This window comes from Eutrema salsugineum, unplaced genomic scaffold, assembly GCF_000478725.1.
Source record: "Eutrema salsugineum unplaced genomic scaffold, Eutsalg1_0 scaffold_11, whole genome shotgun sequence".
Lineage (NCBI taxonomy): Eukaryota > Viridiplantae > Streptophyta > Magnoliopsida > Brassicales > Brassicaceae > Eutrema > Eutrema salsugineum.
Window position 1 is genome coordinate 372,011 of NW_006256901.1, and position 66,622 is coordinate 438,632.

Genomic DNA, 66,622 nt, shown 5'->3' on the forward strand with positions numbered 1-66,622 from the left:
AAAATAATTAACTCTTATTTGTCTTATTAATATTTTGATTTTGATTTTGTAAGTCGAAGAAAACGGGGGACAACTTCCTTCGATAAAAGGTCTTCGCCGAGACCCATAAGAAGCGGAACGGTGAATTCATGGATCCTCGGGGGGAGGAGATCTACAACGCCGCCTGTGCGGCGATCGAGGAGTGGCAGACGCAACTCACTCAGCAGGCGCGTCCAACATCTCCCGGAGGTAGCTCGGTCCAATCGACTCCGACGCTGACGGTGGCGGAGATGGACCAGATTTTTGAAGAGGTAAATTCTTTTAATAAATTTAATGTAATTTTAACTTTATATTGTATTTTTTAACATAGTTTATTTAAATATTTTCAGGTTGCCCCTAAGAAAAAGGGGCGGGTTTTAGGGATGGGATCCATCCGTGATACCCTGGTCGCTACGGCAACTGGTCATGTCCGGACACCGGATTCGCTTATCCGCCAGGAGATCGATCAGATGCGGACCCAGTACGAGACTAAGATCGACCAGTTGTACGGTCTCTTCGAGATCATGGGGGCCGACAACCCGGTGCTCATGGCGCAGTTGGACAGGCTGCGGGCTGATGGAGTTGTCGGATCGTCTGCAGAGTCATCTTCTAGGAGGCAACCACCAGTGCAGACGGACGAGAAGATGTTCCGGTCTCTCGGGGTTGGTCCTCCTAGAGCCAGAGATCAGGCGCCGGAAACCTCTAACCGAAGACCCGGGGATCTGGCAGCGGAAACCTCTACCCGAAGACCCGGGAAAGAACATGTGGAGGACGATGATGGGGAGCAGGCCGGTGACGAGATCGACCTTAGTTTAGATTTAGATATAGATCTTTAGGGTTTTTTTTGTAATTACTAAAATTAATTTTAATTTGAAATTTAATTAAATTTTAAATTGTAAATTAATTCTTTTTTAATTTAAATTTTAATTCGAATTAAATTTTTTTTTTTCAATTATAAAAACGTCGTATAATCATCGTAATATAATTATTATTATTTTATTAAACCGTCGTATATTCGTCGTAACAAGTACGACGAATTTACGACAAAATTGTACGACGACTAATACGACAAATATACGTTCATGTTTTACGATGGTTTTACGACGGAATGATAAAATATATTACAATTGAATTACGACGAAAATTGCGTCGTATATTTTAAGACGATCCTTCGTCTATTTTTAACGACGACTTAACGATGGTCCAAGCGAAGACCAAATCGAGGCAATTCGATGTAAAGTCGTCGTAAATTGATCGACGCATTTACGACGATTTTTTTCCGTCGATGTTACGACGAAAAAAAACCGTCGTAGATTATACGACGATTTGTCTATTACGACGATGAGTTTACGACAATTTTGAAATCGTCGGTAGTCTGTCGGAATAGCCCTATTACGATGAAATAACGACAATTTTGATCATTGTAAAACGGTGTTTTTCTTGTAGTATCTCCCATCTCCTTTGCTTCTTCGTCTCTCCCATCTCCTTTGCTTCTTCGTTTCTCCTATCTCCATCTTTTCTTACTTCATCAACTAATTAATCTCCCCGTCAACAACAACAACAACAACTCTCCTTATTCTTCTCCGACAACGACAAATCTCTTCCAATCCAGATATTCCTGTCATCTCCTTTCCAAAGCCCAATCCACCATCTCCATCTGCATTCTCCTCCTCTCCTCACCCTATTCTTCTTCCTCTGGTTTTCCTGGTTTCTCCCCGCTCGATTTCTCCTCAATCGCGATGTTGTCGGCGCCAAGACTCGCTGAACTGACTCATTTTCGAAACTCGTCAATGTTCACCAAAATTCGAATATTTCCAATCAAATCGACTTTGGGCTTCCAATTATGTCCAGGTTCATGAAGAATCAGTCGAAGAAGAAGGCGTCTGAGCCTATTTGGGAAAGAAGAAACATTGATCTAATAACAGCAGCGATTCTGCATCGAATGAGACCGAGTCAACTCACGGGTCGGTCGTGGGATGCTGGAGATGCATGTGTTGTTCAATCTGCGAATCAATTTGCTAAGTGCCATCAATGTAATTGCGGACGAAGCTGATCGTGATTTGTAACCTAATTTTTTAATTTTTTCCTCAAAATTGATTTTTAAAATGTGTGTTGTTTTACTTTATGTTTTGTAAAAATCGTGTTGTTTTTTATATTGGTGAAACGATACGTTTTAACTTCTGTGTGTTTTTTCACGCTGTTTAATATTTACCATGTCATCAATATAGGCGAGGGTTATATTGCGGGTGACTTTTGAGATCAGAGGATTGACCTGCATTTTTCAAAGGTGAGAGTCATTTTTGCATAAAAAATTAAAGGTGATGAGTTTTTTTGCATTAAACCCTTAAGGTTTTCAAAGGATTTCATAAGTTAGAGAACTGAATGCAAATAGGGTTCAACTATTAGCAGGATCTTAGGTTAATCTATTCATCAAAAGTGTAATAGGTTGCTAGAACAAACACTGGTGAGCGATTTGTCCTTAGCTAACAACAGTTGAAGTTAAGGCAAATTATGAACCTGCTCGTTAATGCTTGTCTGCAATTTTTTAGGTTCAAACGACAGTTTAAAATTTAGGTTGTTAGATAAAGTTATCGAGATCACGACAGTGGATCGATAAGCTGTTATGTTTGAGTTCGAGACCTGCATTTAAGTTGTGCCCTGAATAGTCATTTGATTCTCATCTCTGAAACTTCTGCGAATTACCTTGATCTAGTGCTTGTTTTAACTTGAATTTAAATCGTCTTTAGCTTGTGTTTACTAGTCGTTAAAGTTACAAACTAACCATCTTTTGTCTTAGCTTTATTTCAGTTCTCGTAGAGTCATAGAGTAGCATTGGTCCTCTGGATTTCAAATCCTTTATATTACAATCTCATCACTATTGTATTGCAGTCGAAACTACGAGATACATCCAGTTGGAATCAATAAATATGTGTTAATCAAGCGTCAAATGTAGATGTAATGAAGTTTTAAATATTGAATCATGAAACATCAAACATCTAATTTACGTTTTACATTCCATGCACTAAAACTACCAAAGAAAGCTCTTACATTTTTATTTTAGACAATGGACTAATAAATTTTGTATGGAGTAATCAGACATTTTTTTTCTTATAACTAATTGCTATATATATATTATTTTTTTGTGAAAACTAATTGCTATATTGACTGAAAAGGATTAATGGACTAGATTAAAACGCGTATCCATAGTCCTTACACAAACTACGTCTAACTAATTGCTATATTGACTGAAGGTACGTAATCAATTGTCATATTCAGACACAAACTAGGTCTAACTAACTGCACTCTATTCTATTCATAATCCATTTATATAGGTTTACTCATATAGATTTAATTTTAATTAGTTACTAGGTTATAATTCGTATTTTGAGTATATATACCACATATATATATATAGTTTGTTTATATTTTAAAATGCATATCATTAGATGAAATAAAAATTATTAGAAAGTAAAACCTACTGTTTTCTAAGGACTGTTTTCTAAGGATTTAATATATTAATATATTTTTTAGATCTTCATGATAAATATAAAATTTTGTAGTTATGGCAAAAAAAAAATTGGAGTTAATGATTCCAATAGAGTGCAAGACCTGACAGTATCGACCCCGGATAATGCAAGAATACCATTAAGATTTTCAATCTTATACAGTAGCTAAATTTAACATCTCTCCCAAGAATAGAGAGATCACCGCTCATACTAAGTGCCGTAACAGAAACATATATACAATATCTCCCTCTAGAAAAATTTATGTGCAATGAACCCTGGAAATTCTGTGTGGCGGTGTTTTTGGCAAACCGATGACGCCAACAGATTCTCTCCTACGGTTAGGAGTATGCTCCAACTAAAGCACCGTCTTGTGGACTTCATGAGATGTGATATTGGGAATGGTGAGAACGCTTCCTTCTGGTATGATTCCTGGACTGATCTTGGCCCCTTGATTTCTTTCTTGGGTGAGAGAGGACCTCGGCAGCTTCGCGTGCGGCTTCAGGATAAGGTCATTCACGCCACTAGTCATGGGGAATGGCATTTACCGGCTGCCAGATCTGACCAGGCGCATGCTTTGCAAGTCACTCTCACCACCATCTCCCCTCCTAGCTCTGTTCGTGGAATTGATCAGTATCTTTGGCGAAGTGCTTCAGGCACTTATGTTCAGGACTTCTCTTCTAAGGCTACTTGGAATGCTATCCGGGTGCCGGCTCCTACTGTCTCTTGGTATAAGACGGTTTGGTTCAAAGAAGCTATCCCTCGATGTACATTTATTACATGGCTGTCTATGTTATCTCGGCTCCCAACCAAAGATAGACTCTTGGGCTGGTGAATGACCGTTTCGGATCTTCGTGTCTTATGTAGAGCAGAGCCTGAATCGCATGACCATCTTTTTTTCGCTCGCTCATTCTCTTCGGAGCTTTGGTCTCGATTTGTGGGTAGAGTTTCATCTCATGTCCCTTTGTCGCTTCGTGCTGTTGATGCTCTCATCTCCTCCAGGACTGCCTTTCCTTCCTCTCGCCAGAAGTCAGTGTTCAAGCTCCTTCTTCAAGTCGTTGTCTACGCCATTTGGAGAGAGCGCAACTCTCGCATCTTCACGGACTCATCCTCCCCTGTTTCAGTTGTTCGTGCATCAGTGGACAGAATGCTTCGGGATCGTCTTCTTTCCTTCCCGCCGAGTACTGCATCCTCCCCCTCCTTGCTTGAATTATATTTCCAGCATCTTGGTTCCATTAGCTAGCGCTTGTAATCCTTTTTTATCTTCTCTTCTTGTAATAAGTGATCCCTCACAACTCTGTAAAATCTTGAAAATGGTATGAATCTTAACATGTTCGACCAAAAAAAAAATTCTGTGTGGCTTTCGCAGAGAAGAAAATGGATTGTGATGACACCAATAATCTCTGATCTTGCAGAGAATGCCATAACCTCACAGGAGTTCTCTGATACCCAGATTATAGAACGTTTAAAACCCCCCATCAGTGTTGTCACAAATATTCCTTACCATCAATATATAGAATCATGCATATACCCAAGTTTGAATTTTGATAAGAAACGGGCTTGACTACTGTCTTCCAATTTCCAAGTACAAGATTTAAGAAGCTCAATAACTTCAATCCAAGAGTGTAATAGAGATCATATTCATTTTAAACGTGTTCCAAAAATCTGACTTCAAGTGCTGAGGAATCCCCATGTGTACATGACTGAGCTCAGCAATGAATATAGCCCAATTTCAAAAAAAAAATTGAAAATCCTATCGCTCATAAGGAAATTATTTTTTAGTTCCCCACAGCGCAAACAAATATTTTCATATCAGGCATTCTGAATAAATCGTTTAATGAAAAAGAAAAACTTCAAAATTCAATTATCATAAAAGGTAAAAGTTATTAAAAAAAAATAGCCTAAAAGGGAATACTAATTTAGTACCTCTATATATATATATATATATATATAAAAGATTTCTCAATGAATATAGCCTAATTTTTTTAATAAAAAAATTGAAAATCCAACCAAGCTCATAGGGAAATTATTTATAAATTTTCCCACAGTAAACAATTCTTTCTTCATATCAGGCATCTGAAACTGAAAACAAAAAACAATGAAAAACTTAAAAATCGATTAATAAAAAAAGGAAAACTTCAAAATTCAATTATCATAATAAAAGGTAAAAGTTATTGTAATTTTTTTTTAAGAAAAAAGAATTAGCCTAATTAAAAAAGAATAACTAATTTATAGCACCTCTATATATATCTGAAAAAACAAAGATTTCTCTTAAGCGTTTCTCAGAAACTTGGAGGAAGAAAGAAAGAAAAAAAAAAGAGGCAAGCTTTTGAGTGCATTCGATGTCGAATTCAGTTTTAATAATAAAATAGAGATGAAATATGTTTGGAATATTCTTTTTGAAGGAAAAAACGAAGAAAAATTTATTCCAATAGTTCCTTTTTTTTTTCAAAAATAAAGTTTTCTTCATTTTTTAAGAAAAAAATGAAAAAAACTATTAGAAATGCTCTGAGAAGCTCAATAACTTCAATCCAATCCAAGAGTGTAATAGAGATCATATTCATTTTAAACGTGTTCCAAAAATCTGACTTCAAGTGCTGAGGAATCCCCATGTGTACATGACTGAGCTCAGCAATAAATATAGCCCAATTTCTAAAAAAAAATTGAAAATCCTAGCGCTCATAAGGAAATTATTTTTTAGTTCCCCACAGCGCAAACAAATATTTTCATATCAGGCATTCTGAATAAATCGTTTAATGAAAAAGGAAAACTTCAAAATTAAATTATCATAAAAGGTAAAAGTTATTAAAAAAAAATAGCCTAAAAGGGAATACTAATTTAGTACCTCTATATATATATGTATATAAAAGATTTTTCAATGAATATAGCCTAATTTTTTTTAAAAAAATTGAAAATCCAACCAAGCTCATAGGGAAATTATTTATAAATTCTTCCACAGCAAAAAATTTTTTCTTCATATCAGGCATCTGAAACTGAAAACAAAAAATAATGGAAAAGTTAAAAATCGATTAATAAAAAAAGGAAAACTTCAAAATTCAATTATCATAATAAAAGGTAAAAGTTATTGTGATTTTTTAGAAAAAAAGAATTAGCCTAATAAAAAAGGAATAACTAATTTATAGCACCTCTATATATATATATAGCACCTCTTAAGCGTTTATGAGGAAGAAGAAACAAAGAAAAAAAAAAGAGGCAAGCTTTTGAGTGCGTTCGATGTCGAATTCAGCCATTGAAGAGCCACCGCATAAAAAGAGGAAGACATGTCTGTCTCCGTCTGCGTTATCGTTGCTGCCAGATGAGATATTTCTAAGCTGCATGTCTCGAGTGTCGAGATCGGACCAGGCGGCGTTATCTCTGGTCTCGAGAAGCTATCGATCTCTGGTGGCTTCACCAGAGCTCTACAAGATGCGGTCGCTGTATGGTTGCACGGAGAATTGCGTCTATGTATGCTTAGTAAGCCCTCCGGACCCAAACCCACGGTGGTTCATCCTCCTCCGGGAGAATCGGCTTCTGAGCCCGATCCCGAACCCGTCATTCCCGCCTCAGGCTCCGGAAGGATCCTCCGTGGTGGCGCTGGATTGGGGGATCTATGTAATTGGTGGATTGAGAAACGGGAAGCCCACTTCGGAAGTCTGGCTTTTGGACTGTAGGACTCACACGTGGCGCCAAGTCCCTTCCATGGGAGTGGGCCGGGTTACGGCGGCTGCTGGAGTCGTAGGCGGGAAGATTTACGTGTTCGGAGGCTGCTGGAACCCAGATTCCTCGAATTGGGCAGAGGTATATGACCCAAAGACCCAAACTTGGGAAGCTTTGCCACCAATGCCGGATCGCAAGACACGCTGTCAGTTAATCCACGACAGTGTGGTCGTGAAGGAGGAAAGGGTTTATGCAGTGGATCATATGGAAACAACGTTGTACTACTCGCCGAGTGAAAAGAAATGGGGAAGAGGGAACCATAGTGAACTGCATGGATACAAAAGGGATTGGTGTGTGATTAATAACATTATCTACTCTTGTGATCGGTTTGGGGAGTTGCGTTGGTGTGAGCAAGCTCAATTGGAGTGCTCTGAACCTGAAGGAGAGGGGATGTATTGGAGGAAGGTACAGGGTTTGGGATCTCTCAAGGACAGTCTCTCTAGCTCCAGACTGGTCCACTTTGATGGGAGGTTTGATGGTGCGTGGGAGTCCCTTAAGATCGGGTTGGGTGTCAACACCAAGCTTATAGATGTACTTCCTGGAGCCAGACTCATCAAATCTGGTCCTAACCTTGTGCTCTTCTGGGATGTCATCGAGGGGGATCATCTTGAGATTTGGTGTGCAGTGATTTCCTTGGAAAGACGCCAAGGACCCGAGATTTGGGGCAACATTGACTGGTCTCATCCTCTCAAGACCGTTGAGCCTTTCTCACATCACCACAAGGTTTTGCATTCAGTCTCTGTCACTCTCTGAACTCTCGCAATCTTGTTTAATTCTTATTTTAGTACCCTTCTATCTTATAAGTTACTCTTCTGCTGTATGGTCTTTAGAGGTTTTGATGTATCTATGTGTGTGCTCTTGATATTCTCTTATTGATTTCTCGTGGTATTTCTTGTCTAATCCATAGCCTCTGGTTTGATGTTTCAGTCGTCACACTCCCACACACTATATTTCCGAGCCAAAACTAGTTTGAACATCTTTGTTGCAAAATGACCTTGATTACAAATCTTCTAATTGGATTTTTCTCTTGGTCAGCTTTAAGTTTCGTACCTTCTTTTGTTTTCTTTTGTATCTATAAGTACATGTGTAAAGATTGGTTTCTTCCTGCAGATTATGCATATTCTTCTTGGTGTTCTGCTAAAGTGCTTTTAGGTTTTCTCCAAACTTTTCAGAATCGTTATTGAATTTTTTTCAACAAATATCATCAATAGAGCTTCGATCAAATCTATTGAGCTATATCTGGTGTTCAGGTAATGGATCTACAAATTCAGAGATTAGAGAGAGGAAGTGACATGCAATCTTCAAGACAGTTCTCTTGGGTTGCTAGAATAAGAACTCAATAGGCAAATTTTACAGCAGAGTTTGGTAAGTCCAACAACTTGATCCCTCTCCATCACCATACTCTACAAGTGCTTTGTCACTCCATCCGAATCCAAGCATGTTCAGGCCTGATCAACTTGGGAACATTGTGTAGTCTTTGGTCCAATTATATGATGAAAACAAGCCGGTTTAGCCGAAATAGAGAACAATTCGAAAGTCTTGAGAGAGACACTTGAGACAGCAGCTCCAGCGAAACAGAAGAAGCAACATATTCATGTATGAGAACAACATGTCTTAGTATTGCTTTCTCGTTGAACCACATAGAAAATCTTGTCTGCTTACACCCTTTTGCCATTGAAGCTCTTTCCCAATCACACCAAACAAAACGAACCCGCTGGGCTAAACAGAGTATTTCGATTTCCCATTTTTCTTTTCAGATTTCGTCGACTAGCTACTGAAAAGGAAGCTCACATTCCTTTTTCTTCAAAATCCGCCATGGAAGCAACTGCAAGAATCCAGATAAGTGTAAATTCAGAATCCCGTTCGATCAAATACACCAAAATGTTTGGTGTTCCACAGTTTCAGTTACACTGGTTGGCTTGTGTAGGTTGATGGAAAGCAAATTCCTTCATCAATATAGTACTCTCTTCGCTACACTTCACTGTGATTCTGGTCTCCTCATAAGTGATGATGATGGTGAAATTAGTGTTCATTTGGAATTTAAAGCTTTGGGAGGCTTACTAGTGATTTCATTTTGGCAGCTATGGTGCCTTTGCTCGAAAGCTTCGTGGGCAGACAAGAGTTAGTAGAAACGATCAAGGGTTGTATCATCGACTCGGGATGAGCAGATCCTCTAGATACCAAGTTTTGTGCTTTTCAAGTTTTCTCCATTGCTTCATTGTCTTATATTGGAACTTTGGAAGTAGAAGATATCCCAAGTAAGGAAATTGAAGTAGAAAAGGCCAATACTGTTTGTAGGTTTCTTTGCTTTCCAGAGAAAGTGATATTTCTTTTTTGATTGTGAAAGCTTTACTAGTTGAATTTCTATGTTGAAGCATCCTAGATTGATACATGCATTTACCGAACCATGACCAGGGGAGTTTTGACTTTGATAATTAAGCAATAAGGTCTGTAAATAGATAACTTGGTACCTACAAAGACCATAGCTATGAGTTAAAACCGCCGATATCTTTTCGTTATTTAGCCATCATTCACAGGGTAATGGTACATTGGTCTATATATCTTGCAAAGGCAATCTTGTTCACTTGCGAGATTTGATGTTTTAGGCATGTGAACGAGGAAAATATGATCCTCAATGTTCAAGTTGTTCTTCCTGATACAACAGATCATCTCATGGCTCTATATTCACTTATGTTGAAACTTGTTTCTGTGTACAAAATCGTCGCATAGTCCTTAAACACATCTTAATCAATTAACTGGCATTTGATTATCAATGAGTAAAATATTCTCTTGCAGATTTGGGCAGCTGGGTTTACCGCTGCCATATTGAAGAAGCGTAGCTCCACCATAAAAACAGAACCAATCAGTCCCATTAACGAAGAGTCGAAGACGATGCTTCAAACCCACAAAAGAAGGAACCTCTAGGACTCGAAAACATGATGCTATCATCTCTAGAGAAACTCTTACCCATCGTCTTAAACCTCCCAGATGTCAACATGTAAGCTTCACACACTAAACAGTAGATACCCATCTGCGTCTTGTTGTCTTTACGGTCGGATTTTTGTTTATCTTGCAGGAGGCTAAAGAAAATCATCAAGAAACTCTATGAGAACCATCCTCCATGTCCTCAGCTCTATCTTTACAGCTCCGGGGACAAAGTTGTTCCGTCTCATTCCGTAGAGCAACGGATCAAAGAACAACAGAAGATGGGAAGAAACATACATTCTTTCAATTTCAGGGATCACTGCCGGAATTTTCTTGACCTGTACTCACAGCTTCATAACTTCTTGCAAAAGTGCTTCACGCCAACAAAAGTGCTTACGATGGGCATCGAACTTTCCGTTAGGTAGATTGGTTTTTCTCTGGCTTATGTATGGGGTTTTACCATTTCTGAGAATCCAAGTGTTTATCGATTTTTTTTTTTTTTGGTGGTGGGGATGTAGAAATCAGGCGGCGGCGGAGCTAGCCAGGGACCGGTTAGTGGTCGGAGTATGTGATGGCCCAATGTTGACGAACAAGCAAGTAAGCAAGCACCCCCTCAGATCTCTTCTCGCTTTTCCCCTTTTCACTCTCTTGTGCGTAAAGTTTTGATTTTTAGCATTAAAGTGAAGTAGTTAAGCAAATAATTTCAGAATGAGAAATCTGGCAAAATTTTGTTCAATCTCATAACTTATGTGAGGTTGAAGGGGAAGTCTACTAAGTTACAGTGGCCGTAGAGTTCTTATCATGAGTTGCAAAGATATCTTTCTGAGGTCTTCTGATTTTAAGGCAAAAGAACACTCTTTGATCGTCTGTGTACTCGGTTTTTCTTTGATTTAGAGCTGAAACTGTTAGGCTTTGTTAAGGTCTTATTTCTCCACTCTTTTGTGTGTATATATAGTTCTCTGAGATGATACAACCCATTGAAGAAAGGATGCGTAATGTGGAGAACTATGTTAAGGTAATTGCAGCAAAATGTGGAACTTTCTCATCAGGTTTTCTATGTACTCACATTGTCTTCTTATTTTCATGACATGTGAACTAATTAACGTGAAATGAGTAACAAAAGATGAAGCAGAGTTTCTCATGCTGACTTTTCTTCATGCTCTTGTGTAGTCGATTGAATGAGTAACAAAAGAGGGCTTTCTCAACTTAAGTTTCGTCTTTTTATCCACCAGCCTTATCTGATTGACCTTCTGGTGCCCATTATAAGCTTTAATCAACAAACCCAACTGCTTTCTTTGACCAATCTTCCTTGGACATGCTTGTGCAGATCGAGGTTGTGGAGATAGTTTGCGATGGATCGAGTGGAAATAACACAAGTTCGAGTACTCTGGGGAAGTTGGAGAAAGCCGAGAAACGAAAACAACCCGCAGAAGAAGAAGCATTATGAACACGGGACCTAAGAACTAGTCACATGTAAAATCAAGTTTGTTTGTAATGTAATAGAATGATCAAATCAATCTTTGCCTCACCAGAAAAGGTTGTATATCGGCTGAAACAATCAATAAAGGTCGAGTCTTTGCATTCCTTTAGCAGAAAACGGTGTTGTTCTAGTGTGGAATCTCATATAGCGACGCCGTTTTGAGAAAGGAATCAACTTGAAGGCCCAATCAGAACAGTAATGTTTTCAAAGCGAACTTGAGAGGATTCGTTCCTTGTGAAGTAAGCAATTTCGTTGTCGTGATCTTAGGGTTTCTTTGGTTTTAAGCCATTGTTGAAGCTGAGAGATTAGATCGGGTCTCTATAACCAACGGTGTTAGGGTGAAACTGAGAGAGACGATGAGCGAGTTTCACCGATCGAGAGATAGAATCTATGCTTGTGACAGAGAAGATCTCAAAAGGAAGTACTTTTAAGCGACTGGTGAAGAACCAAGTAACGAAGACATTGAGAAGATGATCACTGGAGGGTCGGGAGAATCTAAGTTTGTGTATACGTTTGAAGTGAAACCAGAGATTGATTGAAACAGGAAGCGAGGAATGACTTTAAGAGAGTTTTAATAGACATGACTGATCTTGTTGAAGCTAATGTGGCTAACAGATTGCTCTATTCTAACCAAATGAAGAAGAAACAACCATTTGTTCGGTTTCTGATTTGTTCAACTAATTATTGTAGACGATGAAATGAAAACGCAACTTCAAATCCGAAAACAACATACAAATAACCTAAAAATGTTCTGAAAATATTTCAGTTAGATAAGATGGAAAAATATTAAACTTTTGGGAAAGAAGCACCACCCGAATCAGTAGCTGCATCACTCAGATAAAAGACCTAATATTTAGTATGAACTTGGAATTTATATAACTTACCTATCTCATCGGGAGAAGAAAAAAACGATATCTGATCATCCACCCAAGCATCTTCTGCCATTTTCCATTCTGATTGCTCCATCAGAAAAGCAGCTTCAAGGTCAATAGCAACCTGACGGGCTAAGGCTTCCTTGCGAGCTAGCCACTCTCGTTCATACTCAATCCAAAGGTTTGCAGCTGCCAACGCTTCAGTCTCTTTCTCACGCCGAGTCTGAAAACGTGGGGCTATATGTCAAAACAAACCATGAGCTTAGATGTACAAGAATAATATTGCGAGATCTTTTAGATCTATGAGCGATAACACAAAACCAAATTAAGCAAGCCACTCCTTTTCATATTCGGTCCAAACAGCGGCGGCAGTCAAAACCTCAACTTCTTTTTTAAGACAAGTCTAAAAGAATGACATGCAAATTTGATGAAACATTTATGTAGTACATGGCAAAAAGAATATTAGAACTAAGAGAGTTTTTAAATCTACTAAATTTGTCGATGACAAATCTCATGTCCTAAATTTGCACAACTATTTCTTCTCTTTTGCTTCTAAACTTTTAAATCTTAGAGCTAGCTCTGATTGTAATGTTGATATGGTGTCATATCCTCAAGTTTGTTGATAATTGCACTTTGAGAGTATCTTTATGTGGCCATGGTGTTATAGTGATATTACTTTCATAAACGTGAATAATTTGAAAAACGTTGTGAATGATAAAACATAACCTACTTTTTCTGAACTAAATGTAAAATTTGTTTAGGTAAAACCTTTGTTACATAAAGTGTATTATTGTTTTGAAAATAAAAATATAGATGAATGTAATGACTGTACATGAATCTAATAACTATCAATATGCATAGTCACATTTTCAAAACGTAAAGATGAAAAAAAGAGTATATCAGTCCATTATCACCAAAATAACTTAACATTGTGATTTTAAGCATCAGTAGTTATTTGTTATTCATAATGTAAATCGTTAACAAGATCTGAATTCGAGTTTTATTATTTACTATAGTTAATTAATAGTTTAACAAAATATAAGAAGAAATATAACTGAAATCTTATTATATAAAGGAGAATGATTTAAAGTTAGTAACTTGTAGGATTATGACACGTCTAAAATTGGTAACTCGCAAGATCATAACATTTATTAAGATAAATGATCATATTTTAACATGTATTTAATTAATTATAATTATATTTAACTTATCTTATTTAAAAAAAAAGAAATTTTATAGTTGGTTCCTAATGGTAAAAAGTAAAGGAGAAAAAGGGTTGAAGTTAAGAAAAAAAACAATAGATAAAAAAAAGAATAAAATTACAGTTCATAAAAAAATATATATATATTTCAGTTTACCATAAAAATTTTAAATAATATATTACAATCATATAGAAAAATTTGATAGTATTTTAAAGAATATGAAACCTGAAGAATATGAATTTTTCTTAAAAACATAAAATTAAACAGTAGATAACAAATACACAACCAAAAATTTTTTTGCTAATCTTTTTTGTTCATAAGCTAGATATAATTGTTTATTTCATGTTACTCATGTTAAGTTAATACATAGAATAATTATTGTACATTAGTTTAATCATGTAGAATAGTCATGTTTAAATTATTATTATTTTATTATTTTATTATTTTGTGTTTAAATAATTTTATAATTACCGATAATTTTAAATTTATGTATTATATATTTTTACAGATAGTCTCATTTTGTTGTCTATATTCTTTTTATGGGCTATTTTATAAAATAGTAAATCACAAATCCGCATATATATGGGTACTTATTTAGTAAAATATAAAGCTCAAATCAAAAATAATTCTACTAAATTTTAATTAAAGAAAAATTTAAAATATAAGTTAAATAGTTATTATATGCATATCAAAAATATATATATATATATATCAAAAATAAAATATAAGCAGCCTATAAAACTCAAATAAAATATAAGCATATAAGCAGAATTTAACTCAATAAAAGATAATTCTACTAGATTTTCATTGGAGAAAAATAAAAATATATTATATTTTGTGCTATATATGCAATTTTAAAAATTCGTATAATTTAATTATTTATTTATTTTATTTCGCGTATTTTTGTTGTAATGATTTTATCACATATATAGATTTTTTTTAAGTTACTAAGAATAACAAATTAATTAAAAAATGAAGGTTTCTCAGAATTACACAACTCTAAATTGTGACAATAATATATACAAAGGTCCTTAAATTTTTGGTGTCCTCAAATAATATTTTTTTAGGAGATTAAAATTGAAAAATATATAAAAAGACAAAAAAAAATAAGAGATTCGGAAAAGAAAAAAGAATAGAAACATGAACTGTCTCTTTGACTCTTTGGCGAGTGTGAAAAGTAAAGTACATTTACGCTTTGAAACACAGAGATTGAGCGAACCAAAACCTCACTCTCTAGATTACCCTGAAATAAACCGTCTTCACTTTCACTGTCTGCAACTTGCAACACAACTAGTTGAGAAGCTACTTCTTCTTTTTCTCAGATTCTTTGTCTGCAAAAATTTCCTTCCATTTTCTCTCCAAATTCACCTCAAGATGCCGATCAACAAAGACCCATCAACTCCTCCGCCTGTCATCGGAAAAATCGGGCCTTACACTGTCTTCATGACTCCTCCGGCGACTCCAAAACCACCTGAATCTTCTGCCGCCGTGTCTCAGAAGCCCATCGTTCCACCACCGGTTCTTCCTCCGCCTCAGCAGTTCAAATCGGTGGCTTCCTCTGAACAGGACGGCTCAGTTTTGGGGTTCTTCAAAAACGCCGTCACAAAGGTTCAAAATGGTAAGAAACCGACAGAAATCTGACTGATTTTGAGAAGAAAAGTTTCCTCATTTTCGGATCTTGGGTTTGAGATTGTCTTTGTTAAGTAATTGGAAATTGATGTAAAGAGTCTATCTTTGTTAAGTAATTGGAAAGTTGGAGATTGTTGCTAATCTACCATGAATTGTTGTTATTTTGACATTCTTGTCTGTGTGTTAAACCTTTTTGCTACAGCACATTCAAGCGTGGATGATCATTTGGTGAGGTGGTTTGGGTTAAACCAATCTAAGTACCAGTGGGCTTTGGATGAGTATTACGAAGGCAAAGGATCAGTAAGTGTTCTTTAGACCTTTGAGAAAGTTTTTGTGTTCATTGCTTTGTGTAGTTTCTCGTTCTTGCGGTTCTTGGACCTTTATATGTGCTAGTTTCTTCTATCATTACCGAACTCATATTTTCGATTTGTTTCATCAGTGTTTTTTTGTTAGCTAATTAGTTGGATAACATTATGTTTCATGTACATTGTAGGTAAGCTTAGAAGCAAAGCTTGTTTCTGCTCTCTTTTTCTTTTTTTTTTCCGTTACTTCTTGTTTCCCTTCTAAGCTAATGAATTCAACGATAGACATCCATTGGACTTACTCAAAACACATTGTGGTTGAATGCAGGAAATGAAGAGCGTGAAAGCAAAGGAGATGCCGGGAAAAGTGCAGAGCGTATAAGCAACCATATATTCACTTCTTGTGCCTTTGGTCAGTTCCAAAACCTGATTTTCTGGGAGAGTTAAAAAAAAAGAAGCTTGAGTCTTGATAAAAGTTTTCTTCAGATGATCGATCATTGAATCCATTTAACCCTAGAGTGATTCTCTTTTGGTGTTTTTGAGAAACAACGGTAGTTCCATTGTAGTTTTATGTATTAGGGGTGAAATCTCCAAAGGAAAAATGGAGTGTTTGCATTGATCATTTGGTTTGTTGTAAGTTTAATCACATTGTTTACTTTTTACCCTATCGTTTATAATTTACTACTTACTAGTATATGTTATGTCTTTAATATGGAAACAAGTTGCTTAAGTTTTTCTTTCGTGAACAAACAATTTACTAAAGTGTTGATTGGTTCACTTGCTATCATCCGCAAACGTTGCGTTTGCAATAGTAGCGGTTAGTGGCGTTTTATCACAATTATAGAAATCGTTGTAAACCGCTCCGTATAGTTTTATATCGCTGAAATTCAAAAGCTGCTTCTCGCCAGCGTTTGCGGTTGCGGGCGGTTGCGAGCGGTAGCAGTTGGGTAAAAAAATAAAAATAAATAAAATCACGCTAGAAAAAAAAAATCACGTTAAAAACAATTATAAAACCCTAATCCTACTAATCTTCTTTTATATATAAACTCTAACCTCTCACTTTTTCTATCAAGTTGTAATCTCTAATCATGGCTTTCATATCAGTTGAAGAAAATTAAGGTACAAGCATAAGTGTCATAATACTTTAGTTTAATTTATTTATATTAATTGTTCTGTTTTCACTTTTAAATTTAAAGTAAAAAATTCTAAATATATATCTTATTAATTACAAAATTAGTTTGTTATAATTTTTTTTTTGTTCTTCAGAAAGTTACATAATCAAACGAGATGACATATGCGTTACTTCAATGGATTATTGTGGAAAAACAAAGTTAAGATAAATATCCTAGATTTTTGAATGCACTATAGAAAGAACGTATTTTGAAGAATACTAATGAGCAATTTGGAGTTGATTTGAGTTGGAATCGTATAAAAAATCGATTAGATCAATTGAAGAAATTTTACATCATGCATAAGACAAATCCAGAAGATCCACGTATTGGAACAATTTTTTTCTAGTCTATTACATTACTAGACACAACTTTGGGTGATGTTCCCAATAATTGAAATAAAACATATTATTATAATTTTTTTTAATTTTTAAAATAATTATTTAGTATTTATTTATAATTTATTAATTATTTTAAACTATTGATTTTGATATTAATCATAATAATATAGTTTTCTGTTTTTTTTTATAATTATATATGATGTTTATTTTGGTAATTTTATGTTTAACTGCTAAAACAATCGTTGGTTTGCCAGTCAAAATTGTCTCGCAAACAGATCCGCCTTAAAAACTTTAACCTGTCGTGCAAACCGCCGAATAACGCTCAAAACCGCAATCGTCCGCTTCCGCAAATTCCCGTACTCGCAACCGCAACTGCTGCGTTTAAACCAATCAAGCCCTAAGTTCGATGCACAAACTCACATTTTATCAATTGAAAACATGAATTTGTTTTTTTTTTTTTTTTTACAACATGATTTGAAAATGATCCATTTCTTATTTACTAAGCAAGTTATTGCAAACGGTAGATTTAGACTTCAAGAAGGTCTCCAATATTGTGAGTTGAATCATCTATCGTAAATTTATGCGTTGAAAAATAAAAATTGAATTGCTTGCATATCTGTATATATAGTAGGGGTGGACGCGGAGCGAATATCCTGGATTTTGAGGATATCCGTGATCCGCTCCGTTCTGTCCGGATCATCACTTTTCCGATCCGTATTTGCTCTGTAATTATCTGGATATCCGCTTTCCGGATATCCAACAAAAATCCAAATATTTGCCGGATATCCGATCCGCTCCATAAAAATATTTTAATAATAATATATTTAAAATAAAAATAAAAAAAATTCAAAATTTTGTCAAAAATAACAATATTTTTTTTTAAAAAAAAATTTCTTAACTTATTAAGCTTTAATATATATAATAATAAAATTTATTAACAACAATTCAAAAAAATTACATCTATATATAATTATTATACAGTTTATATGAATTATTATCTATATATATACATATATACTTAAACCAGAGCGGAGCGGATATCCGTCTGGATTTTTTTTTTAATATTTGTGATTTGCTTTATTTTTAACGGATATTCAATTTTAGTATTTTTTTTGCTCCGTAAAATTACGAATATCGGATCAAATCGAAATGAATAATGGATCTAAGCAAATCTAACGGATATTTTGCTCAGAGCAACGATTTGCCCTAGACAATGATTGAAGACCACTTAATTTTGAATATTTGTTATATTGGACCTGGCTATATTTAAGGCCCAACAATAACCGATTCTTCGATAATAGCCCAATTATTCATTTTTGGTCAGACTTATCCCAACATTTTTAACGTCTTTTTATGTTCTCCGTCTCCGATTAAATGAAAAGAAAAATCTTTTGGAATTTAATTTAATTTAAAAAAAAAACACACGAAGAAAGGTTTAGTTAGGGCTTTTGAAGGACCAATTTTGCGCGGCTGCTTTCTTCTTCTTCTTCTACCCTGACTCTCCGCCTCTCCGTCAATTTTTTTCGCCGGAGATTAATAAAACCATGATTTGCGGCGGAAGAAGCTATGTCACTTCACCTCCGTCGTTCTCCAACGACGCTAAGAAGCTCCTTGTCTGCACAGGAAACACTGTCTCCGTTTTCAGCGCCGCCACTGGTTTACAAGTAACCATTTTTCCTCGAAAATCTTGTCAAAGGTTTCTCCTTGAATTGTTAATTTATAGGTTTCCTTTTTTACCCTTCAGATTACTTCGCTTGAGGGTCACACAGCTCCAGTGACGACTCTAATTGTTGTTCCTGCGTCGAGTGCGGCTCAAAAGATCCTCTGCTATTGCTGGACTGCGTCTCTCGATGGTACCATTCGTCATTGGGATTTCTCAGGACCTGAGCTTTTGAAAACCATTGATGCTCAACTTCCGATTTACTCCATGGTAAGTTAAAAAGTTGAAGACTTTGGCTAATTAGTATTTGGGAAATCTCTTGAATCTATCTTCTTGTTTTTTTTTTCTCTCTAGGTCATTCCATCTCTGTTGAGTGAGCCTCAGCAAACTGATAAACGCCGTGATTCTAGTAAGTTGGTTGCTTATGTCTCTGTTGAGGATACGAGTGTGGTCAGAGAAGGTTCCAAAGAGTTGCGTGGACACATTCGAAGAGTTAACCTAGCAAAAGAGCGTCTTCCCCGCGGAGATACTTTGAAAGAGGTAAGTTTTATAAGGAGTTATATGTTAGACTTGTGTCTTTGATTTGATTGGTAAGTTAAAAGCTTATCTTCTTGTGTAGACGGAAGAACCGAAATCGATTGTTATCAGCCCCTCAGGAGAATTTTTCGGAATCCGTCACAAGTGCAAAATTCATATATGGGATGTTCCTTCTGGAGGATCAAAGAATGGTGTTTCCAGGAAGATGACACTACATCACACAAAGGTTATCAATGCTTTTGCATTTCATCCCACGGAGAGAATTATAGCTGCCGGAGATGTAACAGGAAGAGTGTTGATATGGAGAGGATTCGGTAATAGGAAACTTGTCTTGGGTAATCAAAAGAAAAATTTGAGAACAGTGGTTGATATGGACAACCCTGGGGTGAGAGATGAAGATGATGCTGAATCTTGCACTACGTGGCATTGGCACTCTGCTGAAGTAAATGTCCTTAATTTCTCATCCGATGGAGCATATTTATACTCAGGTATGACTGAGTTATTATCTGCTTACATTGACCGCGTAAAAGTGTGTTTGTACGCAGCTAGACTAGACTTCAGTGTTTTTATCATCCGATATAAGCTAGTAGGTCATGAAAAAAATTTACTCTATATTGCATCTTTTTTCTTACTCTTTTAGGGGGAAGGGAAGGAGTACTTGTCGTTTGGCAGCTAGACACAGGGAAGAAGAAATTTTTACCAAGAATAGGGTCTCCCTTGTTGTATTTCATGTGGTCACCAGATCCAACTCTTTCTTCTGTAAGTCGAAGCTTACTGTTTCAATCTGATCTAACACACAACCTGCTGCAAACAGAAATTGGAATGTTTTCCTGATTTTACTGATAACAAGAGCTGCAGGTGGTTTGTGCAGATAATCAGATCCATTTTCTTAAAATGCCTTCCATGGAGATCTTAAGGACCATTTCTGGAATCAAGGTTCGTTTTCGAAACTTTTCAATTCAGTACCTGAAAACATTTTCTTGTCGGTTTGGTCAACGGTTCTTTTCTTCTAGAAATTCTCACAACTGGTTAACCTTGGAAGCTAGTAACCTCTCTTTTATCTTCTTTTTATATGGTATGGTATTTACGTCACCGTGCGTGTTTGCTTTTCAGCCTCCCCCATCATTGCCTAAAATGTATGAAGGTTTGGCTAGTACTGTTGCTTTTGATCGATCTTCTGGCATAGCTGCTTTGTGCACAGAGAATTATTGTGTTCAGCTATACAATCTTCTTAATGACCGGGGAATTTCGGAGGTTAGTATGTGGCTCCAAGATACATTTGAGAAGCTCTTTACACTTTCTACATGAATTCGCTAAGTTGGTATGTGATAGTTTTAAGGTTAACTTTTGAACCAATTCTTTTTGCAGATTCAAGTTTGTGAGAGAAACCATCAACCCGGAGATGAAATCACAGTAAGTACATTTCCTTGCTACTTTATTTGGGTTTATAACCTCAGATTATTTTCGTTTGGTGATAATTTGAGGATACGGTAATAGGTTGTAGTGACAGCTGTTGCTCTCTCCCTAGATGGCTCAGTGATGAGTACAACCGAGGTGAAACTTCCAGAAGATGGCATAGGAGGTTTAGTGTCCCTCAAGTTTTGGGTGTCTGAAGCAGACAACAAAACTTTCACCTTATCAACTATCGTATATGAACCGCACAGGTTAACTACACTCACCCTCTGCTGATGTTTCAAGCTTTGTTTGTTCTTGTCTTTTATCATTTCTTGTAAACCCAGGAAATCTAGATTTCGTTTTCTCTGATTGCAAACTGTTATATCCTCTACATGAGAGTAAATGTTTCTCCTTCTGTATATCTTATAGGGATGCTGGTGTCTCAGCCATTGCCTTCAACCCTACCCGCTCCATGGCAGTCAGTACATCGTTTGGTGGGGACTTCAAGGTAGTTCTTAAACTGATTTTATATTATATCATATCTCTCAGTCTCAGTCTCAGTGTATCCTATTTATTTGTTATCATTGACATCTCTATTGCCGTATCAGATATGGGTTTGCAACAGCGACAAGGACTCTAGCTGGATATGTCACGCAGTTGGCTCTTATAAGTAATAGCTTCTCTGTGCATTGGGAATCTTCAACATTCACAAATGTTTCTCCTTGGCTGATTAAATTATATATTCCCTTCTCTTGAATACTTTCCAGAAAAAAGCCAATGACTGCTGCTGCTTTCTCTGGAGATGGCACTGTTCTGGCTGTTGCGGCTGAGAATGTTATTACGCTTTGGAATCCGGACAAGAACATTCTCTTGTCTGTTTTAGGAGCGACTCTAACGGTAAAAAAAAAAAACCGTTCCTTTTTCCATTAAAAAAATTAGAGCCTTTTTCATAATGACTGATGTTTAAATCTTTCAATATATATTACAGCCAATCACAAAGCTGTGTTTCGTTGGGAAGTCTGAGTTCCTTGTTGCTGCATCCCATTTTCCGAAACCCGAGTTATCTGTTTGGAATACATCAAAGCTATCTTTATCATGGTCGTATGGATTACGCATAGAAGGTAAAAAACTTGATAACGCTTTGTTTAACGTCTCCATGAAAACTCTTGTTGTGTGTTTTGCTTAGTAAATGTTTCTTCTCGTTCTGCAGCTGTCACTTCTGCATTAGATTCATCGGCTTTTGCAGTCTTGGCTCTGATCCCAAAAACTTTTAAAAAGAGTAAATCTAAAAAGAATATCTTCCGGGGTAGAGATGGTGCCATTCTCTTGTTTAAAGGATCAGATCCTAAGCCGGTATCTATATGGACCGTAATGAAGGTATGACAAAAGAACACCCGTTAAAATTTAACCGTTGAGAAGGAGAGAATGAAACCAAAAAAGAGTGAAACCATAATGTCTAAATTGCAGGCTGAGGGAGGATCAATCTCATTTATAGAAGGAGACAAGTCTCAGCTTCGTCTTGCATATGTAAATGGAAGCCATGAGTATGTTGTTTTTGATCCTAATAGCGATGAGACACATGAGCGTAGCGCCATTGACTACGAGGGTCTTGCTAGTCACGAAGAGACAGGTAAATTCAAAACAAATCAAGAAAGGTTTCTTTCTTCTTTTGAACCCTCTTTTTTTTTTGCCATGTTACTAATCGAAAATGCCTCAAATCTTTTTAGGAGATTTCGGGTACACGTCGCTTTACGGGCAGTTACCAGACTATGACAAGAAGAGATTGGAGAATGATGAGTCGTTGGCAACACCGTTTGTGTCGTCAGAGAGACCGTGGGAAACGATATTCAGCGGTTCTACACTAAATTTCCCGCCTCTTCAGAAACTATGTGCTGAGTTCTTTGAGTCACTAATGGAGAAAAGAACAGCCGTTGTGGAATGAGTCTGGCTTTAACACAAACTTAGCTACAAAATGGTTTTGTAAGAATATTGGTTTTTGAGGATATCGGTTTAAGAATATCGGTTTTCAGCTGCACACCACATCTTATTATATAAAATTGAACCGGAATATAGATTGGATTTACCAAAGTTTGAACCGTGGTTTTGTACATTGAACCATACCAAATGGAATTGAGAGGTAAGCAAAAACAATTTGGAGCCGTTTTAGAGTCTCAATAATTGTAAAACGAGTCAGGTGCTCCTAACCCACCAAAGGAAAAATATTCCAATATCCAAATGTTTTAACTAACATCTTTTGCATTATTAAAGTTGGGAATACAAAATAAATATTTAATATTTACTGATTCGAGGTCTATTTATATGTATATTATCGATAAGTCTTTTTGGTGGTCCAAAACGTTGCACTAATTACATTTTATGTAAGATGAAAAAAGGTTATTGGTTTGGGGATAAACTTTTTATTTTTATTTCCACATGCAAGTAGGACAATAGTTTGTAAGGTTTGTGTTACGTATTGGAAAAGTTTTCTACTTTTGAGAAAGGATGAAAAAGATCATTGTTTATTCCTTTTGAAAAAAGACTGTTTATCCAAGATTAATGGAAGTTTGAAAACAAAATTCTACAAATGTAGTTGAATTGGCTAGCCAACTTTGTAGATAAACTTTATTAACCACAAAAGATGATTTAAATGAAGTAATATAATAACTCGCCGCAGGTCATCGTTTAAAGAACAAAAAAGTATTACAAGATGTTTTATCACATTACTTAGAACTTTCTACGATTAACAGTCCCAACTGAAAGCTAGAATAAAATTGATTTGCCCGAGCGACTTGGAATTTATGTATACAATTTTTTCTATAATTTTAAAATTTCTTGTTAAGGTAATGATAAACTTTTTTATATTATATATATATATATATATATATATATTTTTTTTTTTAAGTTTTTTTTATGATTATAAACTTACAAACGCCAATTATACTTCTTTTTTGCTGTAAATAGTCGGAGTCTCTGGCTTTTGATGGAACAAATGTACTTGCTTTTCTACTTTTTATCTCAAGATGTTTTTTTTTTTGTTTGGAACAATTTATCTTATGGTGTTTAATTTTATATATTCATAGTTCAGAATAACTACGGGCAGTATATTTTCCACTCCAATTTAAGAACATTTTGAGTTCAAAAATGATTTTAGGTTCGAAGATGAGAAATATTTGAATACGAAAATTATTTATATTAAAAAAACTATACCTTTCAAAAATTATCGCCATGATCTAGCTAAGAGAGCCGGACACTAATTAATATTACTAGAGAACAAACAAATAACTTATTATAAACAAATAGATCTTAATCCAAGTGAAAATCTTTATTTGTATAATGATAATACAAATCGATATTCAAATGTTTATTTGTATTATCATTATACGAAAATGTATTCTTACGGTATTGTAAAATTAAAATAAATGTAGAGTGATATATCATGGTTTTTATGATTTTTAACCATGGTATAAATTTTATTTATAGAGTCTTTTTAGTGTCTTTCGAGTCTTTTGGAGTCTTTTCAGGTCATAGGTACGTTTGGAGCTTAACTGGAGACTTTGGAGCATTTTGGAGCTTAATCAGGATCAAATTCGTCAAGAATGGATTTTGTGCTTTAGTGACGCTCGACACCATGGAGAGTGACGCTCGACACTTGTCAAAGAAATAAGGAAAAAGCGATTTTTGTTTTCTATTTGAAGAAGGAGTTGGGCCCAAACGTTTTCAAGGAAGCCCAAGACGTGTCTTAGAGATATATTTAGGATTTTTATTCCCTTTTTACGATAACCTTAGATTTTTGAGAGAGAGATACTCTGAGTTTTCGGCTTTTGCGATTTCTGAGCTTTGGGAGACAAGTTTGAACTCTATTCGTTTAGAGAGAAGATTTCGAACCCCTTTATCTATTTCGATTTAATCTATTGCTTTCTATTCATCATGTTTGTTGTTTCAATAATCATATCTGAGTAGATCACTTGTTAGGTTTAGGGTTTAATTAGGGTTTTCTCTGAATGTTTGATTAACTTGCTAGTCAAGGTTCATATCTATTTGTTCTTCACCTTAGGTTGTTCTTAAAGCTAATTCTGGACTGGCCACCTAGAACTTAGATCTTAGGTTGCTTAATTGACACGGAAGTGTAATTGAATAACTGGAAAGAACCTAGGTTGAGCAAAGTATCCATTCACAAAGGAATTTGGTTTAGATGCTTTGTGAACATATCGAACTTGTGCATTAAGGCTGGTTTAAATCTGTAGGATTTGCAAAGGGATTTGTGATTCTAGGATTTTAACTTAGATAATTCTCCCAACGGAAGTTGGTTAATTATAATTCTGTGTTTCGAGTTCAAGAACTGTGCTTAAACCTGAACCCTGATCAGTTAAGTTGATCTGCATTCATCGATCTCCTGAAAATCACCCTAGACCTAATCCTTATCACATCGAACTTACAAACCGTTTTCATTGCTGCTTTATTTATTTCTGTCGCATTGTTGTTTGTTTCACATATTTTGGCTTAGCGTAACTCCATCTACATAAGGTTTATTGAGTGATCTCTTGTCTCTGTGGTTCGACCCCTAGATACTACAACTGCACATCTGTGCTTTTGCAGAGTAGCTTAGGGATTAAACTTTGAGCAGATCAAGTTTTGGCGCCGTTGCCGGGGACTTGATTTCGCCATTAAACCTAGTTTTTGAGTCGACTAAGTTTTTCGACCTAGTGTCGCGCGACACCCTTTTTTTTTATAACCTAGTTTACTTATTTCGTTTTCTCTCTTTGTTTTTGGTGTTTCAGGTTTATGCATACTCGTGGAACCAGAAACAACAAGGACATCCCGCTAGTGAATTTGAGCAACGAAGAGCTAGCTGAGTTAGAGCGAACGAACAGGAAAGCAAGAGATCCGGCAATGATGGAAAACGCCAATGGACTTGTTCGTGATGATGTTGGAGTCTGGAGAGACAAAGAGGGTCATGTGTGCAATGCGAGAGGCCAAAGGCTTGATGGAGATGGCAACATCATTCCACCAGCACCTTTACCAGTGGATGTTGTTGACCAGAATCCACCACCTGCACCGCGTGGTAATGCTGTGATCGTTCCACATCAGAGGTACGCTCCAGAAGATCGGAATGTAAGAGAACCCGCACCTGCAGCTGGTCGTGGACGAACACTTGGAGATTACAACAGGCCTGAGCAGTTCTATGCAAATCGTTCTGCGATTCGCGCCCCTGCGTTTCAAAGAAACGATTTTGAGCTGAAACCTGTGTACTACACTCTTGTGGGTCAGCATCCTTTCCATGGCCACTCTCATGAGCACCCTATGGATCACATCGAGAGGTTTAAGGACTTGGTCACCAGCATCGAATACAATGGAGTGTCCAACGATTTCCTCCTCTGCAAGCTGTTTCCTTACTCTCTTGCTGGAGAAGCAGCTAACTGGTTGAAGCAGTTGGAGCCAGGATCACTCACTACTTGGGAAGAGACCAGGAATGCCTTCCTGCACAATTTTTTCGATGATGCTAGGTCTGAGGAGTTGATGACGAAAATTTCAACTTTTTCTCAGGAACCAACTGAAGCATTCAAAGCTTCTTGGGGGCGATTCAAATCGTACCAGCGAGACTGTCCCCATTATGGCTTCAGCGATGTGCAGCTGTTAGGTATCTTCTTCAGAGGTATTGATTGGAGGTATCAGATGGCTCTTGATGCAGCGAGCAATGGAAACTTCAACACCAGATACCCAGACGAAGCTGTTGAGCTCATCGAAAACTTGGCATCTAGCAATAGTACCAAGAATGCAGACTATCAGCGAAAGAAGCAGGCTGGAAACATGGATGGATCGCAGATTGCTGAGGTGAAGGCTAAGCTTGATTCTGTGCATAGTCTTCTTGTGGGTAAGAAATCTGTCAGATACCCTGCAGAAGTTCAGAATTTCGGACCAGATGAAGCTTTTGAGGAAGAAAATGTTAACTTCATCAATGGAGCTGGATTTCAGGGTCAGAGATTTGGTACTCAGCAAGGGAACACGAATTACAATGGAAATAATCAGAAGAGTACCTTCACAGATAATCATAACTCTTATGGTTACAGCTCCAAACCTCAGTACCAGACATCATACTCCAACAACAATTTTTCAAGGAACTATGGTTCTCCTCCTACTCAAACTCCTGATAATGAGGTGAAGTCTATGCTGGAACAGATCTTGGAAGGTCAGCAGGAGATGACTGTGGATTTCAATGGGAAGATTGATGCTCTGTATCTGGATCTGAATGGAAAAATCGAAGCTCTGAACACTCATGTGAAAAAGCTTGATACTCAGGTTGCTCAGACTGCAGAGTCTGTAAAAAGGCAAGAAGGATTCCTTCCTGGGAAGACTGATACCAATCCTAGGCATTACTGCAGTGTCATCTCGTTAAGAAGTGGTAAAAAGTTGACTCCTGTGCTGAAAAAGGGTGTTTCTGAGGATGAAATCGTGGAGTTGGACGAATCTGAAGAAAATTTCGAAGTTGCAGAGCCGGTGTCGAGCGACACCACAACCAGTGTCGCGCGTCACCAATTGCAGAGCAACGCTGATATTGCTTAAATTCCGAAATCTGCTGAAGAAAGAGTCTACAAACCTAAGGTTCCTTACCCAAGGAGTCCTAGGAAGTCCAAGCAGGAGATAGATGATGCCAGATTCAAGGCTTTGATGGAGAAACTTGTGATTGAGATTCCTTTGGTTGATGCTGTGAAGATTGCTCCTACTCTCAGACACTATGTGAAGAAGATGGTGACTAATAATCTGAGTCATGAGGAAGGAGTGATGATGATCTCTGAACAGGTCAGTGCTGTGATTCAGAATAAGATTCCAGAGAAACTCTCAGACCCAGGAAGCTTTGTTTTGGACTGCTCTATCTTCTCAGAGAGGTTCAAGAGATCGCTATGTGATCTTGGTTCGAGTGTCAACCTCATGCCATACTCTGTAGCTGTAAGCCTTGGAATGATTGATTTCAAGCCAACTAAGATTTCTCTAATCCTAGCAGATCGATCTAAAAGAATCCCAAAAGGTGTCTTGGAGGATGTTCCGATTAAAGTTGGTGATTGCATCATTCCTACAGATTTCGTGGTTCTAGAATATGGAGAGGAACCCAAAGATCCTCTTATCCTGGGAAAATCGTTTTTAGCTACAGCTGGAGCAGTAATTAATGTCAAGCATGGTAACCTTGATCTCCACCTGGGAGATACCATCATGACTTTCAAGATGGAGAAGCTGAAGGATCCCACCATAGATGGTCAGACATTCCAAGTCAGTGCAATACCTAAAGTGATAGTTGGAGATCAGAGCATGTTTGATACTGAGAAGGTGAGAGATCAACCTGAGTTGACGAAAACGTCTACAGAACCAGTGACTGATGTTGATCAGGAAGCTCCAAACATTGCACTCCATCCATCTCCACCAAAGCAAAGGTACGCATTTCTTGAGCCTAATCCTAATTCTTGCGATATCATCAAAATTGATTTGAAAGATGCAGATTCAGTCTCTCGACGCAAGCTACGAGATTATCGTAGAACACTTGGTTTTTCTATTGATGATATTGCAGGGAATAGGTTGAAGCCACCCAAACACAGATCTCCCCCTGGTGTTATTCCTGTATTCCTTGGACGACCTCATGCGCACAACGCTTACACACCACCATGGATGAGACGAATTTCATAGAGGTACTCTTTGCCACTGTCTGATCCACCAGATGCATAGTTTATCCATAGTCAAGCTAATGACTTAAAACAAGCGCTTGGTGGAAGGCAATCCACTGGTAAGTCTGTACATATGTCTTTTTGTTTCAGCTGATTTTCGTTTTTCGTTTTCGTGTTTTTAGGTGAAGCAGAGCCTGGTGTCGAGCGACACCACAATCGGTGTCGCTTGTCACTTGCTTCTGTGAAAAAAAAAGAAAAAAAAAAGGAAATCAGGTAACCGGAGTCAAACCAGAAATTCGGATTAGTCTGCTGCAATTTGGTACGAAGAGAATAAGTGTCGCACGACACCATCATCAGTGTCGCGCGACACCATCATTGCAGCCAGGTAAGTTCTCCGTTTTTTCTGTGTTCTGTTTCTTTTCTCTTTTGTCACCAACTTCGGATTTGATTATATTGGGGACAGTGTTATTCAAGTCTGGGGGAGGTAGTTGCTGACCTTGTGTCTGTTTTTCTTAAGAGTCAGTTGTGTCAAAACATTTTTGAGTCAAAACCTGTTGGAGATCATGATGCTTTTCCTGGAATTATTGTGCTGACCTTTCACCTAAGTGACCACTGCTGCAGATTCAGTCTAGATCCGACTAATGAAAAATCCAAAGGCTGACCAGTTGACTAGAGGCGCCCATGTTTCCAACAGAATCCACTAACCTGAGCTAAGTTCTGAACTTCACTTTTAATTCGTTGATGTGACTAATGCCTTAGAGCTTGATTCCTCGTTCGTACTTGATCAATGAAAGCCTGTGTGAAAATTAATGTTGGTGTTTCTCTCCCTGTAACGAGCTAAGAAGAAGAAAGAAAAAAAAAATAAAGGCGAAAAGATTGAGATGATTTTCGCTTAGGAGAGAAGGGCTAGGAATGTTTCCAATGATCCCATTATTTCACTTCTAAGTAGGAATGATCACACAAAGGAAGAAAGCGAGGGGTAGGAAAGTTTCCTATGACCCCATTATTCGCTGAAACCCTTTGATACAAGGTAAGGGACAACTCGGGGACTCGATGACAAACACCATCAGTACTCGCAGATTTAACCTTATCGTGTATATGCCATAAAAAAAAAGAGAAAAAGAAAAGATGATGAATGTGCGAAAAGAACAAGTCTGGGGGAGAGAAAAGTACCAAAGTGTGTAAGGCTGATTTGTTTGAGTATAGTACGGGAAAGAATCTAGAAGGTTCTTGGCATCTGAATCATCAGTGAGATCCAGCGATGAGGGTTTATGGACAATGTTGTGGAATTTTGGACTTAATCTGGAAAGCTGTGAATGTCTGCGGAGAAGTACATGGTGGTTCGATTTGGAATGATGAAACGGTAGTTGAGTTGCAGGGTGATCAGTCAAAGCGATGTTCCAATGAAAGGTTGAGTCTCTGTGTTTTCAAACCTCTTTCTCTTATTTGGTGTTCTGTTTGCTTGAGGGAAAGCAAATGCTAAGTCTGGGGGAGTTGATATATCATGGTTTTTATGGTTTTTAACCATGGTATAAGTTCTATTTATAGAGTTTTTTTAGTGTCTTTCGAGTCTTTTGGAGTCTTTTCAGGTCATAGGTACGTTTGGAGCTTAACTGGAGACTTTGGAGCACTTTGGAGCTTAGTCAGGATCAAATTCGTCAAGAATGGATTTTGTGCTTTAGTGACGCTCGACACCATGGAGAGTGACGCTCGACACTTGTCAGAGAAATAAGGAAAATGCGATTTTTGTTTCCTATTTGAAGAAAGAGTTGGGCCCAAACATTTTCAAGGAAGCCCAAGACGTGTCTTAGAGATATATTTAGGATTTTTATTCCCTTTTTACGATAACCTTAGATTTTTGAGAGAGAGATACTCTGAGTTTTCGGCTTTTGCGATTTCTGAGCTTTGGGAGACAAGTCTGAACTCTATTCGTTTAGAGAGAAGATTTCGAACCCCTTTATCTATTTCGATTTAATCTATTGCTTTCTATTCATCATGTTTGTTGTTTCAATAATCATAGTCTGAGTAGATCACCTGTTAGGTTTAGGGTTTAATTAGGGTTTTCTCTGAATGTTTGATTAACTTGCTAGTCAGGGTTCATATCTATTTGACACGGAAGTGTAATTGAATAACTGGAAAGAACCTAGGTTGAGCAAAGTATCCATTCGCAAAGGAACTTGGTTTAGATGCTTTGTGAACATATCGAACTTGTGCATTAAGGCTGGTTTAAATCTGTAGGATTAGCAAAGGGATTTGGGATTCTAGGATTTTAACTTAGATAATTCTCACAACGGAAGTTGGTTAATTATAATTCTGTGTTTCGAGTTCAAGAACTGTGCTTAAACCTGAACCCTGATCAGTTAAGTTGATCTGCATTCATCGATCTCCTGAAAATCACCCTAAACCTAATCCTTATCACATCGAACTTACAAACCGTTTTTATTGCTGTTTTATTTATTTATGTCGCATTGTTATTTGTTTCACATATTTTGGCTTAGCGTAACTCCATCTACATAAGGTTTATTGAGTGATCTCTTGTGTCTGTGGTTCGACCCCTAGATACTACAACTGCACATCTGTGCTTTTGCAGAGTAGTTTAGGGATTAAATTTTAAACAGATCAATAAAATTAAAATAAATGTAGAGTGATACTACGATGATTGTATGTGCCATACACCTGGCATGGGCTCCCACCAAACAATATCTACACTTAACTTATCATCGTTGTATTGATCCAAGAATGGCATTATTATGATTAAAAACATATTATGTAATTACAATTTTTAATATTTTTTAGTTTAGTTTAAGATCAAATCAGTGATCATCAAATGGTATCCGAGGGCTAAGCATGCCCATAATGGTGACTTCAACGATCTTGAAGATTCTTTTACTTAGATTTTGGTGGACAATCTTTATTACTGATTACTTGCAAACAGATTATTTCCAGATATGATATCTCATAATGTAAAACTAAAGTTTAAACAGACACATCCACATATTTATTTACTCCATTTAACTACAAAAAACTGTATATGGTAACTTATTACACAAGAGACAAAAAAGAGTTAACTTGTAGTTTTTCCTTAATAGTTTTAAACTTTTATTAGTAATGTTGCACAGTTATTTATCGTTCCCGGTACTATATATTGACATTTGGACTTCTTACGGTATTCACATTTGATTAATATTAAGTTGGGCGTTCATATATATATATATATATATATATATATATATATATATATATAAATTAGACATTTTTAGTCAAAAAATTAAAACGATATTTGTTGTAAAACGTAAGGGATTCTACAACTTTTTTTCAAATATGTTTTGGAATGTTTTACGCATACTAGTGATCAGTTTAAAATACCTATAACCCTCATTATTCATCTCTTTTTTTTTTTGAAAAATTAATAGTTACAATTAAACAATGATAAAATTTAGGGATATATTTGGAACCATCATGTAAAAATGCGTAGAACGCTCCAAAACATTTTTCTTTGTATCAAAAATGGTGTAAAGCATATTTTTGAGAAAAAGGAGGGATATTGATGCTCTGCTATATTTTTAGGTTTTAGTAGAATTTTGCTTTGCATTTGAATTCATCTTTGTTTTATATTATTTATTTTTCTTTTTGCTTTTGAGAAAACAATTTTTAGATTTTAATAGTATTTATCAAACATCATTAGAAAATTATGTAAACATTTTATTTGCATTTACAATTTTTAAAAGATACTTGATGAAAAAAAAAATCAAAATGATTGTGTTCACTATAATAAGTAACATTTTATTTACTTATGCAAAACCATGGGACCCCAACTCTTAATGTCTTCTACTGAGATGATATCATATGATTATATGGGGATTTGCAAAATCTGGATAGAGTTTGGTTAAAATATTATAGAAACTGTCGACATCCAAAAATAAATAGAGAAAACACCTCATTGACTATTACAAGTGTTTATGAAATAGACAACTCTAAACAAATATATACAAGGAAACAAAATTGATTTTACAACTAATTTTAGATCTAGCGACTACGATGCGAAGAACTTCGATTAGAGATAGAGTCAGGAGGAGAGAGCGAGATTGAAGAATCACATTCACAATCCTCAAGATCTTCATATCCCCAAAACTCTTCTTTCTCTTCTTCTTCCTCTTCCATTTTCCATTTCTCGTTCTCTATTTCTTCTCCTTGTAGTACTTCTAATACCTGATGTACCACAAATCGAAAGACCCAAATAATTATTAGAGAGACTAAAAAGGTAGAAGATAATAATAATTAGGAAATGCCTTATCATCAACCTTGTAATAACGTAGTAACATTTTTTCTTGACAAACGTATATGATTGAGTAGTAGAAACTACAAATCGTATTTACTTATGAAGTTATGTGTGTTTTTATCTAAAAAATGTTGTTAGCAGTTCTTATTTTGTTTTTTATTGGATACTGATTAAAGTGAAGTGTCGGTAAATGAGTCTCTTTTCATATATAATACTAGTACTTATTCTTCTTTATTCAATACTCAGACTCAAAATCTAGTTTTAGAAATTATAGTGCTTGTTTTGTTTTGTAGGACTTTGATTAAGATTAGGTGTCGGTAATAGAGCTTTTTCATCTATTATACTACTTTTCTTCTTTTTACGTTAAAAAGGTTCCTATCTCTTATTCAATTATTAAAAAAAAAAATAAGCATCTTCATAGAGATGTCTATATATATATATATATATATGCTTTGTGTGTATATGGTACTAAATTAAGATTTATAGTTTATTATTAAATGTCATAATATAATGACCAAAGACACTTTTTAGTCACGTAGCCGATGAGCTAACTGAAATGCAAATCGTTGAGTACACATATCGACACGATACTACGTCTTATTATGAGCCAATCATAAAAACTACTTTTGCTTTTACAAACTTTATACTTCTGTGATACTAGATTATCCTTTTGCTGCACAAGCTAGGTTTTTCAATTATAAATAATGAAAAACAAACAAATGAAGCATTCTAGGACGAAAAAGAAACTACCAAATATCTCAAATAAACTAAAGTAATATACTAATATTAATATATAATACATATATAAAAAGTAAACTCTTAATGTTTATGATTAAAGCTGGCTTAATGAACGTACCTCGATCATGGAAGGTCGACATGGAGACGATGATCGGATGCAGAGAGACGCAGCAAAAGCTATGCGATGAAGCTCTTGGATATCAAAGTCTTCACCGATCCTTGGATCCACCAACTTCTCAATCTCTCCATCTTTTATAATAGCTTTTGCCTGTTTAAAATGTATATATCGGTATGAATATAGTGAAGAAGTGATTTAAAAGCTATACAAAAAATTTCTAAAACCTTTACCAATCACACCTTAAAAATATAAGTATTTTTATAACAGTAATGTTTTGGAGATAAGTCGAAACAAAAATTAGGAATAGCTAATTTGATAAAAATAACGGGTAAATGGTAAAGAAAACCAGGTTAAAATTTTGGATTTACCCAGCTGTGTAGGCTTTGGTGAGAAGCATCAACAGGTTTTTTACCAGAAATGAGTTCAAGCAAGAACACTCCAAAGGCAAATACATCAGTCTTCTCATCAACAATCCCATGTGTATAGTACTCTGGTGCTAAGTGCCTGTTTTTATTGAAAATGATTCATCAATCTTTTCAAACGAAACACACACTTTGTTATATAGTTTCAAATGGAAATAAGTTTTTAATAAATAAAGTACCCAAATGTGCCTTCAATTGGAGCAATGGAATGGTGAGACCATTGAGAAGGCAGCCATTTTGCCAACCCAAAATCAGATATCTAAAACATACAAAAGATAATTGTTTTTTTTTTTTAATATGATAATTAAATGAACACACCAAAGAAAAAAAAGATAAAAATTATTAAGGAAGAGAAAAGAAACAGAGTACCTGTGGTTCAAAATCTTGGGTTAAGAGAACATTGGAGGATTTAATGTCTCTGTGTATAATCCTTCTCTGACAACCTTTGTGTAAATAATGAAGCCCTTTTGCTGTCCCAATTGCAATTTTATACCTTGTCTCCCACTCCAATGGTGCTTGATTCAAATCTACATAAAACAATATTAAAAACAAAAACCTTTAATTCAAAAAAAAAGACCAGAAATTGTAACAACCCAGAAGCAGAAAACCTCAATTTTGCTCATAAAGCTAAGATTTTTAACTGCAAATTAAGCATCAAATTTTGATCAACAAAAAATTCTAGAAAAGGGTTGTGAATTTATATACCATGGAGGAGAGAAGCAACAGAGCCTCTTGAAGAGAAGATGAAAACAAGATAGAGACCATTGTCAATACAACAACCAAGAAGAGACAAAACATTAGGATGCGAGACATGTCCGATTGTTCCAATCTCCATTAAAAACTCTTTCTCTCTCCTCTCGTCGTCTCTTCCTCCTCTCGTTATCCTCTTCACGGCGATTTCTTCACCACTTTTACTCAAAATCCCTTTATACACTTCTGCAAATCCACCTCTTCCTACCAAATTCTCTGCAAAGGAGAGAAAAAACACACTTTTAGTGAAAAAAGGGTAGAGAATCGAAGTTTCTAGAATTGGAGACAGAACCTGAGCTGAAACCGTTAGTTGCGTAGTAGATTTCCTCAAAGGCAAAACATTTCCACTTGGGTCTTTGAAACTGCTCTGTTTCTTGAAAACCCTCGACGCATTTGGCGTGAGGAGTTGAGTTTTCGGACTCGGAGTCGAAACTATGTCGTTTAAAGGAGAAGAGGCGTTTCAAGCTGTTGCTTCGAATGTACTTCATTTTTTCTTAATGGAAGAGAAAAAACTCGAGGTTTTATGCATATAATGAATCACAGAAGGAAGGAGGAGGAGGAAGAAGAAGAGACAGAGAAGAGAAGGGAGAGATGCATTATTATCTGTCTGTTTTTTGTACTTTGTGAATAAAAACACAGACGAATTAAATTTGGGTTGGTGAAGGTTTACGGTGAGGGCATCCACAGAGAATTAGGTAGCGAAAAACAGAGTTTTCGCGTTTTGGGTTTTCGCGTTTGGGGTTAATATAGAAAAGGATGAAGGAACTTTGTGTGGGTGAGACTTTAATTGTTTTTTGTTTTTCAATGCTTTTTTTTTTTTCTATCTCACAAGGCAGGTAGCTTCGCTTGAGGATATCCATGTTCTCAAAATTACTTTTATTTTTTCGCTCTCTCTTTTTTTTCTTATCTTTCGCAAATTTTGGAATTTGGAGATAAATATTAGAAGTAAGGTATATTTTTAATTCTCATATTTTCTTGAGGTATTCATGATTCGCTCGGTTTTAAGGTATATCATACATTTGTTAAAAGTCTTGAATTCGACCAACACCTAATGACTTGCAAAAATTATTAACATATATTACATATATTTTGTCCAGTATATCTTTTGGATATGGACAAAATGAGTTATATAGTACCTTGCTAAATTTATATTTTTGCTATATTTATATAGTACCTTGCAAAATTTATTTTGAAACGTCATATTTGAATTTGGCTACAAAGCCTTTAATAGAAACATACAAATTAAATAAATCGATTGCGAGTCAATTGGTGTATTTGTATTCCTCAAATAACTGTGGTCAGATTATTGTTGAGTATTAATGAAGCAAAAAACAAATGCCACTTTGACAGATATAATGGATTCTTAAAAACCTCTCTTTATAGTTTTTAAAGTCAAGCCTAACATATTTTGCTAAGTTAAGTGAAACTGTTGTTAGGAAGTCTAAATTACAATCTATTCGGCCTAACACTCGTCAGTTTTATTAGCGTCAATCCTAAAGAATGAAAACTAGTATACTAGAGCTAAATAATCATTATTTAACATTTATGTTATTGCAATTTTTCTATGTTTATGTATATATATATATTTATCTTTTTGAAATTAATTACTTATTCATCGTTTATTTTTATGAGAGTTAAGGACTATGATTTGATAAAATTCGTGTTTACTTGTTCAAGTTGCAATAGAAGAGATTTTTGAATTTCTTTTTCTACGAACATTTTTGTTCTCCTAAATTGTAAATGCAAAAGGAAAATTCAAACAAATTAGAAACATGAGTATGTCCCTTTCGCGGAAGTGAAAATAATGCTTGTGTATGAAAAAAAAATATGTTGTTTTTAATGTAAATAGTATCTTAACATATATATATATATATATACTGTATATTCAAATATTGTAAATGCAAAAGCAAAACGCAAGAAAACAATAAGAAAAAGTATTTCCGTTTTCCAAAGTTAAAATGATGGTTCTTTGAGAAACATTTTTTTCTTTTGTAATGTAAATAATATTTTGACAGATATATAAACATATTTTTATGAAGACATATAATCATATATATGAATATATTTTATTGTTTTTGCGTTTTGGGCTAAAAAATACTCCCAAGTTGTAAAACCATGGTCTCTCATTTCATTTAAAGCCGGGTTGCTTAAATTGCAATGAAGAATCTTAACTATTATTACAAAACTCTGATATAAGAAAGGACTAGTTCAGACTTAAGCATACGTAGATCAAATAAAATTAATTAACAGAAGGTCGACCTTCTTTGAGTTCATCTGAAGATTATAATCTATTTCTTCAAATCTGGAATTCGATAAAAAGCTTAAGATCAACAACAAAACACAAAAAAAAATCCTCTCAATCTTTTTCGTTTTAATGTACAACCCCCTTAATTTTAGTTCAAGTTTATATTAATCTAGATATCTATCATTACAAAGCAATAAGAAAGAAACTTGAGCAGTACTGCATTTAATATACATGCATTGATCTAACTACTAGAACAAGTGAAGAAGCAAAACATGTTCAGTTCAACTGAATGTTTCATCTTCTTCTGATTGTCTTCTCTACTTCATTATCTGAGTGTCTAAAGTTTATTGGCCTCTATATAATATATTAGTTGGCTTCTTAATTATTAAATAACCAATATTACGGCTCACATCAACTTCAAAACATCCAGAAGACGACGCATGGCACTCACTTAAAAGGATTGATCTTTGTGAATGGAACGGTTTACTTAATGCCTACTGAGATAATGTTTTGTTAATTGTTATAAAGGTATGTTAATTAAGTTGATATATCAACTCTAGATAAATTGACAAGTACATTATTAGTTATTGACTGCGTCTACAATATTAAAGTTTACTTAACAAACCTTAGTTATTTATCTAAAGTTCTTATATATCTAGGATGGATTTAATAAAAGTTAGTGTATTTTGATTTGAGAATTTTGATATGATACAAAAGTGGTATATTGATGAGAATAAGAACATATAATGTTCAATGGAATAATAATTCTAGATACGTATGGGAATAAAGTTTTAAGATGTATATTACGGCTCAATCTTATATATATATATATATATATATAGAGAGAGAGAGAGAGAGAGAGAGAGAGAGAGAGAAGTATATATAAATTTATATTTTTGTAGTGGAAAGTAAATATTTTTTCTAAACTGAGATAAGTAGAAATACAAATTCTTATTCACAAATAATTGTAATTTTTTTTAACAAAACATATACACGATATTAATACTCTACAGTAGTTCCATACTTGAATCTCGATCGAATTTGATTTGTAATAACTGTGATCAATTTTGATTGATATTTTCCAAAAGAATATTATTAAAACATTTTTGTTATTGTTTTTTGAAATGGAATTGATATATAGATAACTACACATTGGAAGAATAGTGTCGGACCGATCAATTTGGATGTCCGCTTTTAACTTTTAAAAATATGTTTTCTTATACTTTTTTTTCAAAATTAAAATAATAAAAAAAATAAAACAAAAACTTTATAAAATAATTAAAGTCCATTTGATTTGTAAAAAAAGAAAAAAAATCCAATAAAACATATAGTTTATGATTGATGAAATATAGATCTTCTTGCTTTTTTCCGTGTAAAATCATTCATTAAACTGTCATAGTCGAGTTTTTCAACCATAGCTGTCATAATTGATAACAAAGCTATGGATGGATGCAGATTTCATGGGGGGGGGGGTGTGGGGGGTGAAGCACCCCACGGTACAGTTTCCTTATTGGGCTAGATTTAGGTTTTCCTTTATCTAGTGGGTTTGGGAGTCGGGTTTTTGGAGCTATAAATACAAGATTTAAAGTTTGTAATTATTCATTCACACAATTAATAAGAAAACTCTAAACGGGTGTTTGCCTCATTTTACGATTTCTCTCTATTGTTTATTGCTTTTTTCGTGTTTGATTCTCAAGACCATTCAATCACTCTAGTAACATTGTAGCGCGCAAATAATTCTTTATCAGCTTCAATTTCAAGAAACTATCATTGATAGCCGATATTTGTTTTTTTATATCAAACAAAATCTCAAAAGTTTGTTTATACTTTTGGAACGATTCAAACCTCGACTCGAGTTTGATCCCTAATAATTTTATTTTTAACAAAAAATATGCTCTTTTATAATGAATGTTGCAAAAATATGTTTTTTTAGAGTGGATGCCCGCGGCGGTCGTCTCCTTCGCCTGCCCTCAAGGCCGGGCCTGCATATGATTAACTCTTTCCTTGCATATATCTACATATAATTGATCAAAAAAATATTATATTATCGGTCGATGACCATTTTTTTTGGACAACCATCGGTCGATGACCATATTATATTAAATATCAGGGTGAAGACTGAAGAATACACATCTGTGTGATCTGTACATACAAAGCTATCAAGACGGCGACGTTTTTACTTTTTGGTCACGAGTCCAACCATTCTCCATTGAGAGACCTGGATTCTTTATATCAGACAGTGACAACAACCTTACATTTTATTGTTAGCTAAGACAGTTTCTTCTAGAGTTTTCATATAATATCTAGCCATTTAGGAGCATTCTAAAAAGACAGTTTCTTGTAGAGTTTTTTTTTCTTTTTTTTTCCAAAATTATCAAATGAAGTCCTCTTAAACTATACCAATTTAATAAACTTTTCATTTAGGTTAATGTTATCAAAATTGTCGCTCCATCTGGTTTGGCACTCGATTTCGACCTCTCTGCTTTTGTATAAATAAAAAATGAAAATGAAAGTGAAATTTTTTTTTATTCATAATTCACAGTATATTATGAGTGAATATATATAATTTGAGCAACACATAAGAAAATATTATTCGGTAATACATCTAGTCGGAATCCATTTTTCAAACTTAGCTAGCATTCAGTTTTTGGTTTATTATGTCTTTTGGTCTAGAATTGGGTCCTCAAATTCATTTGAGTTTTTTTCTTTTTTTTCTAAATCATTAGTTCATTTCAGACAAGAACATTCATAAAGGATTTTGTAGAATTTTTTTCTTTCTGTCTCCAAATTAAGGAAGATGAATAGGAATAAAAAGGATTTTCATTCGTAAGATTTGTATATAGAAATCTATTTCAAACAGACTTTATAGTAGAGAACAAATGTAAGTAAGTCATAATATATGATGACTTGGTTCTATTATGAAATCATTCGAAGTGGAGTTTTCTAACAAATATGTTTTTTTTTGTGGTTTGTCAGGTTCTAACAAGTACGTTTTAAAATTAATCAAGTAAAATGCTGAAACGAGTAATGTTATCTTTATTTCCTCGAGAAGTTTCATTTCCTTTATGGGGAGAATATAATTGACTAATGCTACAATTAGATTTTATAGAGGTTCGAGTTTGAGCAATAAAGATTTGATCTAGTTGGACAAAGAAATGGTCCCCCAAAAAAAAACAAGAACAAATAGTTAAAAAATGGATCTTACTGTTACCGAAGCACGCATGCATGCAATAAAGTTGGCATTTGCATACACTCCTCACGAGATGGTGTAGCGACGCTACACAAAGACAGTGAACTTTTTTTAATGAGATTTTAAGTATACACAGAGATGGCTCCGGTTCAGCTGGTTCGGTTTGATCCGGTCTAATTAAGTTAGGATTTGTGGTGAAGCAGATTGGTTCGGAAATCCTCTCCCTCAGATTTTGTTGGTCGCCAAAATCTAGACGTTTAATTGATAGACCGAGCCATGAATGAATGACATGGTTGATAATTATTCAATGTCAGTGAACTAGTAAATCAATGTGTATAATATAAGTTTAATGGTAAACTTCAATAATAATCAATTGGGGTGACGATCTATTTCCTCATGGGAACTATCATATAGCACCAGATCCACACGGAACTATGACCTTGTTTTATACGTCTATGAGAGGAAAGTTGTAGATCTAAATCCCCATGTAATAATAGTTCGAAATCTACTTCCCCACAGTTTCAAAGTTCGAAAGTTCAAACCCCATTGAGATCGGTTTTAGTTGGTTTACTGTATCCAAAACAAAGCTTAACCATGTATAAGCGTTGTTAAACCAATCATGACCCGGATTATGACCCGATTACAACTAATAAACCAAAACCCAACAAAATCCCCAAATTCAAAATCCCCAAATCGTAAACCCTAGAAATCGAATTCGAAAACAAAGCTGAAGGAAGAGGTTGAAGACGATTTCGATGGCCTTAGTCATTCCTCGTGTGCTTGGCGAAGACGATTTCGATGAAGAAGAAGTGGATAGGGATGCAAATGAAATCGAGAAAATGGTTGAGGAATTTGAGGACGAGCCTTCGATTTTCCATGACAACATTCCAGAAAGTGATGACGATGATGAGGGAGAGGCAGCTCCGACGAGGCTGAGACCACGAACATCCTTTAGCCGTGGTAATGAGATATTGTATCTCAACCAGGCATTCTTCAATGGAGTGGATTTCAAGGAGAATGTGCTCGACTATGTTTCTTCTCAGGGTCAGCCTTCTGCTTCTTCTCAGGGTCAGCCGTCTGCTTCTCAAGGTCAGTCACAGGGTTCTCAAGCTTCCCAAGCTTCGCAGGGTGAACCTAAGCAAGGTGTGCAGAGTAAACTCTTCCCATGGATAACATGGTATGAGTAATTTGGAAGATGGGTCTTAGTTAGCAAGCATAAGGATAAGATGGGATGAGCAATGTGGCTAATTTTTTATGTTATTTTGTCAGTTTTCTAATGTTTTTGGTGGGTCGGTTTTTGTTAACTCTAGAAAGTTGTCGGATTGATGCTTTTGTTTGAACTTGTGGTGTCTTGGAATATGAGTGTATGGTCATTACTTTTGGACCACTTGTTTTTTGTTTTGTAATGGAATTTTATGGCTTTAATCTTGTTCATGTCCTTGACTAGATGCAAAAGAGAAGACAAAAGGTATCAAATTGCCATAACTCATTTCAAACACAAAGTACTAAAGATGACACAATTGTATCCAAGTACTAAAACATACAACATTCATCAAAAAAGACCACCACGAGCAAACATACAACATTCAACAAATCCACTAACAACATCACCTTCTTCATTTTCTAAACCCCTTCTTCATTTTCTTCACCCAACAAGTGACATAATCCCAACCACGACCAAACATTCGACGACCCCGAGCAACATCATCTTCTTCATATCTCTACTAGCTTCAACCAAAACATCTTCAACCTTATCAAATATCTCCTTCTCAAGCTTCTCAAAGATCATGCTCTCAGTTGCCCTTAACTCTTCCAACACTTGCTCAAGCCTCGAATTTTTCAATTGCAGTTTTTCAATCTCATCTAAGAGAGCCTCATCAACCCATTTAAAGTTGTGATTGTCATTGACAATCTACAAAGTGAAATTCACACCATCGACATCAATAAGAACAAATTTTGTTAAAATCAACATCACATAAATCGAACTTTCATTCATGACATTACCTTTTTCGATGCAGCAAAAGCACAACGGTAGTAACGCCGGTAAGGATTGTGGTCGGATTTCGAAATCAATGCCACATTTTGTTCACCACACCAACACTTCTTCGGAACTCCCACAATTCTTCTTGGACCACCACAAGATGATCCACTCGACCCTTCTGAAACATTGCTCGATGCTCCAGACATCACCAAATTCAGCCTACAAAACAAAACTACTGATTAGATCAATCGATTCTGGAAAATCGATTTTAGGGTTCTTCCTGAATTTTTCGAATTGGGGATTTTTGGACCAAATTGGAGAGTTAAATGCTGTCATTCGGGTCGGGTTCGAGTCGGTTTTTTTTATAGTTCGGGTCGGTTTTTTTGGGTCTGGTTTCGGCAATTAACAGTTTAACTCTCGGGTTTAGATCGCAAACCGTCACAAACCGTGAAAACCAACACTTCTGGGGAAGTAGATTTTGAACTATTATTAGATGGGGGTTTACATCTAAAACTTTCTTTTTATGGATGTATAGAACGAGGTCATAGTTCCGTGTGGATCTGGTGTTATATGATAGTTCCCATGTGGAAATAGATCGTCAACCCTAATCAATTTCACCAATCAGCATACACCACCGTAACTATTCTCTAGCTTTTGGATTGTTTTTATTACCGTGTAGCATTATTGTTATAAACCATTTCCTTTCTCTATATAGAATCTAGATTGCATTGATACTTGCTGCCTGGGAGAAAAAAACTCTCACTGAAATAAATTTGGTTTAAAATTTTTGCTTCGGATTTGATCTAATTCTGTTGCCACATTCTGTTCCATGAAAATGTGCTTATAATGCTAAAAGAAAGAAGAAAGTTGAATCCTTTTTAAAATGGTCAATGAGTCGGCTTCATACAGAATCCAACGCAGACACACCGCTACTTCCAAGCGAAGAACGCGTTCTTGATATGCAATCAGAGAATGTGTCAACGAGCTGCTCAGCTAAAGCTATTGAATCATCCTTGAAAATATCAATGAATGTCTTGACAACATTTCTCTCCTGAGTCGCTCTTAAATTATACCAAGTCAGAAACTTCTGTCTGAAATTCTTATCTACATAACCTGAACACTCAAGCTTTCTTATAATCTCCACGCAAGGGTCCAACCCAAAACCGCATCTTGCTGAAATCTTCTCCAAAACTGTTTCTTTCAAGGCCAACTGTTTTGCTTTGTATTTTGTGCTTAAGCTATTCACAAGAGTTGCTTCCTCTTCATCTTATTCTTTGAGGGTTTTTGTAGAGACTATGGTTTCATCAACGCTCGATTCTTTGCTGCCTCTATAGGAAACAACTTTGAAGCAATACTCTGTAGCTGGGGTTAGTCCAGAGACAACAAACCTTGTGTTTGGAAAAGTCGAGTTGTTTTGGTAGTTTTTCTCTGAGACCTTACGATACCATATGCTGTGATGAATGATGTTTCCCGGTGAGGAAGGTTCTTCTGCAGAACCAAAAATCAAAGTGAGTGAAGTCGCAAGAACATCCTCGAATCTGATCTTTGTTGATCCTGTGTGGTAGATATAGAATCAAGCAACAACAAAGAAGAAAACAAAAGTACCGTTCCTTTGATCATTAGTATTTTTGTAAAGCTTACCTAACATCAACTTACAAGGCAATGCATGATCTGTTGGACCCAATAATTACAAAGCCCACAAGCTTGTATATTTGGTTAAAGTGTGAATACAAATAAAGCTTTTTAAGGCAATTTAAAATGTGAGGAACATCATTTTTGTCCTACATTGGAGGATTGGAAAAATTTAGAGTCATATAAATATAGACACACTCATGACATAGTTCAAAGTGTGTGAAGGAGAACCAAGGATCCCTCGCGCCGCCACCGCCGAGCCGGGCTCGGGCTCGGGTTCGGGTCTTGGATCTTGGGTCTTCGGTCTTTTTGGGCCATGTTTTGGTCAACATTTCTGGCCCAAATTGTTAAAAATTTCGGTTCAAATTCCTACAGAATAACAACATTAAAACTGCAGTCAAATGTCGATCCCAAAAATTACGCCAAGATTAACACCCAAATCGCATCATTAGCGCACAAATTAATCACGTCATTAACACGCTGATTACGTGCGACACTCCTCTCTCCTTCGCTATATATATCGACCTCTCATCTCTCATTTCTCAATCGCTCTACACAAAAATTTACAGAGTAAAATCGTTCACACTTTTATTCGATCTCTCGCGTCTCCTTTCTTCTTTCAAAAGTAAGCGTCTGAGAGTATATCATAGAATTTTAGTTCGTACATTCTATAGTCGGGTGTTGCGATTATACGAATATCAGTAGTTGTATCCTGGGATTCATTATCTCATCCAACCGCCACACTGAGAGAGATATTTTGAATTAAGGAAAGAGATCATCTCGCCTATACTTCTCGTTTTTCTTTAATCCACTTTTATAAAACGTTGTTCTGTGTCTCAAATCGTTTTCTTACATTGCAATATCAGTCTCCTCTAAATTTACTTCCTATAGTCTTAATTCAAAATAATCTGATCCTGCTTATCGCTCGAATCGGATCCTATATTGCTTTACAAACGATTTTCACAAAACGTTTTCAGGAAAAATCGATTTGTTTTTTTACAAACAGAAACGGTTTCCGCTAAGGCCTCTGGCAAGTTACGTGAAACATTATTGGACCACACAAGGACATTTTTCATAACTTCCTTTCCGCGTCTATAAATCGTCTCGGTTAAATCCGTGAACGTTTTTTCGAGTTCAAAACTCAAACGCGATTCTACGACCGCTCTATAACGTTTCCGCAAAACGCATAAATTAGCGACTTTTATTGTTAATCGCTATTCTATCGATTCTATTCAACGAATCTGACATTTTTCTGTCTCTTTTTTGGAACAGATGTCGAAAAACGTGGAGAAATCCATTGATGGAGGACACGATGATGTCGCTGAATCAACTCACATACCCGTTGGAGATGCAACACTCGGATCCCTGCCCACAAACATTCCGACTTTACCCAGCGATATCGCTGCAGGTAACGCACCGGATAAGTTTGATGGTACCAACTTCAAACAGTGGCAGCAAAAGATGCATTTTTTCCTGTGCACTTTGCATCTGGATAGGTATCTCACCGAGGACAAATCTGCTTTGCCCGCTGGGAATACTGATGTGCGCGCTGTTGCAAGTGTTGAAGCATGGATCCATGGGGATTTCCTTTGCAAATGCTACATTCAGAGTCGCTTGGTTGACCAATTGTTCAACGTGTATTGCGAAATCAAGTCATCCAAAGGTCTCTGGGAAGCTTTGGATAAGAACTACAAGACTTTCAATGTATCCTCAGGAAGATATGCAACCTCCAAATTTACGAGGTACATGATGGTGGACTCAAGGCCCATCATGGAACAAATCCATGAACTTCAGATAATTTGTCAAGAAATCGCTGATGAAGGAATGAAGATATGTGAAACCTTCATAGTGAATTGCTTCGTTGACAAGCTACCTCCTAGTTGGGTAGACTTCAGAAACTATCTGGATCATAAGCAGAAGTCTATGACCTTGTCAAATCTGATTTCCAGGCTGCAAAAGGAGTCTTTGAAACACGAGGTAAAAGCTGTCGCGCATGTCAACCCTGAACCATTTCACTCCTACAATGAAAATGTAGCAGAGTTCAAGAACAAGGGAAAAGGAAAAGTCAAAGGCAACGGAAAATTTCCTCCCAAAGGAAGGCAAAACAAGTTTGCTCCATCATCATCCACTTCCTTCAAAAAGGAAACTCCCAAAACCAAATTTGTTGGGAAGTGCACCTATTGCAACAAGAAGGGACACACCTCCAATGAATGTCGAAGCAGGCTGAGGGACAACAAAGGACAAGCCAACTCTACTCAAGCTGATCTCTGTGCAATGGTCACAGAAGTCAACATGGTTGAGCCAAATCCAAAAACGTGGTGGTATGACACTGGTGCAACCACTCACATCTGCATGGACAAAGACCAGTTCTCAACCTACAAGAAATGCAAGAACAATGCACACTTGTTGATGGGAAATGAGTCCTACTCCAAGATTGAAGGCATATGCAATGTGGTCTTAAAGTGACTTCGGGTAAAGAAATAACTCTCACCAATGTGAAGCATGTGCCAAAAATGAGGAAAACCTGATCTCTGGAACCATGATCAACAAGCACGGATTCAACGTCCGCATTGGATCTAGCCAGCTGATTTTAAGGAAACATGGGGTTTTTATTGGGAAGGGTTATGTTAAAGAGGACTTAATCAAAATGTGTGTAATGACAGTCCTAAAAAATGATGTACCTTCTACCAGTTCAATTAATAAGAATGAATCTTCTTACTTGGTTGAGTCTTTTGATTTATGACATGAATGATTAGGACATATGAATTATAAATATATGCAAAGATTAATAAATTCGAACTTAATCCCCAAATGCAAAATAAGCAAAAATAAATGTGAGACATGTGTACAAGCAAAACTCACAAAAATTCCATCTCCTCATGTCTCATACACACAGATTTGTGCGACTTAAAGTTAGTACAATCTAGAGGAGGTAAAAAGTATTTTGTAACTTTCATTGATGATTGTAAAAGATACTGTTACATCTATTTACTAAGAAGTAAAGATGAAGTCTTGGAGAAATTCAAAGAATATCAAACCAAAGTTGAAAATCAACTCGGTAAAACTATTAAAATTGTTAGGAGTGATAGTGGAGGCAAATATGATGGTCCATTCAATGTTTTCTGTCTAAAAAAGACATTATACATCAGACCACCGCTCCCTACTCTCCAGAATCTAATGGAGTTGCGAAATGCAAAAATCAAACTCTTAAAGAGATTATGAATGCAATGTTGCAGGAATCTGGACTATCCAAGAATCTGTGGGGGGGGGGAAGCAATTCTCACTACAAACTATATCCTCAACAAAATACCGCACAAAGTAACTGGCAAAATGCCATATAAACTATGGACAGGTAGAGTACCTTCCTACAAATACCTGAAAGTGTGGGGGGGGGGTGCTTAGCAAAGCTTGCTGTGCCACCTCTTAAAAAGGTCACCATAGGACCAAAAACTGTTGATTGTATTTTCCTTGGATATGCACGCAACAGTAGTGCTTATCGGTTACTGGTTCACAAATCAGATGTACCGGATATTCAGGTGAATACAATAATGGAATCAAGAAATGTTTCATTTTTTGAACAAATTTTCCTGTGCAAGGATAGACAAAATCTAAAACGTCCTCGGGAAGATGAGGCAACCACATCTGGGGTTCCTGCTTCAGAAGACGAAGAGATTGAACCTAGATGCAGCAAAAGAGCTCGTAAAGAAAAATCCTTCGGTCCTGAATTCTTGATGGTCTTTCTCACCGAGAACGAACCAAGAACATTTACTAAAGCTATGTCCACTCCCGATGCACCTCTTTGGAAGGAAGCAGTCAATAGCGAGATGTATTCCATTAGACAAAATCATACTTATGAAATCACTGAGTTACCTGAAGGGTTTAAAGCTCTAGGGTGCAAATGGATCTTCAAAACAAAATTGAAGACCGATGGCTCAGTTGATAAATATAGGGCTAGACTTGTAGTGCAAGGAATCCGACAAAAAGAAGGTCTGGATTTCTTTGACACTTATTCTCGAGTGACGAGAATAACTTCCATCAGAATGCTGATTGGAATTGCAGCCTTAAGAAATTTGGAAATCCACCAGATGGACGTCAAAACAGCCTTTCTAAACGGTGAATTAGACGAGGAAATCTATATGAAACAACCCGAAGGATTTGTAGTCCCGGGACAAGAACATAAAGTCTGTAGACTTGTGAAGTCGTTGTATGGACTTAAACAAGCACCAAAACAATGGCATCAAAGTTTCGACAATGCAATGTTGTCAGATGGCTTCAGCATTAACGAATGTGATAAATGTATTTACATAAAAACGACCCCTAATGGATATATCCTACTATGTTTATATGTAGATGAAATGTTAATTATTGGCAGCAATAATGACATAATCCAACAAACTAAGAACATGATTAATGCACAGTTTGACATGAAAGACATGGGTCTAGCAGATGTCATTCTTAGGGTACAAATCACAAAAAATTCTGATGGGATTACCTTGTCTCAAGCCCAATATGCTGAAAATATACTTGAACGGTTTAAAACCTATTCAAATGGAACTGCAAAAACTCTAGTTGACTCTCAACTTCGCTTGACCAAAAACTCAGGTGAAACAGTGTCACAAGTAGAATATGCAAGGATAATTGGTAGCCTTATGTACTTAACCAATTGTACTAGACCTAATCTGACACACGTGGTAAATGTACTAAGTCGCTATACAAGTAATCCAGGACACAAACACTGAAAATCCATAACTAGAGTATTAAATTACATTCGATACACAAAAAGTTATGGGCTGCACTATGGAAGAGAACCAGCAGTTTTGGAAGGATACAATGATGCAAACTGGATATCTGACACCAAAAACTCGAAATCCACAAGTGTATATGTTATTACCCTTGGTGGTGCAGCAGTCTCTTGGAAGTCTTCCAAACAAACTCTACTGGCCCGATCAACCATGGAGTCTGATTTATAGCTTTAGATAAAGCTGCAGAGGAAGCTGAATGGCTCCAAAATTTCTTGGAAAATATTCCAATGTGGGAGAAACCAGTCCCGGTAATACGTGTACACTGTGATAGTCAATCAGCTATCGCCCGGGCACTGAATAATCTCTATAATGGTAAATCTCGTCACATAAGAAGGAGACATAAAACCATTAGAAGCTTGATCACAACCGGAGTAATCTCACTAGATTACATAAAATCAACTGATAATCTAGCAGGTCCATTCACTAAGGGTCTAGCTCGTGATCAAGTTCTCAAATCATCAAAGGGAATGGGTTTAAAACCTATGACTAAAGAGGCTGTTTCATGGAAACCCTACCTACATGACTGGAGATCCCAAGATGTAAGGTTCAAAAGGGAAAACTAAATCAAACAAAATCTAACGCACTGAAAGACGTAGTCTTAACCTACGTCCCAAGATGATTGACAGTGCTTACATACAATTTTCATTATATATTTATAAAGGATAAGCATAGCTTTTAATGATAAGACCATAGCTTTGATATATCAGTGAAGTACAACACTTCTTAAAACAAAGACTATTGGCAAAATCACCTTGTGAGTGTGAAATGGAGCCGTTTCTAGGAGAATGAAAAACCAAAAGGCTATATTCTCCAACTTCACTCATGATTCCTAGGCAAGTTCAAGGCCAAAATGAACACAATAGAGAACTTAGTTCTACGAGAAAATGAAACTAAGTTGTGTTTGTTGTCTCGGTTTACATCAAAATCCGGGTGGTTTAAGAGATTATGTTCACCTCCTGGCTGAGTAAGCCCGACAGATATTAACATTGAATGGTTCAAGGTTGAAACAAACTACTATCTCAAACACAGTGGAATTTTCGTTTATACTCTCGAAAGCTAGTCTAGTCTAGTCTAGTCAAGTTTTCGAGTCAGTCCGATCTTATGTCTAGAGTTATTTCTATTCATGTGGGGGATTGTTGGACCCAATAATTACAAAGCCAGAAGCTTGTATTTTTGGTTAAAGTGTGAATACAAATAAAGCTTTTTAAGGCAACTTAAAATGTGAGGAACATCATTTTGTCCCACATTGGAGGATTGGAAAAATTTAGAGTCATATAAATATAGACACACTCATGACATAGTTCAAAGTGTGTGAAGGAGAACCAAGGATCCCTCGTGCACCGCCGCCGCCGCCGAGCCGAGCCTGGCTCGGACTTGGGCTCGGGCTTGGGTTTTGGGTCTTGGTGATTGTGGGCCGAACGGGCCACGTTTTGGTCAACATTTCTGGTCCAAATTGTTAAAATTTTTGGTTCAAATTCCTACAGAATCACGACGTTAAAACTGCAGTCAAATGTCGATCTCAAAAATTACGCCAAGATTAACGCCCAAATCGCATCATTAGCGCACAAATTAATCAAGTCATTAACACGCTGATTACGTGCGACGTGATGTGGTGTGTCGTGAGGGTGTCAAGTTTTACACTAAATGAAATCAATAGCCGCAAGTGCACAGCTGATCGATTGTAGTACTTAGGGATAAAATCCACAGGGAAGCAGGATCTTTCCAGCAAAAGCCTTCGAAAGAAATATAAAGTAAGGAAGTCTAGAATCAGGCGAGTTTTGTGAGGGTTTTGGTGGTGTATTTAAAACGTAAAAACGAATCCTAAAGAGAAAATACGGGAATTAAAATGACCTAATAACTAAAATTAACGAAAATGGATAAAAACGAGAAAAACGGCTAAACCTAATTGCTTTAATAAAAATCGATTGAAAGGGAATGAAAATAGTGAACTAAAGCTTGAAATAAAACGGTGTAAATCTATAAGAAAGAAAGCGCTGGGGTTCAGGGAAGTTTTCTCAGGGGTATGAACGATTCAAAACATTGCTAGAGAGTAAATTTGATAAGATCTTAGCTTAAACTTTTCGAATTGGAGTCACGAACGTATGAATACGCCACTGTCGTGATTATAGACAACTATTTCTCTCAATCCTGACCAGTAGGTTTCCACTCTGGCCCTGGAAAAGAAGAGATGCATTATGTTTAAGACTCGTCAGCATTCACAAATCGCCCATAGGTAGGTTTCCACTCCTATGTTTGTTTTGCTCTCCCAAACTAGATCTGACACCGTATGAACACTTTCGTGTCACCAAGCATCTGGATCAGATTGTAGTTCATGACGCTACTCTCATGCAGTAAAAACAAATTCAGAAGAAAAAGTTCTAAGATTCGGCTCAAAAGCTCATGGAATCCTCACCGAACATATATATCCCCATCGAAAATCCCTTAGACCCAACAATAAAACTACTCAGACATAATAAACGAAATCAAAAACATAGTATTAAAAAGTAGTGCAGAAACCAAAGTTGAAAAAGAAAGAACAAGGGTTCAAGAGATAGATCTCTCTCTCCCTAAAACCTAAAAACAAAGCTTAAAGTAAAATTTCTGTAAAGTATTTCGTCTCTCTTCTTCTCTCCTAAAAGCAAAGTTTCTTCACTTCAGGCAGGGAGCAAAGTCTGTCGATGATTCCTTTACGTATTTCAGTTTCTAAACTCTCCACAGATTCCTCCACTGTTTCAGAGAGTTTTCTGCACTTCTCCAGTGCCCTTAAGATGCTTCTGAGCCAAGAAAAGACGGCGACAAAGTTCGTCTACTTTTTCGTTTCCTTTGCGATCAACAATTGCTTCTTCCAACATCTGAGAAAGAAGGAAAAAATAAAATAAAAAGAGAATAAAGATCTATGCAAGATTGTGTTCAAATATAGTAGAAACTGAATAGAGGAAGATTTGATTGATTGAATTTACTCAATTAAGCTGTTTGTTTTGCTACAAGAGACACAGTAGAAGCATCCATCAACATCATTACTTGGCTTATCTTCTTTGAGACCCGAAGCACAATCTAGATGGCACGATAAGCCACAAGATTTACCGGTGAATGGAGTATCCGAACTGCAGGTTAACCAGAGACTGGTATCTTTATTGTCATCATACTTATGGCAGATATAACAAGAACACATTTTGCAAAATGCATCTTCCCATCTCAGTATAGCTCGGCAAGCCAGATTTTTGCAAAACCAATATTTAATAAAATACATTTTGCAAAACCAATATTTAATAAAATCTAACAAACCTTAAAATTCGCTATTAATAAAATGAAGAAATATAATTTTTAAGCTCTATCATATGAAATAAATTGAACACCAAATATAACAAATTACTCCAGAGAACTCAGAAGTGAATATCATATGAACCTAGCACATCATATGAATATACACACCGGTCTCTATGAATCTATACATCTTCCGGTCTCAAATTCACTTGGCGAGGTCAAGTATACTCACCTAATCTTTTGTTCTGTATAAACAAGTATCCTCAATTCTAGATTAAATCGGTGATGATTTATCACTATATTTTATTAAATATATTAAAATACTCTATTTTCCACTGGAAATTTTTTATATAATAACAGATCTCCATGAAGCTTGAGCTTCATTCCATCAAATAAAAATTTGAATTCTATTTCCCCATAAAATCAAAGTTCGAGATTTATTTCCCCACGATTATCGATTTTTTACTGTTGGTTTCAAACAATTTCTAACGTAAACCGTAAATCATACCTCTTACACCTAGAAACAAAACTGATTTAAATATCATTTAAACCCAGAAAAATCCCCAAATCGATTAAACTATAGACATACCTAAATTTGCATCCCCTTACATACTATCTGCAAGTGCATGAAACAATTTCATTTATAACAAGGTACGTTTTTTTGTTTCTTAATTACTTCTTCACTCTGCTTCTTATGAAGTGTGGTTTGAAAACCAGGAAAATCTCTACATCTTTTTTGTTTGAATTGAAAAGAAAACAGACTGCTTTTATGACATAAAACTGAGGTTTCTTGTGACACAACTTAACGTTTGGATGTGTGTGTGTGTTTTTTTGTTGTTGCTTGAAGCTTAGAGTGCTTAATTTGGGTACTTGATTTTAATTAGATGAACTTTTAATCTCACCGTGGTTCGGTGATTCTCAGGAGAATGGTCCAGCTCCAACCAGCTGAGGATTATTAACCGGTGGCAACTCAACGCCTTAGGCCCTGTTCGTTTTTTTTATCTAGATGCTGCATCTAGATTTTGCATTTAGATCAGCATCTAGATATAATATCTAGAGATTGTTTGTTTTTGAAACTAGGTTTTGTATCAAGATGTTACGTCTAGATACTAAATTGTTCGTTTGTGAATTTAGAAAAATAGTTAGATGCAAAATACATAAAATGACTAAAAAAAATTATTATTTTTTTATAAATAATATTTTTACCAAATTAAGTTTTAAAAATACATGAAAATTTTTTTTTGCATTTTTTGTGGGAAACATGATTTTTTATACTTGACGGGAAATTTTTTTACTGGAATTTTGAGTTTTGACGGAAAATAAAGATATTGTGTTTTTGGCAAGAAATCGAGATTTTACGTTTTCGGCGAGAAACCAAGAGTTTTCGTTTTTAATGGTACGTTTTTGGCGAGAAATCGAAATTTTTTGTTTCGGCGAGAAACCGAAATTATTTATTTTTTAGCGAGAAATCGAGATTTTGCGTTTTTGGCGAGAAATCGAGATTTTGCGTTTTCGACAGAAAAGCGAGAGTTTTTTGTTTTTGGCGGAAAATTAAGATTTTTCGTTTTTGGTGAGAAACCGAGAGTTTTCGTTTTTGGCGAGAAATCAAGATTTTGTATTTTTGGCGAGAAACCTAGATTTTTTATTTTTGATAGGAAATCGAGATTTTGTGTTTTTGGCGGAAAATCGAGATTTGCATTTTCGCGGGAAAGCGAGAGTTTTTCGTTTTGGCGGAAAATCGAGATTTTTCGTTTTTGGCGAGAAATCGAGATTTTGCGTTTTTGACGAGAAACCAAGATTTTGCGTTTTTGGCGAGAAACCGAGAATTTTTGCTTTTAGCGGAAAATCGAGATTTTGTTTATTGGCGAAAAACCTAGTTTTTTGGTGAAAAACGTAGATTTTTTGTTTTTGGCAGAAAATCGAAATTTTGCTCTTTTGGCGAAAAATCGAGATTTTTGCGTTTTCGTCGAGAAACCGAGATTTTTCTTTTTTTGCGAGAAATCGAAATTTTGCGTTTTTGGCGAGAAACAGACATTTTTTGTTTTTGGCGGAAAATCGTGATTTTTTGTTTTTGGCGAAAAATCGAGATTTTGCGTTTTTGACAAGAAACCGAGAGTTTTCGTTTTTAGCGAGAAATCGAGATTTTGCTTTTTTGACGAGAAACCGAGATTTTTCGTCTTTGGCGGGAAACGGAGAGTTTTTGTTTTTGGCGAAAAACCAAAAAGTAACGTTTTGGTGGGAAATCAAGATTTTTCGTTTTTTTACATGAACCAGATGCAAACGCTGCATCTGAACTTTCTATTTCTCAGCATCTATAATATCCAGATTTTTGAGATGCTAATCAATTTGCATCCAGATGCTGCATCTGAACACAATTTTTTTTTTGAAAAAACGAACAACATTTGGATATTTGCAGCTAGATGCAGCATCCAGATACAGAAACGAACAGGGCCTAAGTTCAGAGACATGCGTGACACATGCAAACTTTCCGGTTGGGTGAACATACGCCTTTCGAATAGCTGAGATGACCCTTATGGATTACACTCCGAAAAGTTTGGTTGCATAATTCTTGACCATTTTGCTTAGCACAAGTTCCATGCGGACCATGCGGTAGGCGTTGGTTTGCTTTTATATTACAATGAAATCGTGTATCTGCTGCTGGTGGTGGTGGTTCTGTTGTCTTTTTTGCATTAATGATCCATACATCTGCAAGAAACATTCAAAAGAATTTTGATTAAAATTGCATATTCTCATTTTTAATTATCTTTGTCGAAACAAATAAAAATAAAAAATAAAATTCACTATTATTTGGGTTTGATTGATCAACTTTTACAGTTATAAACACCTTATAAACATACATATCTACATAAAATTTAAAATATTTGAAAGAGGAACATTTTGATTTTATTTTAAAATGTCAAAATAGAATTGCAAACGGATTACTGTGTGTATTTACTAATGCTTAAACACACATAACAAATTGAGTTTCCACAAAATCTCTAAATCATAATGTATTAACTATTACCTGTCAAAATTATGAAAATCACCAAATGAGTGATGAAAACAATGGCATTAACACTTTTAGCCATTTACATTTTTATTTTACTTGCACTTTTTTCTTTATTTTTTTTTATGGAATGTTTTAAGTACATATTGTGTCATCTAGTTCTTGTATATAAAGTTTATTTTCTTAAAATAGAAAAAGAAAATAAAATATAGTCCATTAAAATGCATATAAATCAGTTAGCATTGAAAATTCCATGGACTACATATTTCTCCCATTGTTTTCTATTTTTGGATAATTTTAATTTCTAAATTTCTCTAAATTTTCACAAATATACAGTTAAACCTCTATAAATTGATAATGTTGGGACTGCAATATTTTATTAATTTATAGAATTATTAATTTATCAATATAAAAATCAGTTCGAAAAACTAATTTGAGACTTAAGAAATATATTAATTTATTGAGGTATTAGTTTATCGAATTTTATTTTATAAAGGTTATAAAAGTTATACTGTAATATGAAAATTTTTAGGATAAATAATAGCTCTTTTTTGTGTTCAAACATTGATTTCATATAACAGATTAACCTCCAAAAGTGGAGACAAAGTTTGCCAATACAAGGGCAACCTTAGTTAAAGAGTCAGCAATAACATTTCTCCTTCTCGGAGTATATTCAAAAGAAATAGAATCATATGAGTTATAAAAACACCAGATGTTATGTAGAACTTCTTTTAATTCAGTAGAGGTGCCTTTGATTCTGAGAAGATTGACTAGAACCTGACAATTAAAAAGCACCACAAGTGCTCAGATTTGCAAATCTTCTGCATAGAAGATAGCTTTTCTAAGCGCAAGAACTTCCACCATAATAGCAGATGACACAAACTTTTGACCAGGGCCAGCCAGTGAGAGCTTTTCTAAGCGCAAGAGCTTCCACCATAATAGCAGATGACACAAACTTTTGACCAGGGCCGGCCAGTGAGATTTTGCTGCCTAAAGCACAACAAAATTTTTTAGCCCATAATTATAAAAAAAAATCACAACCTGCAGCTTTAAGAATTGAACCCGCGCCTCAGAATTTATAATTACTTACTCAAACCACTGTAATACACTACAAACTCTGAAATTTGCTGCCTTTAACTTGTATATATTTTCTGGTGCTCTGAAGCAAGGGTTTTACCAGCTTTAGCCCGATCCTGCTCTTGACTTTCAGATTAGCACCAGGTTTTCGCTTCCTGGGCCAAGGAAGACACCTCCTATTCCACACTTCTCTGTTGACTCACTCCATGCGGCTTCCACCTTACAAGACAAGATAGAGCAACAAGATGGGGAGTTATCAAGATGTTGAGGTGGAGAAAGGGCACTGGTTGGGGGAAGACTTAGCTGAGCCAAATGCCATTCTTTAGCTTCCCGAATCGGCTTCGAGATAAAGAATTTTTTGAGAGATGACGATCTTCAAAAATCAAGCCATTCCTCGATCTCCATAAGTTCCATAAAATCCGTGAAAACAGAGGAGCAAGGGAGAGATACAGCGATGGCAAGTTGGTCATCTTTGATGAGGCTGGAAGAATTCTGCTTCGCATTGTTGATAAGGGTATTGCATGGTTTATGGTCCACCAGCACAGTCTCCCACACTTGAGCGGCGAAAGGGCATTTGAGGAGACATGAACCTCATCCTTTGTTGCATCACAGCATTTGCATCTTTCAGCAAAGATACCTCGTTTAGCCAAGTTTTCACCAACTGAGAGATCCACTCGCTGCCTTCCAAGAAATTTTTTGATTTTGGGAGATGTCTTAACATTCCAAATGTACTGCCTATTAATAATAGCTCTAAATATTTCCCAAAGAAACCTGATGATTCCGCGGCCAAAGAAACCTGGTTTCTTCACTTCTCAAGACCACACAGAGACAACAGAAACCTCTACCAACGGATGTACTGGGATTATAAGTCGAGTAGAAGCCCGCTAAACCCCAGGCGATCCATAATCCGATGAAAGTCTCAAGTAAAAATGGCTTGCATTTATGATCACACGAAAAAAAAAAAAAAAAAAAAAACCCGAGATACTCATCTATACAAAGTTACAAATACGAATCCACATTCATTAGAAATTCATATAAACTCTTCTGTTACATTCCTCCTGTAAATTGATTAGGAAAGATATGTGGCATTTTCCTTGTTAAGATATTTGATAAATTTTGCACCTGCGATTCACAGTATTTAAGTCAGCCACGAAGTCCATTCATAGACTGTGGAGGAGCTGAGTTCCTTCTCCGGTCTGTCTTAGTTAAATGTTTTGACATTATTGATTCCTAAGAACAAAAAAAAAAAGCGTAAAAAAGTTGTAAATTTGTAATGAATCTGGCTGAATTTAGGAAAATCATTTTAAGTAAATACCTGTTCTTGAATAATGCTGCGTGCCTCGACTAGTTGTGCTTCAAGTTCAAGTTCCCTCTCTGATGCTTCTGAAGTAATGGCTACTTCATTTTGTGCATCTACTAACTGACCCATACGTTCCTTCATTAAGCCGATAAAAGGGAACATGTGGGTACATAATACGACGCTATAAAATAGCTCCAAAGTTCGGGAATACAACTTTTTACCTTGATGGAAACCATCTTAGAGCGTAAACTATCTTCTATTTGACCTCTAGCCATACGAAAAGGCAGGTCGAAAACGTCCTGTCAATAACCGATATTGTCTCTTTTTTATACCGGTGTTTTGGTTTATATATGTAATGGGAAGAAATTGAATCTTGATCAGCTTATAATAAAACTTTGTACCGTCTTCCCACCCAGAGGAGACTGAGAAGGATCTAAGATCTGTCTTCCATTAGCATTCAAGAAAGAACGCATGTCTCCCTGTCAAAACGATCATAGTCTTCAATAAACGAAGATTATGTTTTTTTGGATGTGAAGGCAAAAAAAAAAGAAATAGAAAAATAACCTGCGTGGATCGTAGTAACGCTCTCAGATCAGTGTTCTCTGCCATCAGTTCTTGATTTTTCGCCTCATATGCATCCACCTGAGAAGATCATATTGCCTCAATTTTATAAGTATACATTTTCATCCAATATAAAGCATGAGAAGCTACAATCTTGTCATTGTGGTTACAATCTTTTTGTAGAAATCAGAATCAGTTTTCTTCCCGCTCCATGTTCCACGCTGCCTCCCTTCTTTCTGCGCGTATATATATATACAAGAAAACGCTCATTAGACAAAAGCGTCTACTCTCGGAAAACTTGATAATACTAATAGTCATTTCAACAACTCATGTAGTACCTGGAGTAGACTCATAATCTCCATGCCTGATCTTGTTTCCTTCTTTTTCTCCATCAACACTTGGTTTAACCTCTCCTGAAACGAGACCAATACTTTCCATGTTCAGTTTACTTCTGCTTATATTACATACACTCGAAACTTAAGAGTGTGAACCCATGCATACCTGTAGCTTTATGTACTCTTTTTCTTTTTTCTTTGTTTCATGTAACTGTTGGGTCTTGACTTGCTTTTATACAAAAATAAAAAACAATTGGTTCAAAGAGCATTGCATTGGCCTAATCATTAACTGAAATCCAACTTGTAAAAGCTATTGTTCAAACCTGGTTAGCAATCACCATCCGCTGAAACTCATCTCTCTCTTTCTGAAGCTTCTCATTCTGAGCCTTTAAAGCTGCTGTGTTTTTGGCTTCCGTTCTTGTGACAGAACCAAGCTCCCTCTCCTTGGCTTGTAATTGAGTCTCAAGCCTTTCAACTTTTGCCTCAAGTCTCGACAGGTCGGATATAACTCTGAAGTAAACAAGAACTTGGTAAACCCCAAAAAAAAAAAAAAATGCACTCAAGCAAACATCAATAACTTTCTAGATGACAACAAAAAATTAGCAGTTTCTGTAACTCTATGTCAGCAAAAAAAATTCTCTCTTTTGCCCCTAAAAGGATAGCACTATAATCTAAAAACACACAGAGAACCAAAATTCTTGGATAAACACAGCATGACCTAGATTCTAGATCACAGAGCAATAGATTTGACTTGTGATAGAAGCATTAAGACTGAAGAACACCACCAAGATAAAGAAGCTACTTGATCAGCTTAACGCACACGCACAAAGAAAAATCGAAGATTCACCGTTGTCTCTGATCATTAGCAGATTCTCTGAATTCCACATCTCGCTGCCTCTGCTGAAGCAAAGCGTATATGCAATTGCAAGTTCTAGCGATCGAAACCTAATAACAAGCTAATCGGATCAGATTCATGACAAAGAATTGAGAGAAAGAAAAAAAAACGGAACAGATTAAAAAAAAAAAGCCATTAGAGAGATTATCAAAGAGAAAAACCGCACAGGATCGCCAGCGAAGAGGTCGAGCGAAGCGGAGAATCCATAAGTGACTAAGCTCTGATTTAAGTACTTAATACAATGCTCCAGATTATCGACATCGGCAAAACTATGCTCCCTGATCGATAAACAGAGTCAAATCTCTCCATCACAAATGAATCTCTAAATCGAAGCAGAAGAAGAGGAAACGAAACCCTAGAAATGACGAGAAAACTCACCCGATCGATGAAAATCCAAACTGAGGCGTCAACTGCAGAAGAAGCAAACACACAATTAGCTTCAGAGAGAGAGGGAATCGGGAATTCACGAAGCTGTTTTCAGGCAACGAGAGAGAGAGAAAGAGAAGAGACGTACTCTGAAATCGAAATCCGGCACGGTCAATGACATCGTTGACCGTAATTCACGACGGAGCCGCCGTAAATTGACTCCGGAGAAATAGGAAAAGACAAATTCAGCTTTTCACTGGAAAAAAATAATATAAAAAAGTAAGTCAAAAAGAGTGAATTTGTGTCTCTCTCGGATAGATCTATCTTTGGGAGTGAACTAAATTGAAAATTAATTTAAATTATTTAATTTATATTTGCTTTTTAATTGTGTACGTTACGGTGCACTCAGTTTATCCGTGTTTCTTCACGTGATTAGTTAGTGATTCGATTAATTGGCGTTTTTACGTACGTGTCCTCTTATTAGTGGTTGTCTTGAAATCTTTTGGCTCTATGGTTAACATCCAACATCGATAACTAACTCGCTGGATTATTGATTAGGCGGAAAATACCAGGTAGGACTATTGCAGTTTAATCTGGTTCATTGAAGTCGTGCCGAGCAATATCTTCTAATAATTCACCAAATTATGATACATGGTTACTCAAAGACCTTGAAATAGGTCTTGAACAATTAATTGGCAAGTCACATGCATATAAAGCTTTTGAACCTTTTTTTGGTCAGAAGCTTTTGAACCTTTTTTTGGTCAGAAGCTTTTGAACCTTTACAATACAGTTTAAAAGTTAAAATTAAATAAGGAGCAAAAAAAAAGCAAACAAAACACAAAAGTCAAAATTACGAAAGATAATTTTATAGACAAAATATTTAGAATCCATGAAATACAATATCTTCAAGATATTTAGAATTGGGAAAAAGCTTAAAAAAACCCTCAACTATTTAATATTTGTAAACTCTATCCGAACTTTTTGCATTAAATCTACATGAACTAATTTTTTAAATCAAAAAAATACTTGAAATATTTTATAGTTCCAATTTCCATCCCACGATTTCACCGGTTGTTAACGATCAAACGGAATTAGTAAACTCCGTTAGTTTCCAAAAAAAAAAAGATAAAAAAACCCTCAACTATTTAATCTTTGCTAGAAAAATACGCAAATTTTTAATGTTGCTAAAAACCCCACACAAACTAATTTTTCAGTGTAAAAAAAAACTTGAAATATTATACGGTTTCAGCTTCTACCTCACTACTTTACATCCATTAATGGTTCTCCCCAACTTCATTCGCTGTTGGTTATTCATTTGGTATTGGTTAGTTTCTCATCATAGACCACATCTATCCGAAAAGCGATTTGAATATAAGCTCCTAACTAATCGATTCTTTGGAACAGTGATCTCAGTGGCTCACAATAAAATAAGAAATATAAATTAGCAGGTGATTAACTGAGATAAAGTGTGATAGATTTTTTTGATCATCTACAAAGATCATTTCAGTGGAGATTAAATCAGTCCAAAAGTAAAAATAAAGCACTCATCTGCAAAAATTTTAGCCATAAATATATCGTAATTTCAAAAAAATATATATCAAAATTTATTTCGAATTTTATTGGTGACAACTTTTTTTGTTATTGTAAACTCTTTGATATTTTGGTTTTTAAATAAAGTGTCAGTTAACGTTAAAAAAAAATAGCTAATGTGGATTTCTGATATCATAAAAAGTTCAGGTATTGTTTTGGCAAAGATTAAATAGTTGAGGGTTTTTTTAGCTTTTTTTTTGTTTTCGAAAATAACGGAGTTTGTTAATTATGTTTGACCGTTAACGCCGTGAAATCGCAGGATGGAAACTGGAATTATAAAAGATTTCATATAGTTTTTTTATCAAAAAAAATAATTCATATAATTTTCTAGCAACGCAAAAAGTTCAGGTAAGAAACTGATAAATATTAAATAGTTAGAGAGTTTTTTTAAGCTTTTTTCCCTTGAATTCTGCTAACGTAACCTCTATGTCTACCTCTAGAAGAAGCTAAACACCTCCCATCCCGAGCATATACTCATCCTCGTCTCTCTCTTTTGTTTGGTTCTAGTGTGGATCAAACAAGGATTTTTCGGGGCTAATAATCTTATTGCAGAACAGAAAATGAGATCTTTGAATTTGAGGTTGGATTTTTAGCCATTATCAAGAAATTCTGCATTCATATTCGAATGTTAACAAAAATCATTTCTGAATTATTTTTAATTCTTGAAAGAAAATTATTTTTGTTATTTTATGTCAAGGATTGAAAATGAAAATAAATCACGTGAAGTATGATTCAACTATAGTTTTGTGTCGTTTACCTGTATATGTTTTTAAACCTTAATCCATTATATTTAATTCGTACAATCAATCCTCATATATTGACTTGGTGGCAGTGAATCCTCATAAATATACATATGGTAGATGAATATTAAGTGACGATTGGAATTAATTCTAATTTTGTCGAGAAGACCAAACAGGATTTAGAGAGATTGTTTATATAAACAAAGTTTTGTTACTCGAGAAAATCAAGCAGGTTTTGGAAATGATTTAGACAAAGTTTTTGTGGAGTAAACTGGGTATATACTATTTTTATTTTCAGGAGAGATTTTATTAGAACAAAAACATAGAATTGTTAAATGTTTTAAATGTTGATGAGCTAGCTGCGAGAAGAAACTCATTCGGTCTTTTTTTACTTGTCCTCGTCCTTATTTTATATCCTAAGATCTTGCTTAATATTACCGTTTACTACATCTGATTCACCATGAATGATTTTTAATTCTGAGATTCTGCCGTTACGTTATGGTTTTTATCTTTTTCTGTTTTTGATATTTTATAATATTTTTGAATATCTATTAAATAATAAATATTCATTTGTATTTATGGTTTTCTTGATTTAATTTGTCTTTTTCGGTTGCTGGAAATTTCTTACCTTAGTTGTTGTTATTTTTTTCATCTCAGAACTTGATGTTTTTCTTCTTCTTTATTTTTATTGAGAATGAATTATTTTTTATTTTTAAAAATAACAAATAACTAACAAAAAAATATATAAATTTAAAATATCATATTATTTAATATTGATGGAATAATTACGAGCTTCATGTTTCATCGAATTAAGTCCAGAGACATGAGTGACACATGCAAACTTTTCGGTTAGGTGAACATACACCTTTCACATAGGATGGTGCCCGTTGATGAGAATTAACCTGCAACGATTATTGCAGGCTCCTTCAAAACCCTGACCACAAATTCCTTTCGGACCATATGGTAGATCTAAGTTTGCATTAATGATATGTATATCTGCAAGAAACATTTAAATTTTTTTGATGAAAATTTCAAACTTTCAAAAAAATATATATTCAAATTTCTTTGATTAAAATTGTGTATTTTTCATTTTTAGTTATCTTTGTTGAAACAAATAAATCTAAAAAATAAAATTCATTATTATTTGGAAATTGATTGATCAACTTTTACGGTTACAAGTTATAAACATACATATCTAAATAAAATTTAAAATCTTTGAGAAATAAAACATTTTTGGTTTTGGAAAACAACTTTTCAAAATAGAAGTGCAAACGGATTACAGTTTGTGTCTAAAGAATATTTTAGAGTATTCTTCTTTAAGTTATTATTCTCTTTCTCTCCTATTTATATCCTATTATGCCCTAATCGCCACCGTTTGTAGACTCCGACAGTTGGTGTATTATTTCAAGAGATTCGAAAGATTTATTTACCAACTTTACACATGTGCTGACAGTGCAAAAGCACTAGGTCTCATAAAATCAATTTAAAAAAAAATGATTTGAATTTCTAAATTATTGTAAAAATGCTCAAAATTTTAATCTATGTATTTTGAGTACGTGTTTTTTTGACACAGAGTCCAAATTTTCTTTGAGCTGGCACTACTCACATGGTACTGCAAGTGATTTCTCGGTAGGTCACTCTTCCCTAAATTATTTCAACTCAAGCACGTTTAATTCTAAAATTCTTTTGTGTTTGAAATTTGTTGAATATTAAGTGAACGTTTGAAATTAATACTAATTTTGTCGAGAAAATCAAACAGGATTTAGAGATATTGTTTATATAAGCAAAGTTTACTCGAGAAGATCAAATAGGATTTGGAAATGATTTAGACAAGGTTTTTATGGAGTAAACTTGGTATAATAATTCTATTTTCAAAAGAGATTTTATAAGAACAATAACAAATAATTGCTAAGTGTTTAAGTGTTGAGCTAGCTGCGAAAAGAAGTCATTCTGTCTTTTTTTATTTGTCCTCGTCCTTATTTTATACTCCAAAATCTTGCTTATATTACTGTTTACTATACCTGATTCACTATGAATGGTCTGAGGTTCTGCCGTTAAGTTATGTTTTTGTATCTTTTTCTGTTTTTGATAATTTGTTATACTTTTAAATATTTATTCAATAAATATTTATTTGTGTCTTATGGTTGTGTAGGTTTAATTTTTCTTTTTGGTTTCTTTGAACTTCTTATCTTATTGTTGTTATTTTTTTTTGTTTCAGAACTTGATTTTTTTATTTTTCTTTATTTTCATTGAGAATGAAGTATTTTTGTTATTTTTAAAAATAACAAATAAACTACATAAAAAAGAAAATATGAATTTAAAATATCATATTATTTAATATTGATGGAATAATAACAAGTTTCATGTTCCATCAAATTTTCATGCAACTTGCCAATGAGATTAAGTCCACGGACAGGCGTGACACATGCAAACTTTTCGTTTAGGTGAACATACGCCTTTCATATAGAGGTGGTGCCCGTTGATGACTACTCTCACGCAAGCTTGGTTGCATAATTCTTGACCATTTTTCTTAGCACAAGTTCCATGCGGACCATGCGGTAGGCGTAGGTTTGCTTCTATATTACATCTAAATCGTGTATGTGTTGCTGGTGGTGGTTCTTGTGCTTTTTTTTGCATTAATGATCCATATATCTGCAAGAAACATTTAAATTTCTTTGATTAAAATTTCAAATGTTAAAAAAAAGTATTCAAATTTCTTTGATTAAATTTGCATATATTTATTTTTAGTTTTCTTTGTTGAAACAAATAAAACTAAAAAAAAATCATTATTATTTGGGTTTTGATTGATCAACTTTTACGGTTACAAGTTATAAACATACATATCTAAATAAAATTAAAAATATTTGAGAAACAAAACATTTTTGGTTTTATAAAAAAACTTTTCAAAATAGAAGTGTAAACGGATTACAGTTTGTGTTTAATAATAATGTTACATAAAATAAAATATAAATAACAAATTGAGTTTCAACGAAATCTCTAAATCATGATGTTTAACTATTACCTGTCAAAATCATGAAAATCACCAAATGAGTGATGAAAACAATGGCATTCACACTTTTAGCCATTCACTTTTACTTTAGTTGCACGTTAATCTTTGTTTTCGATGGAATATTTTATATATTGTATCATCTAGTTCTTGTATATAAAGTTCATTTTTCTTAAAATAGAAAAGAGAAAAGAAAATATAGCCTATTAAAATGCCTATCAATCAGTTACCATTGAAAAAAAGGAAATTTCATGGGCCACATATTTCTCCCATTGTTTTCTATTTTTAGTTAATTTGAATATTTACATTTCTCTAAATTTTCACAAATATAATATGAATTTTTTGGGATAAATAATAGCTCTTAATATTCCCAAAATGTCCTCTAATAATGCAACTTTTTTTGGTTTCACATATCAAGCTCCTTTTAATGGGCAGAAATATATTTTTCCTCTATAACTAACCATAGTTACGCAGTATGTTCGAATTGGTCTTGTTTTAGAACTAAACTTAGTTTGATAATATTTTATAGTATTCTTTCTTTAAGTTATTCTTCTCACTAGGTGAATACATAACGTACAAGTTTTTTTCTTCAACTATTTCAAATTTATATATTGTTGTATTTTTCAAAAAAAATAATCATCATTTGTTATGTGTTAGTATATTATTATGAATCAATCAATTTAAAATTTATATCATTTAAAATCAAGAATTTATACAAAAAATATCCATCAGTATTTTTAATTAATTATAATATAAATTTGTGTTTAATATTTACATTAATTTTATTCAAGAATCAATTAATAAAATAATTATATTTTTTGAATGGTTTATAATATTAAAATTTGCTTTAAAAAGGTATGACATATATCAATTAATGTTTTTTTAATATAATTTATTTTGATTTCTTTGTGTGTGATGATTCTTTTTTATTAAGATTTTAAAATGTCATATGGTATTCTCACAGATGCTGACATGTCGTAAAAGTGGAGAGAGTTGGACAAATTTTATATACATATAAGAATATCTAGTATTTATATCCTATTATGCGCCAACCACCACCGTTCGTAGACTCCAATGGTTGGTGTGTTATTTGAGGAGATTCAAAAGATTTGTTTACTATCCATGCAATCACTACGTGATTTTAGTTTTTTTATGTGTTTTATCCTCATTCACATACAGTACCAGCTTTAAACATGTGGTGACAGTGCAAAAAGGACTAGGTCCCATAAAATTAATTTTTTTTTTTAAGATTTGAATTCCTAAAATCATTGTAAAAATGCTCAAAATTTTAATCTATGTATATTGAGTACGTGGTTTTTAGCACAGGGTCCAAATTTTCTTTGAGCCGGCACTACTCACATGGTACCACAATTGATTTCTTGGTAGGCCACTCTTTCTTAAATTACTACAATTAAGCACACTTAATTCTAAATTTTTTTTCTACAGACCAAAAATATACTTGTTTACATCTCTATATATCACTACTGTGCTTTTTGTTCATTGACACTGTTACGCCTAAATCCGATTCCTCTCAAGTGAAACGATCTCGAAAAACTCTCAATCTCTCCAATAACGAACACGAATCTAATCGAGAACGAAGATTGAACAAGAAAGAAACAAACACACACGATTAACGAATTCAGGCCCTCTGAATGAGTAATAGCCCTACGTCTCAGTCTGGTTCTACCAGTAATTCACTATTTCTCCAGATGAATTACAATCTCTCTCTCTCACTTCCAAGTTCTAAACTCAGATCAAGGAAGGAGAAGATACACGCGTGCACTGCTTATATACCAGTGTCAACTACAAATACTGAGATCGGTTATACTAAACCATAAACCAATGGAAAGCAATAATCACCTAAACCAGCTTCCAACTTTAGACATTTCCAGTCCCGGTTAAGCCCGAGTAGACTGATTCA

General features: G+C 35.1%; 8 protein-coding genes across 19 annotated transcripts; 5 read left to right on the forward strand and 3 right to left on the reverse strand.

Annotated features, from left to right (window-relative positions):
* Positions 1 to 3,792: 3,792 nt before the first annotated feature.
* LOC112089899 lies at positions 3,793 to 4,764 on the forward strand. The gene is made up of 2 exons (XM_024160758.1): positions 3,793 to 4,288; positions 4,469 to 4,764. The coding sequence occupies exons 1-2, from the start codon at positions 3,793 to 3,795 to the stop codon at positions 4,762 to 4,764; spliced, it is 792 nt and encodes a 263-aa protein (XP_024016526.1).
* A 1,948-nt stretch (positions 4,765 to 6,712) lies between these two features.
* LOC18026052 (putative F-box/kelch-repeat protein At3g24610) lies at positions 6,713 to 11,747 on the forward strand. 11 transcript variants are annotated; one of them, XM_024160648.1, is made up of 10 exons: positions 6,713 to 7,961; positions 8,349 to 8,390; positions 8,489 to 8,603; positions 8,713 to 8,834; positions 8,996 to 9,496; positions 10,035 to 10,236; positions 10,315 to 10,584; positions 10,682 to 10,760; positions 11,119 to 11,178; positions 11,491 to 11,747. In XM_024160648.1, the coding sequence occupies exons 1-2, from the start codon at positions 6,756 to 6,758 to the stop codon at positions 8,388 to 8,390; spliced, it is 1,248 nt and encodes a 415-aa protein (XP_024016416.1). In that variant the 5' UTR covers positions 6,713 to 6,755; the 3' UTR covers positions 8,489 to 8,603; positions 8,713 to 8,834; positions 8,996 to 9,496; positions 10,035 to 10,236; positions 10,315 to 10,584; positions 10,682 to 10,760; positions 11,119 to 11,178; positions 11,491 to 11,747. The 11 variants fall into 11 exon arrangements, with proteins under 11 accessions (XP_024016416.1, XP_024016411.1, XP_024016412.1 ...); XM_024160643.1 differs by lacking the exon at positions 8,349 to 8,390 and having other exon boundaries at positions 8,489 to 8,834; positions 8,996 to 9,083; positions 9,166 to 9,254; positions 9,320 to 9,496; XM_024160644.1 differs by lacking the exon at positions 8,349 to 8,390 and having other exon boundaries at positions 8,489 to 8,834; positions 8,996 to 9,083; positions 9,166 to 9,230; positions 9,320 to 9,496.
* Positions 11,748 to 14,886: 3,139 nt separating this feature from the next.
* LOC18026102 lies at positions 14,887 to 16,342 on the forward strand. Its single transcript, XM_006409042.2, has 3 exons — positions 14,887 to 15,335; positions 15,549 to 15,646; positions 15,977 to 16,342. Exons 1-3 carry the CDS (start codon positions 15,092 to 15,094, stop codon positions 16,028 to 16,030), a joined length of 396 nt encoding a protein of 131 aa, XP_006409105.2. The 5' UTR covers positions 14,887 to 15,091; the 3' UTR covers positions 16,031 to 16,342.
* Positions 16,343 to 18,597: 2,255 nt separating this feature from the next.
* On the forward strand, positions 18,598 to 22,787 carry LOC18026103 (WD repeat-containing protein 75). The gene is made up of 16 exons (XM_006409043.2): positions 18,598 to 18,822; positions 18,903 to 19,088; positions 19,173 to 19,358; positions 19,438 to 19,843; positions 19,996 to 20,114; positions 20,214 to 20,291; positions 20,469 to 20,609; positions 20,724 to 20,768; positions 20,853 to 21,019; positions 21,180 to 21,258; positions 21,359 to 21,420; positions 21,518 to 21,647; positions 21,739 to 21,871; positions 21,961 to 22,127; positions 22,218 to 22,380; positions 22,478 to 22,787. Exons 1-16 carry the CDS (start codon positions 18,703 to 18,705, stop codon positions 22,690 to 22,692), a joined length of 2,397 nt encoding a protein of 798 aa, XP_006409106.1. The 5' UTR covers positions 18,598 to 18,702; the 3' UTR covers positions 22,693 to 22,787.
* A 4,629-nt stretch (positions 22,788 to 27,416) lies between these two features.
* Positions 27,417 to 28,424, forward strand: LOC112089900. The gene has a single exon (XM_024160759.1). It carries the CDS (start codon positions 27,417 to 27,419, stop codon positions 28,422 to 28,424), a length of 1,008 nt encoding a protein of 335 aa, XP_024016527.1.
* Positions 28,425 to 32,274: 3,850 nt separating this feature from the next.
* Positions 32,275 to 35,402, reverse strand: LOC18026104 (receptor-like cytosolic serine/threonine-protein kinase RBK2). The gene is made up of 7 exons (XM_006409044.2): positions 35,002 to 35,402; positions 34,665 to 34,925; positions 34,329 to 34,486; positions 34,139 to 34,218; positions 33,906 to 34,041; positions 33,538 to 33,687; positions 32,275 to 32,611 (listed from the first exon to the last, which is right to left on the reverse strand). Exons 1-7 carry the CDS (start codon positions 35,195 to 35,197, stop codon positions 32,429 to 32,431), a joined length of 1,164 nt encoding a protein of 387 aa, XP_006409107.1. The 5' UTR covers positions 35,198 to 35,402; the 3' UTR covers positions 32,275 to 32,428.
* A 6,387-nt stretch (positions 35,403 to 41,789) lies between these two features.
* Positions 41,790 to 42,331, reverse strand: LOC112089901 (uncharacterized protein At4g04775-like). The gene is made up of 2 exons (XM_024160761.1): positions 42,149 to 42,331; positions 41,790 to 42,056 (listed from the first exon to the last, which is right to left on the reverse strand). Exons 1-2 carry the CDS (start codon positions 42,329 to 42,331, stop codon positions 41,790 to 41,792), a joined length of 450 nt encoding a protein of 149 aa, XP_024016529.1.
* A 14,489-nt stretch (positions 42,332 to 56,820) lies between these two features.
* Positions 56,821 to 59,703, reverse strand: LOC18026106 (afadin- and alpha-actinin-binding protein A). Of its 2 annotated transcripts, none has more exons than XM_006409047.2 (13): positions 59,513 to 59,703; positions 59,377 to 59,408; positions 59,165 to 59,276; positions 58,951 to 59,048; positions 58,427 to 58,613; positions 58,270 to 58,332; positions 58,107 to 58,181; positions 57,939 to 58,004; positions 57,772 to 57,849; positions 57,609 to 57,686; positions 57,429 to 57,506; positions 57,223 to 57,342; positions 56,821 to 57,137 (listed from the first exon to the last, which is right to left on the reverse strand). In XM_006409047.2, the coding sequence occupies exons 1-13, from the start codon at positions 59,543 to 59,545 to the stop codon at positions 57,051 to 57,053; spliced, it is 1,107 nt and encodes a 368-aa protein (XP_006409110.1). In that variant the 5' UTR covers positions 59,546 to 59,703; the 3' UTR covers positions 56,821 to 57,050. The 2 variants fall into 2 exon arrangements, with proteins under 2 accessions (XP_006409110.1, XP_006409109.1); XM_006409046.2 differs by having other exon boundaries at positions 56,875 to 57,137; positions 57,223 to 57,327.
* Between the last annotated feature and the right edge of the window lie 6,919 nt (positions 59,704 to 66,622).

What these genes read in the sequence shown, in the direction of transcription:
- LOC112089900 (XM_024160759.1), top strand. Translation starts at nt 27,417, where the DNA reads ATGGAGAAACTTGTGATTGAGATTCCTTTGGTTGATGCTGTGAAGATT.
- LOC18026052 (XM_024160639.1), top strand. Translation starts at nt 6,756, where the DNA reads ATGTCGAATTCAGCCATTGAAGAGCCACCGCATAAAAAGAGGAAGACA. An exon ending in CTTTCTCACATCACCACAAG is followed by an intron (nt 7,962 to 8,488) that starts GTTTTGCATTCA and finishes TCTGGTGTTCAG; the next exon opens with GTAATGGATCTACAAATTCA.
- LOC18026104 (XM_006409044.2), bottom strand. Translation starts at nt 35,197, where the DNA reads ATGAAGTACATTCGAAGCAACAGCTTGAAACGCCTCTTCTCCTTTAAA. An exon ending in AACTAACGGTTTCAGCTCAG is followed by an intron (nt 34,926 to 35,001) that starts GTTCTGTCTCCA and finishes TCTCCTTTGCAG; the next exon opens with AGAATTTGGTAGGAAGAGGT. An exon ending in TGTTGCTTCTCTCCTCCATG is followed by an intron (nt 34,487 to 34,664) that starts GTATATAAATTC and finishes TGTTTTATGTAG; the next exon opens with ATTTGAATCAAGCACCATTG.
- LOC18026102 (XM_006409042.2), top strand. Translation starts at nt 15,092, where the DNA reads ATGCCGATCAACAAAGACCCATCAACTCCTCCGCCTGTCATCGGAAAA. An exon ending in CGTCACAAAGGTTCAAAATG is followed by an intron (nt 15,336 to 15,548) that starts GTAAGAAACCGA and finishes TTTTTGCTACAG; the next exon opens with CACATTCAAGCGTGGATGAT. An exon ending in ATTACGAAGGCAAAGGATCA is followed by an intron (nt 15,647 to 15,976) that starts GTAAGTGTTCTT and finishes GGTTGAATGCAG; the next exon opens with GAAATGAAGAGCGTGAAAGC.
- LOC18026103 (XM_006409043.2), top strand. Translation starts at nt 18,703, where the DNA reads ATGATTTGCGGCGGAAGAAGCTATGTCACTTCACCTCCGTCGTTCTCC. An exon ending in ATGACCGGGGAATTTCGGAG is followed by an intron (nt 20,610 to 20,723) that starts GTTAGTATGTGG and finishes TTCTTTTTGCAG; the next exon opens with ATTCAAGTTTGTGAGAGAAA. An exon ending in CACGCAGTTGGCTCTTATAA is followed by an intron (nt 21,421 to 21,517) that starts GTAATAGCTTCT and finishes AATACTTTCCAG; the next exon opens with AAAAAAGCCAATGACTGCTG.
- LOC112089901 (XM_024160761.1), bottom strand. Translation starts at nt 42,331, where the DNA reads ATGTCTGGAGCATCGAGCAATGTTTCAGAAGGGTCGAGTGGATCATCT. An exon ending in CTTTTGCTGCATCGAAAAAG is followed by an intron (nt 42,057 to 42,148) that starts GTAATGTCATGA and finishes TTCACTTTGTAG; the next exon opens with ATTGTCAATGACAATCACAA.
- LOC18026106 (XM_006409047.2), bottom strand. Translation starts at nt 59,545, where the DNA reads ATGTCATTGACCGTGCCGGATTTCGATTTCAGA. An exon ending in GGATGGTGATTGCTAACCAG is followed by an intron (nt 58,333 to 58,426) that starts GTTTGAACAATA and finishes TTTGTATAAAAG; the next exon opens with CAAGTCAAGACCCAACAGTT. An exon ending in GCAGCATTATTCAAGAACAG is followed by an intron (nt 57,138 to 57,222) that starts GTATTTACTTAA and finishes TTTTGTTCTTAG; the next exon opens with GAATCAATAATGTCAAAACA.
- LOC112089899 (XM_024160758.1), top strand. Translation starts at nt 3,793, where the DNA reads ATGAACCCTGGAAATTCTGTGTGGCGGTGTTTTTGGCAAACCGATGAC. An exon ending in CAAAGAAGCTATCCCTCGAT is followed by an intron (nt 4,289 to 4,468) that starts GTACATTTATTA and finishes TTGTGGGTAGAG; the next exon opens with TTTCATCTCATGTCCCTTTG.